Source organism: Pseudonaja textilis, chromosome 6, assembly GCF_049901715.1.
Source record: "Pseudonaja textilis isolate UNSWEBS1 chromosome 6, rPseTex1.2, whole genome shotgun sequence".
NCBI classification, from domain to species: Eukaryota; Metazoa; Chordata; class Lepidosauria; order Squamata; family Elapidae; genus Pseudonaja; species Pseudonaja textilis.
Window position 1 is genome coordinate 58,592,235 of NC_141995.1, and position 72,089 is coordinate 58,664,323.

General features: G+C 38.9%; 1 protein-coding gene across 1 annotated transcript; it reads right to left on the reverse strand.

Moving 5' to 3' along the window:
• Nucleotides 1–1,344: 1,344 nt before the first annotated feature.
• CPE (carboxypeptidase E) lies at nucleotides 1,345–58,515 on the reverse strand. Its single transcript, XM_026699947.2, has 9 exons — nucleotides 57,851–58,515; nucleotides 23,281–23,477; nucleotides 21,189–21,356; nucleotides 14,081–14,198; nucleotides 12,737–12,919; nucleotides 11,307–11,446; nucleotides 5,495–5,594; nucleotides 4,375–4,493; nucleotides 1,345–2,097 (listed from the first exon to the last, which is right to left on the reverse strand). Exons 1-9 carry the CDS (start codon nucleotides 58,179–58,181, stop codon nucleotides 1,999–2,001), a joined length of 1,455 nt encoding a protein of 484 aa, XP_026555732.1. The 5' UTR covers nucleotides 58,182–58,515; the 3' UTR covers nucleotides 1,345–1,998.
• Between the last annotated feature and the right edge of the window lie 13,574 nt (nucleotides 58,516–72,089).

Genomic DNA, 72,089 nt, shown 5'->3' on the forward strand with positions numbered 1-72,089 from the left:
CCCCCATATTTTCATTTGTGTGAACTGAATGTCATGTGAGGATGGCATCAGCAAGAAAATATTGAGTACTGACCTTAAGCACTGTCCCAAGAGGAATAAAAAGAAGGGACACAAAACTTTTTGATAAAATATCTCAAGCCATCTGATAAATTGAAAGCAAAGGGTCTCAGGCATTCTTTTAATCTTTTGTTTTTCAGATTAAATAGACTTTTTAATTGTAAGATAATTTGTGCCTTTTAAAACTAAACACTGAATTCCTTACATCATAAAACTATTTTACAGCCTTGCATATTTTAGCAATTCAAATAAACCTTTCTCAAATGATCCAGAAAGTCCAGTTGATGTCACGCTTTGGTCATTGGCGCCGAGTAGCTTTCCAGGGAAACTTTTACTACCACGCTACCTAAAATTATAAAAAAAAAAACCAGAGACTGAACTAAGAATCCACAGTATGCAAAGAAATAACTTTTCACCTTTCTTCGCCTTTCTTCTAGGGATGTTTCAGGTATGAAGCATATGTGGTAAAAGGGTGCTCACTGGTAGTATATATGTAATTTCAAAAAAGAGAGGAGTCACCTACCAATAGTATAAGTGTGGGAGGAACCAGCGACAAACAGCACTGAAAAGCTATTAAAATATGTGATATGGAAACTAGGGTCAGGATTGCTTCAGAGCAGAAGAGAACAACAAACCCACCCCCTCTCTGGAGCATCTTAAAGCAATTATGCCACAAAATCCCCAGATAAGAGGCAGCTACTTAAAACGTTGCAGTAAATTTGAGCTTCCACGCATCCTGAAACGCTTTTGAGGAATTAAATCTAAAGTACTGCACAGGCCTCAAAAAGAAACATCAAAACAGAGATTAATTTATTTTGACAAAATAAAATTAATTTAGGCTGATCCTGCTATCCTTTGTGTGCTATTTTACACTGAAAAGCAGGTTGCTCCCCTAAGCGCCAGTGCCAATTTAAACAATCGTGGTTCAACTGGAGATTTCTCTATTTCAGAGGAAATACCCTTATAATCCAAATGATTATTTTTAGCGGTGGTTGAATTTAAGATGGGTGACCAGGAAATAAATTCCACTGAACCTAGAGAAATTGCTTCTCATAGAAAACATGTTTACATTTTGTTTACGTTTAAGACTATATCTTGAATTTCCAATCCATATTAAAGGAAGCAGCTGATGGATCAGTTATCAGAATTTTCTGTTCTTCATACAAAGAAAATGGAAGCTTTCTTCTGAAAACCATGTATACTTAATGCATACAGTTACTGAAAAACAGAATAATACAAATAATATATTGCAAGCACAAAAAAACAAGTAATATACATTACTATATGTTAACTGTTTATCCATCCAGAATTTTTAATCTTATTACCACATCACTTAGGAACATTAATAAACACAACAAGAGGAAAAGAATGTATTTTTTTTCCCTTAAGAACGATGTAAGCTATTTCCATATGAGTAGTATATGTAATACCCAGGTACTTGGATCCTTATTTTATATGGCTCTTTCACAGAAAAACAAAGCTTTAATTGTTATGTACAAGACTAAGTTCTTATCACATATATTTTCAGTGCCATTATGATTTTTTTTTAATTTAAAAAAAAATCTAAATAGGTTTACCTGTATAGACAAATATTTGGGGCTGTTGTTGCAAGTGACTGTTATTTATTATAGCTTTTTAATGTACTTAACCTGCATATTTAGGATAGTAAAACACTCATATTCACAGTTACTTTAGAGAAAGGATATTTTTTGTGGGCATTTTCCCTTCAAGTTGAATATGTAGGACAGCAAAAATTACATAAAAGGTTCCAGCAATATACTTTTATGGAGAATATGTTATCGGTATTAAAAAAAATTACTCAGCCCACCCTGAAGTTACATATTATGAGCTACACAAAATCTAAAATGTAGGGTCTTTTCACAGTACAATACACTAAATGAACACATAGTAGATTAAAAGATGTGAATTCAGAACTTCTGCTTAAAAATTTAAAGTTTCTGACATCATCTTCCACCATTCCATTAGTTCTTCCTTTTCCTCTTCTTTTCTTTCAGACAATGATTCCAAGTCAAAATCAACCTAGAAAGAGGAAGCAAACATGAATTCTAATATTCTTAATTTATAAGTGAAAAAAAAAATGGATTTATTAGCTAAAATTGTATATATCCTGGACTTAAGTCCATTTCCCCACCAAAGACTTACAGCATTGTCTCAAATAACCCAGCCATCACTGAGAAGATACATGGATGGATCAGAAACAGTGATGATGATTCTAGAATAGGGCTGTCAAACTTGCGGGCCGTGGGCTGGATGCATCACACATTGGCCATGCCCACCCCTGGTTTAGTGAAGGGGGGGAAAGTCGCAATGTGTCACATAACGACATGACGACACAAGTCTGACACTCCTGTTCTAAAAAATCTGCCTCACAATACATCAACTGAAACCAATGAGAATCATAACTAATGTAATTCTGACTTATTTCAGTAATTCTGCATTAAGTCTACATCTCAATGATGTAGCACCCCAATGAAATATTTAAGTCTGCAATCGTATTTTTCATATGTTTTTCTTTTTATCCTCTACCCGTACCACCTTCCTATTATATCTTAATGAATTTGACATTCCATGAAAATCTTACACTAAAGCAGGAATATTTTGTGGATATGGGCTATAGGTGGCAGTATGACTTTTCTTTTTGTATCTAGGATTTATTTTAGCAGAGAATTTAGAGAAAGGTTTTCAGTGCTTTTAGCTAACAACCTTTTAAGACAGGAATGAAGAAAAGGCTTTCTGTAATGAAAATACCAAGCTAAGTAAAAACCAAGTTCTTGTTTTCAATTCGAAGCATAGACAGTGGTGCTTAAACTCTTGATTTTTAGATATTTCTGCATAAACATGACTTTAAAAAATGAACTATTTTCCCACCAAGTCCTAAAGCTAGGTAAAGTGAATGCATTTAAACAAATGAATAAAAAACGCTATACTTGTTCATTTCTTCATTGAGGCAAAGCTACATATAAGTGCATGACAAAAGTATGCGAACCTTTGCTTAGATCACATGAAATGATAGCACTGCTTTATACTGCCCTGGTAAAATAATTGGAATACTTGGAATCCAGTTTTGGTCACCAAAATCCAAAAATATGTTGAGATTCTAGAAAGAGCGCAGGAAAGAGGAACACAGATGAGAAGGGGCCTGGAGGCTAAACCATATAATGAACAATTGAAGGAACTAAGTATGTGTAGTCTACTGAAGAGAAGGTCTACGGGTGATATCATATCAGCAGTATTTGAGGTGCTGTCAAGGAGAAGAGGGGTCAACCTATTCTCCAAAGCATGTGAGGACAGGAGAAAAAGTAATGGGTGGAAGATAATTAAAAGGGGATCCAATCTAAGAACTAAGAAGAAATTTCCCGATGGGGGAATAATCAGTAGAACAGCCTGTCTCCAGAAGTTGTGATTGCTCCATCACTGAATGACATAGAATCTTTTGTTTGAGAAGGGCATTGGGCTAGAAGATCTACAAAGTCCCTTCAAACCCTATTAGTCCATGTTTTAGTAATTGATGGGCTCCTTCCCCTCTCAACAGAGCAGGGTTCCTCAAACTTGGCAACTTCTAAGACTTGTTGTGGACTTCAACTCCCAGAATTCTGGAAGTTGAAGTCCACAAGTCTTAAAAGTTGCCAAGTTTGGAGACCTCCGCAACAGAGGAATAGCAGCTGCAATTCAACATTTCTGAAAATTGTTGATCAGTCCTTTATGCTCCCTTGGGGATATTTCAGCCCATTGGTCTCCTTACAGACTCAGAGATGTTGATGGCTTACTTGCAGGAGCTGCCTACTTCGGCTTCTTGAACATTTCTACAATATTAAAGTCAATGTTATATCTAGTTGTAGGAATTGTGTGGAGAACAAATCTTGTTTTACGCCATGCCTATGCAGAAATATTTAACATTCAAATGGGTTCAGAATTTTAAGTGCCACTTGTACCCGGTCTAGATTTGAAGGGCTAAATTGGTTTTATATTGCTGTCTATGGATATTATATGGATCTTTCTTTGAATGTTTCTTCTTTTGTTGTATCTGCTTTACTGTAACCACTGTAATATAAAAGCAAGTTTTCTTTTATTCATTGCAAAAACCACTGTTGATCCTTTCCCCCCAATGTTGTATTATATTTTGTTTGCTCGCCTTTCTCTCTATTCCTTTCTGACAGAATTTTTATTTCCCAAGTCAGAAATACTGAAAATATTTCACAGAGTTCCAATGAGACTTGATGTACAAAACATTAAAAAAAAAAACAATTAAGATAGGAACGGGCATTATAAGTTAAATGCAAAAATGGTATCACTTACCCTAATCGCAGGACTAAAGGGAACAGCCACTTTTTTAGTGATTGCTAGATAGCCCGGTGCTGAAGCTGTCACTTTATAATTTCCAGGTACCAATAGCCTCCAGTAATCACCATCCTTTGCTAAAGAAAAGAAAGATGCCACTATTTTTGGAAAACTTTTAGGAACATGCTTCAGTTGCACTGAAATGTGGCTGATCTGGTTTGTTTTCTAATTAGAATCTCAGGATGCAACCGGAGCCAGGTGCAAAATACAAGAGTGATTTTGGAAAGAAGAAGAAAAGGCCTTTTTACTGGAACCCAGTGTATTTTTGTTCTTCCCATCTTAAAGCATGAAAACATAAAACCTTGCATTATTTTTAAGACATTTATGAGCATTAGCAATTTTTCTCAGGGAATGCCTTAATATAATGCAAGGCTTTATGTTTCATTCTTTTTTTTTCTGTAAAAAGGACAACTGGATTAAGACTCCAGGCAATAAGAGAAAGGACTGCAGTTTTGCAAATATCAATTTTAATACAGCAGGTCTGATTGACTGAGAGCGAGCAATATAAAAACTTATTTTCAGTTTCTTTTGTATAGGAGTTCAGCATAGTTTTCTCCACTCATTGGCCGACGTTTGATAGATATCATCTATTTTCATTAGAGGCCATTAATCCTGAACGTTTTGTCCATTAAAAGTAGTTTTATTAAACTGCGGCCTTCCAGTTATAGTTAAATGAAGGCATAAAGATTTGAATTTCTGAACTGAGATTCAGATTTTATCCTGAATGAAACGGAAAAGTGGGCTCATTCTAGATAAGTCTAACAATGCTGTTTTCTAGTTCCAATGTTTATTTTAAAGATCCGAACACACATGCTAGAAGTAGAAACATTGCTTTTCTTTTTGGTGATGCCTCTCCGTATGAAAAAGAACATTTTGGCCATTGGAAGTTTTCCTCAGTGGCAAGAAAGGCTAAGATTGCTTTTGCAATTCTTCTTCTACTGATATGCTCTTTGCTTTCCAAAGTCATATGCAAGGAATGCATCCCACCACCCTCCAGAAAATATAAAAGGATTTTTTTATATTCATCCATGTATCAGCATTCATCAAATATCTCAAAGTGGCACATATGAATACTTACCTGATGTAATATCATGGTTTATTCCCTCTACAGAAACTGTGGCATTCGCAATCGGATTACCCTGAAGATTTCTAACAAATCCTTTTATTCCTCGATGTATCTTAAAAATAAAGCACAAAAAGTCTTGGTATTTCTCTAAATCAAGAGATGGTATTCAGCAAGTTCTGACCAGTTCCGGAAAACTGGCAGCAGGCATTTTGAGTAGTTTGGAGAACTGGTAGCGGAAATTTTTTGAGTAGCTCGGAATGCCACCTCTGACTGGCCCCGCCCCCATTTATTCTCTGCCTCCCGAGTCCCAGCTGATCGGCTGGGTCTTCTTTGGTTGCCCTGCACAAGAGAACAGAGCTGGAAAGCAGGTTAGTGGGGTGGGGAGGGAATGGGGATTTTACAGTATCCTTCCCCTGGAGTGGGATAGGAACAGAGATTTTGCAGTATCCTTGCCCTGCCATGCCACCAAGCCACGTCCACCAAGCCCCGCCCACAGAACCAGTAGTAAAAAATTTCTGAATCCCACCACTGCTCTAAATAATATATTTACAAAAGAAAAGAGAAAAACAACTTAGAACAATTCACCACTATTTGCTTTCTATTAAAGTTAGTAAATTCAATCTCAGAGAAAATTTCTGTACTGGGTAAACGTATTTCAGATCATTGTCAGTATGAGCATGTAATGTTTAGAGCCTGTTGCTGGTAGACCAGGGGTGGGATTCTACTGGTTCGCACCTATTCGCTAGAACCGGTTGTTAACATTCTAAGCAGCTCGGAGAACCAGTTGTTAGAAGAAATTCCTGGCCTAATCCTGTAAGGAAGGCAGGAAGGAAACATTCTGAGGTTATTTACAGAAACTGTCTCTCCATTAATCCTTATTACATTCTTGGCAGGACTAGACTTCCTGTCTCTGGAACTTCTCTGGAAGTTTTTTCCCCTCCTTTGCTGGTACTTTGCTTGTGTGGAGTGACCATTCAAAGTTACACTTACGACTGTTGCAGCATCCCCACAGTCATGAGAGGCCAGGTAAGGAGATGCATGCCTCGATGTGCGTGATATTGAGTTGGCCACATCCAGCCAATAACACGACCACCAAGCCACGTCCACCCAGTCACATGACCACCAAGCCATGCCCACCAACCAAGCCACGCCCACAGAAACGGTTGTTAAAAAGTTTGAATCCCACCCCTGTGGTAGACTAATCATAGAACCTCTTCAAGCAATATTTTGAAAATTGCTGAATGCTCATTTGACTTTCAAAACCTCTAATTATTGTTTCCAGGAAGGAGGCAGTAGCAAACCACTTCTGAAACCTTTGGTAGGGAAACTGCAAGGACTTGCTTCAGGAGCCAAAAGTGACTTAAAGGTACACCTCCTCCTTTCTGTTTCACATTTTACTCAAACTGATGAACTGGTTACCAGATTCAGAACAAGCCACAAAATTAAAGTAACCTTATGATTTTTAAAACATGGCCAAGTTTGAAAGTGAGTTGGTAAAACAGAAAACTATCATTTAAATAGAGACTTCCTCATTCAACTGCATTTTGTGCAAAGGGGATAGGTGTAGACAAGGTATTTTTAAAATATAACTGTGTAAATATAGCCATCAACAAAATATAACTGTAAATATAGCCATCAACATGAATAAACCCATTCTGTAGTTAAGTGGTTGGGTGAGTTTTTAATCAGTGGTTTCACATGTCAAGCTTTAGACTCAACTGTTCAATGTCTGATTTCAGGAAATAGTCCTTCCTTAGTTACAGAATTGGGAATTAGATTCTCAAAGGGTCACTCTATTCTCATTTCAGAAGTTAATATATTCACTTAGTTCTGATAAGGCTATTTTCCCAATCAGTGTAATGGTGTAGTTTTTAATACTTGTAGAACAACAAAAGGGTCTATTTTTAGACCCGTTATCAATATTTGCTATAGCGGAACATGTTGATTCTCTTTTCTGGAAGTTGTGCATCTCTGTATGTGTTTGTGTTTCTGCAGTTGTTCCATGTGCCAATATGTGTGCATTGGGAAGCATGATACATGTGACAATTCTGGATCACGTGACTAGGACAAGGCTTTGGACTACCTCAGTCACCAGTTTCAAATTGCTCCCAGCTGCCTATTCTATCGGAATGCACTGGGAAATTTTCTTTTTCACCATCTTCAGCATGATGCCTATTTTTCATCTCCACCTTTCTTTGTCCTGCCATACCAAATCTGTTCCCTGTTCAGTTTTCAGAAAGATATCATGCTGACAAACAAAACTTGAAAGGAAAAAAAAAATTCCAACTATGAGTTAGATACAAGTCAGTACGAGTTTGTTGAGAACTGATCATGCCAAACCAATCTTATTTCATTCTTCAACATAATAACTAAATTAGTAGACCAGCAAAATACTGTGGACATAATATATTTAGATTTCAGCAAGGCATTCGACAAAGTAGACCATAATCTACTTCTTAGTAAGCTAGAAAAAGGTGAAATAATTAGCACTACCACTAGATGGATTTGGAACTGGCTGACAAACCGTACTCAACAAGTAGTCCTTAATGGGTCTAAGTCTTCATGGAGGGAAGTAAGCAGTGGGATGCCACAAGGTTCTGTCTTAGGCCCAGTACTCTTCAATATCTTCATTAATGACTTAGATGAGGGAGTAGAAGGGAAACTTACCAAATTTGCAGGTGATACTAAGCTGGCAGGAATAGCCAACACCCAAGAAGATAGGCTCAAGATCCAGATGGATCTTGACAGATTAGAATACTGGGCCGTATCTAACAAAATGAAATTCAATGTAGAAAAAAGTAAAGCCCTACACTTAGGCAAGAAAAACCAAAAGTACACATATAGACTAGGTGAAACCAGGCTCAATAGCAGTAACTGTGAGAGGGATCTTGGAGCCTTAGGGGACAACCAGCTAAATATGAGCCAGCAGTGTGCAGCAGCAGCCAAAAAAGCTAATGCAATCCTAAGTTGCATCAACAGAGGGATACAATCAAGATCAAGTGAGGTACTAATACCACTCTATAAAGCCTTAGTAAGACCACACCTAGGGTACTGCATCCATTTTTGGTCACCACATTATAAAAAAGATGTTGAGTCTCTAGAAAAAGTACAGAGAAGAGCAACCAGGATGATGAGGGGACTGGAGACTTAAAACATATGAAGAACGGTTACAGGAACTGGGCATGACTAGTCTAGTAAAGAGAAGGACTAGGGGAGACATGATAGAGGTCTTCCAATATTTGAGGGTCTGCCACAGGGAGGAAGGGGTCAAGCTATTTTCTAAAGCGCCTGTAGGCCAGGCAAGGAATAATGGATGGAAACTGAACAAGGAGAGATTCAACCTGGAAATAAGAAGAAACTTTCTGACAGAACAATGGAACAGCTTGCCCTTGGAAGTGGTGGGAGTGCCATCACTTGAGATATTCAAGAAGAGATTGGATTGCCATTTGTCAGAAATGGTGTAGGGTCTCCCGCTTGGATTGGGGTGGTGGTGACTAGATGACCTATAAGGTCCCTTCCAACTCTGATTATCTGTTAAATGACAAGCTGGCACAAAGAAGCTTAATATAAATATAAAATTACATGAAGATAGTTTTGTCTACTGAAGAACTAGGTTTCATGTCCTGACTGGTCCCTCATGAGCCTTCCAGCTGTAGAACAATGAAGAAAGCAAGTACATTATAAGAAATGGATAATGATTCTTGAGAAATGATTATTGGGTACCATGAATAGAGCGGGCATGTTCCCAGAAGGGTCATCTTTGGGTTATAGAATTCATCTGGTTACTAAGACAAATTGAGGAGGAGGAACATGGTAATCTTCTATAAGAGCCAGATGGTTCTTAGAGCTGGTTAAAGTGAAATCATATGTGATTTATACATGTCATCAGAGTGTGTCATCAGAGTATAAGTAGAAAATCTTGGGCACATGAAGTTCTCTATATGTACAGGGTTTGTCTTCTTAAGATTCCTGCTTGGCCAAAAGTCAGGTGCTGTCAGGTGCAAAGGATCAAGACTATACATTCAAAGCTTTCATGCTTAAGCCTATATTTTATTCGGTGAACTTTGGTAGTTTTTCCAATGGCATCATGGTATCTCAAAATAAGCTGTCGATTTCAGAATTCTCCTAGGGTTTGGGATTACATTTAATGTAACAAATCTTTTAATTTGAACTATTTTTCCAAAGTAGAAACTGAAGTCAGATATACAAATAAAAAGTTCAAAATGATATCTATTAATTTTGATTCCACCTTTGTTTCTACTTCAAATCAACCTCAATCTTGTATAATTATAGCCACATAGGGTAATGCTAACACTTGTTTCTCTTCTGTAATATATATTTCATAAACAAATTCATTGAGCTGAATGAGATGTAGCTTATGTGTAAACATGTATCATACTGAGGTGTTCACTAGGCTTTCTAGCAGTTCTATAAATTTCAACATGAAGGATGCAATTGTAATATTTACTCTTCAAATGCAACACTGAGTACCTGTCCTTTGCCAGAGAGAAAAGGTTGGTTGGTTTTACTACAAGGACAGGAAACCTGCAATGCTAATCTCCGAGTCCTCTTTATTCAGACACCACCGTCCTGTCTGATCTTGACTTCTGAAAACTGGCAGTGCTTTCTTTACATTGTGTTATGGCTCAGGATTCAGGTGACTCTGAATCTGAAGAAGCCATTCTTGTGGAGCCAAGCAGAATGTGAACTTCAGAAGATCAAGCCGTGAATCGCTTGAGACTGATCAAACGGGGGCATTATCAGAATAGTTGGAACAGATAAGATACCGCTTTCAAATCTTCAGATTCAGCAAGTAAAAATGCTCATTGAGGCTCCTTGGCAAGTAAGGGGGTGACTGTCTTAATGAGAGGACAGCTGGCTGCAGACTGATTTAAGAGGTGGCCTTATTTTGCTATTGGAAGCCCAATTGCCTGTGTCTGGCATATTGTTTCTGTATATTCTGTTCATAGAAGAAATTCTGACTTTTGGACTAATAAGGAACCTGGCTTGACTGTTTGAACCTCTTTTCTGCATGCGCCTGTTTAAAGCAAAACCACTTAGACAAGCTTTGTTTCTAGGGCATTCTGTTGATATGAATTTGCTTATCTGCTCTTTATCCGTACCATCTTAAGCTGTCACCTAGCAACTGCATGTTTGTGTGTTTGAAACAGGACACATTTGAAGGAAGTGGTAGTTCAAATGATGAGGTAATGAGCCATGATCACACAAAACTACACTGCTCAAAAATATAAAGGGAACACTTAAACACCACAATGGAACTCCAAGTCAATCACACTTCTGTGAAATCAAACTGTCCACTTAGGTAGCAACACTGATTGACAATCCATTTCACATGTGGGGACCACAGACCACTTCTCAGTTCCTATGCTTTCTAGCGGATGGTTTGCTCACTTTTGAATGGTGGCGGTGCTTTCACTCTAGGGAGGTCATACAGGCATTTGGAGGCCACACACACTACTGAGCATCATTTTGACTTGTTTTAAGGACATTACATCAAAGTTGGATCAGCCTGTAATGTTGTTTTCCACTTTAATTTTGAGTGTCACTCCAAATCCAGGTCTCCATGGGTTGCTAAATTTTATTTCCATTGATATTTTTTGTGTGATTTTGTTGTCAACACATTCAACCATGTAATGAACAAAGTATTTAATAAGAATATTCCATTCATTCAGATCTAGGATGTCTTATTTTTGTGTTCCCTTTATCTTTTTGAGCAGTGTATTTCTGGCTCTATGTTCACCCAAAACTAAGCATAACACTTGGTCAACGAATGTCCTAACTTTGTTCTCCAGGAAAAATTTACCTGCTCAATGTAACTGATAAGTGAATTCTTGTTGTCCTCCCAATAGGTTTTCAGAGTTTCTTCTGGGGGGAATTTTTCACAGCTAAGCTCCACTGTGATTTCAAAGCAATTGCTGCTGAGATAATTGAAGTCTTGCATACCTATGTAATTACATATACAAAAGTTGACATTTAATAGGCAGTGAGTTCAAAAGCATATCAGATTAAAGTTAAGTGGGAATAATTAGCTGGAACCAGTTGGAATAAATAGATGCTTACTGTAGAAAATTCAAAACCCATATATATGTGTGTGTGTGTTTATGGTACACATATACTGGTCTATTTACAAGACCTTCAGGCCAGTTAATAAGTTCTTGGACCAAAGTCTGAAGGGTAAGATAATGACTGATTTGCAATCATAGCTATATGTAAAGATCACACCACATTTAATATTACATTTGGTCTATACATTTTGCTGATACATTTGGCTTTGAAAAATCCTACTTAGGGGTCAAAGAACTTCCAGGTATAATTCAACTGTTTCCAGGTAAAATGAGTTAATAACAGAGAATAACATCATGACCCGTGAAGCCTTGAAAACCAAGGATTTTGAAATGGGCTTCTTTTAAAATAGTGCGATTTCAAGAAACACAGTAGATCAGTGTTAATTATGAGATGGCAACTTATTTATGGTAAAGTCATTGTTTTCTACATTCTACTCAAAATTTTCCACTACCGGTTCTCCAGAACTGGTCAGAACCTGCGGAATACCACCTCTGGTACTAACCTATCAGGAACAAACCTCGTTTCTCAGCTGTGAAGGCCTTTCCTGAAGGCCTCTGACAGCAAAATGGAGGCTGGGGGCGATGGGTGCAAATGGTGGCAAGCAGCCACAGAAGAAGTGGGCCGACCAGAGAAGGTGGGTTTTTGGGGTGTGCAATGTCTGGCTGCAACTGTCCGAAAGTAAGTAGTAAGGCAGCTCCACTCTCCATCCTCACACTCATTTTTACTTTTGCGCCTCATCCCATCCCATGCACCCCAGAGTGGGAGGGATCTTAACTAGGGCTTATTTTGGGAGGGTAGGACTTACATTGGGCACACAGGTAAAATCAAGGTAGGGCTTATTTGGGGGGGAATAGGTCTTATTTTCAGGGAAACATTACTACTTAAACATCACTTCCTCCATTGATGCCTGCAGAAATTCGTTGTGAAAGACAAGCTTTTTCTAGATCACCCTGTGACAGAAAAAGGAGCAACCTCACCAATAGCCTGCAAATCCTTCTGGCAACAACTATGTGAGTTCTATGATATTTGAAGAATTTAATACATTATGTGCTCTATAAACATGATCTCGAATAAATCATATTTGGCTTAGATTTTTTTTTACTTTCAGTTCTATTCTGATGTACTGCATGCATAAGATTAAAACGTTGTATTTCAGCAAACACAAACCTCCTGGAACGCTATACCAAGCACCACCATTAGTGGTCCCATCAATGAAACTGCTGTCGTCATCATTCTTGCGACATGGTGGCCGATTCGGGTTTGACATGACTGGATTAAAAGACGAATAGCTCCGAGCTAAGCTTTGGAAAACAGCGTCGTCAGGACAGGAGCTGTATTCATGTGCACTTCCTGAGGGAGCAGTAGTAAATACGTAATAGAAGACGAAAAGAAAAAGAAAGAATGTAGGCCAGTTTTAATTATCTGAACCTAGGTCATTTAAAATACAGGCTTATCCATGACAAGAGCTTCATAGGAAGACCATTGGTGTTTAATTAGAACAGTCACATTGAGATACATATTCTTCTTAATAAGTTGTTTCAGCAACATGAAAAAACTAAAACAAAACTAAAGTAAGAAGAATGGTATATTTTCATCCTCATTATTATGCCCCTAAAACCTACTCCAGAGTTATTTTCCCCTCCTCTTCCATGGGCTTGTTGTGGTTCACCCGCAGCAGGTGAGGATGACTGAGGTCTCGTAGAGTGAGGACTCGGATGAGGGGCCTGCATGTGATGCAGGGATGGGACCAGGACCATCAGGGAGTGGAATGGTGCCTTCGGAGCTTGTGGAGGCTGGCAGCAGTGATGAAGAGGACCCCAAGGAGCCTGTGCCCAGTGCGTGTGTGCACAGGGCTGTTCGAAGAGCAGCGGCAGCAGCACGGGCAACTCGGGAGTAAGGCTGCAAGGTGATGGCCGCTCCCTTAAGGGATAAAAGCCAGCCCTCAGAGGTGGGATTCTTTGCAGGAAGCAAAGAAGTTCTTGCACTTCAAGTCGTGCAATTTAAACTAGTGTTCTTAGAAGCCTTGGAAAACCTTGGCAAGGCTTGTTCTTATCTGGGACAATTAGTTTTTAATAGCGATTTACTGTGAATGAACGGAATTCACAGAGAAACATTAAAAAGGTTTTGCTTTTATCTTTGTTCGGTGTTTGTTTGCTTTGAACAAGGCTTGGGTCAGAAAACAGGGTTCTTCTAGCCTTAAAAGGGAAAAAAAAAGTTGTTTTGTTGATTAAGAAAACTACAATATACCATAAAGAAAAAAAGAAGAAGAAACTCTGCCTCCCTACTGATTAAAAAGAAGAAAAAAAAGTTTATTCTGGGAAGTCTGCAGTAACAGGCAAAAAGAGACGAAATTAAAACTTATAAATAATACAAAAGATAGAGTAATTAAAATAATGGACAGTAAAATTTAATCTGTCCAGGTTGGGAATGTGGTTCTCAGCATGCTGTTCAGAACTCAGCACAGTCATTAAGCTGACCAAGGCTATTCAGGCTTGGATTTACCATACATACCAGTCCGAGTCTCATCATATGGGTAATTTGCCACAAGGTCCCCACCATGAAGATTGGCAGACAGTACAAAGGGAATATCCATTATCCAGTGAATCACACCTTTTGTTTCTGGTGCAAGCTATGGCAGAAATTTATAAAAAAATGATAGTTCATTAGAGTCCTGCAGTAAGTGCTGCACCTTTCTTTGTAGAACAAAATTAAAACAGCTTCATCCGTTTTCAAACGTTTGCCCAGGGATGTAAAATGGAATAAAATAGACTTGTTTCATATGGGATGTATTTAATTATGTACCCTTACTATATAATATTTCAACAGAGTATCTGAACGCAATACACAGATTAACTATTAGTGAATGCAAATATAGGTATTATTTATTGCAATATGCCTATGATATAATCAAGTTCTGCTCTGTCTCACACTCATAATCTGATAGTTATCAGAGACCCAGATTTCCAGTAAATAATAATTAAGTACTAGCAAAACAAAAAGGACTTATAAAATCCGGATAGGAATCCTAGGGCTGGAGGGTGATGTCACTAAGAAGGTTCTTCCTTCAGATGTTGTTGTGATCCATCTCCTCACATGGCCTAATGGTCAATCTTCTCTACTGTCACATACAAAGCTACAGCGAAATGGTTCACAACATGGGACACTCTTAGACATCTCTGGAAGATCACTCAGCTCTTACCTTTCTCCGTTTTCTCCTATTCTGACACTTCTTACCATTCCCGTTTTGACTCTGTCTGGTACAAAGATAGTAAAGGGGAAAGAAAGGAGCAGAGGAACGCTAACACACTCATCTCTTCTCAGCCATTTTCTCTCTCACGAAACGCCTCACTCCTTGCTCTGGCAACACACAGTTAGCAGTTTCATAGATCCCATTGTGTACTAAACCAGTGGTCCCCAACCTTTTTTGTGCCACAGCATCACAAAATGATCCGCGGCCCGGTACCAGCATCAGCACGCATGACAAGGCAAAGCGAGCCGACCAACCGGCCAGCCAGCTGTCCCCCGCTTCTCCCCACCACCTTCAACTCCTCCTTTGTACCTTTGTCGATGGGCTTCGCTTCAGGGTGGCTTCGGGATGGTCGCTCGGCTCGCCTTGCCTTGGGTGCTGAAAGAATCCTTGCGCCTTAGTTTCGTTCAAAGCCCCCACTTCGATGAAACTAAGGCGCGAGGATTCCTTCAGGACCCAAACGCTGCTTTCCAACCGGAAAAGCTCACCCGGAAGCACTTTCTTGTCAAACAAGATGGCGGCGCCCAGCAAACTGGCGGCCCGGTAGGAAATGCTCCACGGACCGGGATCGGTCCGCAGCCCGGTGGTTGGGGACCCCTGTACTAAACAACAGAAGTAGTGGGAGCCAAAGGGCAAATGAATCACATACCAGCTTTTTCTGGTTGACTTCACAGGTGATGTCTTGCTCTACATGTGATCATTGTAAGCTGAGATAAGAGACTTCTGTGCAACACATGCTCTTTGTAAATGTGATTTCTATGGCACATATTTCATCAGATGGCACGAGGATTATAATTGTGGGAAGGCTTAAGTGGTTTTATGTTGCTTAATATTTCATATTGCTTTCTTCTGTAGCTCTTCCTGCCTAGATTTTCTTGTTTGATTATAATGACCATTTTTCATATTATAATGACTATTTATCATATTCTCGTAACGACTTTTTTTTCTTCTGTTGAATTGTATCTGATTCTTGGATACTGCATGGACATGTCCCTGTAGTTTTCTTGACAATGTTTGTCAGAGGTATTTGCCAGAGCTGAGAGAAAGTGAGTAGCCCAAGATCATTCAACTAGTTTTGTGTTCAAGGACAAGAATTCCGTCTTCTAGTTCCGAGCCTGATGCTTTAACCCACAGGTATCAAACTCGATTGTGTCACGTGACATATCGTGATATATCACAATGGTTTTTTTGCCTTTGCGGAGCCAAGGTGGATGTGCCCTGTGCATCTGGGCCGCCAGTTTGACAGGCCTGCAACCAGTGGTACTTCATACTAAAGAAAACTATAATAATTGTTTTGATGGAATTCTGTCAAAGCTGTTTGCAATGATGGGGCAAGCAAAAAGAGTTTGATTAATAGGTTCAAATGTTTGATTGTTTGCACAGACATTTCACCTATTTTCTTCATTATTATTGCTGTTTTAATATTGACTATTGTGTTTACCTATAAGTTTTTATATTTAACAATATAAAACTATTTTTTAAAAGCTATTATAATCTTCTACCCAGTATTATTATACCCCAAACATTCATTTAGCTTTGTATGGAAAACCTAGCACATATACTATAGGACAAGGATTCCCAACCTTTGGGTCATGACCAACTACTGGGCTGTGGCCTATTCAGAATTGGGCAGTGTGAGTGTCTGACCATAGCATGTGCGCGCAGCTCAACTTGCTCAAGCAACGGGCCAATTATATGCATGCACACTGGCCCGCTACTCATGCAAGTCAAATTGTGCGCATGCATGCTGGCCTGCTGCTTGCGCAGCCTAGTTCTCCTCTCCCCACAATAACCAGGCCACCAACTGCCAAGGTTGGGGAATGATCCTGTAGGGCAGTGGTCACCAACTGGTGGGCAGCCCATTGGTGGGCCATGAGAAAATTTTGATAGTCTGCAGAGAAATCTCACCCCCAGAGCACCCCCCCAAAGCAATTAATCCAGGCTGTGCAGGAACACAAGGCTGCACCACCCACATGGCCCGCAGGAACCTTCCCCACCCATTCACTCCTTATCTGGCAAACTTGCCTGCTAAATTGCTATTTTTCCTTTTTTTCCAACCATCAGCTGTTCTGCTGTGCCGGGAGATTTAGATTAACTAGAAAGCACTTCAGTGGTTCCCGAAGTGGGCGGTACTGCCCTCTGGAGGTGATGGGATGCCTTAGGGGGGGGGCGCTAAGAGGCAAGGGGGCTGGCAGGGGGGCGCTAAGAGGCAGCAGGGGGCGCTAGAGGTGGGCCCCTTGCAGGGCAAAATTCAGGGGTGAGAAAAAATCCCGCTGCCACTGCGTTCGGGGCGAGGCCCCGCAGGATCACCCCATTGACTTGCACACTCCAGTGCAAGGGGCTCAATGGGGTAAGCCTGCGGAGCCTTGCCCCGAACGCAGTGTTGGGAAAGGGAAACAAGCCAGAGTGGCTTTGTTCTCCTTTTCAAACGTCCCGCCGCCGCTGCATTTGGGGCGAGGCCGCGAAGGATCACCCCATTGACTTTCACACTCCAGTGCAAGGGGCTCAATGGGGTAAGCCTGCGGGGCCTTGCCCCGAACGCAGTGTTGGGAAAGGAAAACAAGCCAGAGTGGCTTTGTTCTCCTTTTCACACGTGCCGCCACCGCTGCATTTGGGGTGAGGCTCCGAAGGATCACCCCATTGAGCCTCTTGCACCAGAGGGACTTGCCCAAGCAAGTCTGAACAGAGCAGTGTACCAAGTCAATGGGGTGAGCCTGAGAGAGGGAAAGAGAGAGAGGAAAGAGAGAGAGGAAAGAGAGAGAGACAGAGAAAGATAGAAGGAAGAAGAGAAAGAGAAAAGGGACAGAAAGAAAATGGGACAAAGAAAGAGGGGGAGAATGGAAGGAAGGGACAGAAAGTAAAAGAAATAAAGAGGGAGGGAGGGAGGAGAAATATAATGAGATATCTAATCTAGTTCAACCACCTGCTCCAGCAGGTTAGAAGTGTGTGTGTGTGTGTGTGTGTTCCTTGTAATTTACCAGTACATTTTGGTTTTGCCTTCTTCAGAATTGGCACTGTAATACATTGGGGAAAAGTAAATTTTTAGGTTGGAGGTCTGGTCGAATGGATCCTGTTTAAAGCCTCAACAAAATGCGAGAGCTTCCTGATAGTCTTGGCCATGTTTCGTCCACAAAACTTTTAATTAATAGAAGCCAAAGATGTTTCAATGTGGAAAAGGGCTACTAGAATCACTACTAGAACCTAATCAGAGATGCTTTGCCGATTCTAGTCCAATGACCTGCTCCAGCAGGGTTAGAAGTGTGCGTGTGTGCGTGCGTGTGTGTGTGTGTGTGTGTGTGTGTGTGTGCATGGCTGTCAAAACTCCAAAAACAGGTCAAGTAGTTCTGGGGAGGCCAGTCATAAATTAAACACTTGCTAAGCAGCCGGCCATTAAATGAGGATCACTTGTATTTGGTTTGCCAGTCACCAAACCACACCCACCCAGTCACGTGACCAGCAAGCCACATCCTCAAATTAGGCCATGCCCACAGAAATTCGAATCCCGCCCCTGGGTGGGGGGCATTGAGGATGAGTTTGTAACGCCAAGAGGGCGGTGGACTGAAAAAGTTTGGGAACCACTGCTTTAGATCTTTGGCTCTACTTAAAAGCAGAACCGAGCCTTCCTTAGGACTGAAGCAGTGCAGACTCAGCTAGCCGATGGTAGAAACACAGATCTATAAGTGAATCTGACTCTGTGAGCAACTCAATCTGCCTGCCTGCTTTGCCTGATTTTGGGTAATAGTTGCTCTCTCTTTTTTTTAAATAAAACATTCAATATTTACATACATGATGTGTCGTGAGTTAATTTTGTGAGTTTGCTTGCTAGCAAATTTTATGTGACAGGCTCAGGTAGCCGATCTCACAGATCTCTGAATGAATCTGTGAACCTGTGAACAACTCAATCTGCCTGCCTGCTTTGCCTGATTCTGGGGAAAAGTTCTTTTTTCTATAAAAAAAATCAATATTTATATAAATATTTATAATATTTACATACAAGCCACGCCCAGCCAGTCACATAACCACCAAGCCGCACCCACAAATTAGGCCACGTCCACAGAACCAGTTGTTAAGAAATCTGAATCCCACCCCTGCCTCTGTGTTTGTGTGTGTGTGAGAGAGAGAGAAGGAAAGAGAGAGAGGGGGGACGAGAGGGAGGGAGAGAGAGAGGTTAGAACAGATCTCTCTCTCTCTCTCTCTCTCTCTCTCTCCCCACCAACATCAGCAAGCCACTGTCAGTCAAAATTCATATTAGTGGTCCCCGGGATTTAAAATTATGAACTTGGTGGTCTGTGAGGTCAAAAAGGTGGGTGACCCCTGCTGTAAGGAAAAAACCTGTCTTGCTTACTTGCCAGTCTCTCCTTCACTTAAGTGCCTCCAAGTACCTAAACCACTAATAAAAACATTACCTGCTTTCTAAATATAGCTACTCCAAAAAAAGAACTCAAGTTGCAAATCCTTATGTTGTTTCTTCCTGAAAATTTTTATCCACTTTTGTTCAAGCTTTAGTTTTTATCTTGCTTTTGATGTTATTACAAAGAAGGTCTGCCATTTGCCAAAGAGCACCTTAAGACCACATTTGGTGGAATCCGATTAGGTATTTATAACAACAGCACAACTTTGGTTACCATAATAAGTGGGGCTTTTTTTTTAACCCACTCATTGTGCTATGTTTCCCTGAAAATAAGACCCAATTGGAACATAAAACCCTAGCATGGAATTTAACCCTACCCCTCAAATAAGCCCCAATTAAAATCATCAACCAGATGGATGCATTTAGCACAGTATTTCCCTGAAAATAAGACCTAACTGGAAAATAAATCCAAATATGTCTTACAGAGCAAAAATTAAGATAATACCGGGACTTGTTTTTGAGAAAACACGGTAGCATTTCCATCTTGGGAGCAGGTTTGGAGGCAACTGAAAGGGGAATAGAAGGCCTGTTTGCAAAACACTAGGTTTTAAAACTAGTCAAAAATGTGAATGTTTTAGAATAGAGGCAGATAAAATTTTCAAGTTGAAAAAAAAAATCAAAAAGGGAGAAAGAGAGTGTTCTCAGCAAAGAAACACTATTTCTGGAAGGGGGGGGGGGGAAACTGTGAAATATTACCCTGATGGATCAGTCCCTCCACCATTGAGTTATTAATATTTTCAGATGCCCGTGAACTGGTTTTATAAAAACATTACTTGCAGGCTAGAGAGGTCATAAAGAACTTTCCAAAAATGAAAGTAGAAATACAAATTATGAAATCATATATTTGGGCTATGTACTTTTCCAACACTTGCATGGAAAACTAACAAAATTGGTAAAGAAATAAAGGTAGGATATTGGGTTTCAGTAGGTAGTGCTCATCGTATTGTTACTCTATAAAGTGCTGAAAAGCAATCTTTCTTCTAAAGATTAGGATTGCAGTTTAAAAATTTTCCCCAAAGGGATGTGGCAAAATCTAGCATTTCCATAGCTTCCCAAACTATGAATGAGAAGGCTTCATGTTTTTTCTAGCTAGGCACTCCAGACCAAGTGGCGGCCAGGGAAACAGCAGTACAGGAGAATTTTATTTTAAAATGAGTCTCTGTTAAGGGTTTTTTTTGGTGTGTGTGTAAAGCCTTGGACAGAGCTACTATTTACCATTTTACTGCCTAAAGAGACACTTCCATCTGGTTACCATGCACAGCACAAGTTTTCCAATGGTTGGCTAAATTTCCACTGAACTTTCCTTTCTCACGTTCCATCCAATCATCACAATTCTCAAAAACAGAAAAGAAGTTCATCTTTTATTTGCATGAAGGACTTTTCAAAAAGTTAAAAGTGTGTTCGGCATATTATTGTTGTTATTGTTGTTGTCGGTCAGTCAGTCGGGCTGAAATCCAGACTGAGCACCTTACAACATCTAATTGTACAATGAAAACAATAATTTTTTTTTGTCCTTTAATGACCCCGTAATCCCTTACATGCAGCCAGTAAACACTCAGCTCCATTCAGTTACCCAACTCTTATCTGCAACTGAATGCAGCTGAGTGTTTACTGGCCGGATGCCCTTCCTGTCACCAATACAGAGTTCGCAGCAGATAATTATTCATTGTGCCCAGAGAAAGAAATATCTGCCGCTACCGTACCTAGGATTGAACTCACAGCCTCGCACCCCAATGAATGAACAATGTACAATGAAAATGATGAATGCTGTAAAACTAAAAACCACCAATTAACAAAAAGCATGACAGAACCCCCACAAACACCATTAAACCCAGCTCTGGGAATAGAGCCAGGCCTTAAGGACTTCTGGAACCTCAGGGGAGTTGGTGCCATACGTATCTCTGGGGGATGCTGCTCCAGAAGGTGAAGGCGGCAAATATTTTGAATGAAATATTTTATACCTTTAGATTTTGGTCCACAGCTTTCTTCAGATTTTTCAACAAATGATTATTTGGACCTCCTTCTCTCTCGTTGACGTAGACAATTCTATCCAGATCAGGGAAATTTCGATTTAGGTCTATTCCCTGTGCATTACTTCGACCAACAAACCAATCTTTGAGTTCACCTGGCTAAAAAGGAGAAGAAAATATTATGAAACAGCATGGCCATTTTCAATATGAACTGTCGCGATGAATTTAGAGAAATGGCCCACTTAGTTCAGTCTTGTGTATGGGTGGCATACAAGAAATATATGCCAATTATCCTCATACTTGGTTCTTACTGTTACGCCAAACTATGAAAACTGAATAATACAAACATATTCAATACTCAGTTCTGCCATGCCTGCGGAAGACACACTGAAATAAATGGAATGTCAGTTAATGACTAACTGGCACCTCACTCGTTTCAGTGGCTCTACTATATATATGATCAAACGTAAATACCACCCTACATATTAACTATATTTAAACATGGTAGGTATGTTTAATGTTTTTAATGTTGTTACACTGTAAGCCCCCAGCATCATTGAATACCAGATGGGTGGCAAATAAATTTCAAATAAATAATAAAATAATTAAGTTCAATATACCTACCTTCGTATTGAAATGTTGGTACTTCTAAATAGCATAATTTATCAACGCTAGCAAACCTACTGTGTGTACACTAAAACTAACCTGAAAAGATACATGAAGAAAATGCAGCACTTGTTTGAGAGAAAGAGGGAGGGGGAGAGAGAGAGAGAGAGAGAGAGAGAGAGAGAGAGACTAGCCCAATGTCACTCAGCTTGCCTTATGCTTAGGGTAGAGACAGAAATCGTTTTCCCAGTTACTAGCCTGGTGCCTTAATCACTACACTGGATTGAGTGACCCTATAAATTTAGAGCACATAAAGCAATCAAGTATCACTTGATCAAATCAAACAATCACCTCCAAGGTCCCTTCCAACTCCATTATTCTATGAAATATTGAGCTCCAAAATAAAAACTTCAGAGCAAATACAAAAATAATTATTTTGGAGGAAAAAAAACAACAGCTATTTAAATGTGCAAATTTATTCATAGCCGCCTGAGGGAGCTGTGGTTCTGAACGTTTCTAATCAACATGGCATGTTTTATTACATAAAATGAAAACTGAGATTCATTAATCTAAAGCCATTTTAGATTAATGTAGGTTACGAGCAGAACGTACTTGGAACACAAAGAGTGCTGGCTAGTATACAAGCATCCCATTGGCTACATTACATACAGAATGCCAAGGATCACACAGGGAGGGGGAAGATGAAAAGCTTAATATAGATTACAAATCAATTACAATTATGTGAATACAGGCAACAAATCTAGAAGTAACCCTTGATTTACATCCATTTGTTTAATGACTGTTCAATGTTACAAAAATTGAGTTAAAACCAGTCCTTCCACTTTTGATCATTGCACCAACTCTGGATCACATGATCAACATTTGGAACATTCTGTGAAAATACCTATCCCTATTAGGGTTATAAATTAAAGGCTTATATCACGGGTGTCAAACTCACCCTGTCACGTCGCCATCACGTGACGTTTTGCGACTTTTTATCCTTCGCAGAGCTGGGGTGGGCGTGGCCGGCGCATGGCCTGCGGGGCCGCCAGTCTGATACCCCCTGCCTATCTATATAATATTCAAACGTTGGATTTAAACTACTATCCATCCTAGCTAGCATGATCCAAAGATACGGAAGATGGGAACTCAGATTCAGACAATTTCTGAAAGACTATGATTTCTGCCTCTGATATACATTACATTTCAACTTTAGAAGTGGTAGTCGCTGTGTAAGCAGTTTTCTACCAAAGAACATGCCAAGTCCATCGGGTACTGTTACCCAGGTGGGATGAAGAGGGTAGATTTCTGAATGAAGGTTATTCTTTTTCTCTGAACTCGTGTTGAAGAAATTCAGATCGGAACACCATCCTGAAGCCCTGCCCCGAAGATTCTTCAGATGCAATCCGCGTGTCGGTCTTTTGAAAGTAGGTCATGCAAATGCAAATATTTGCTTTTGGAATTATGACACACATACCTGTGATGCTGCCTTCTCAAAGCCATCTGGATTCAGAGACGGCATGATGTGGATACGTGTACTGTGGATCAAATTAATGACAGTCTCATTTCCCTTCTGATATTCGTTGCACAAGTATTGAGCCAAGAAGATAAGAAGTTCTCTTCCAACAGCTTCGTTTCCGTGCATGTTGCCAACATATTTAAATTCTGGCTCTCCTAAAACATACAAGAAATGCAAGATTCCCAAATGTGTAGAGATTTAAAAAATGCACAAAAAGCAAATGCAGGACAAATCTATTGGCCCACAATAGAAAGTGTCCTCTCATACTTTATAACAGTATGGTACTCTGGTTTAACAGCGGCAGACCGGAAGGCGCTACAGAGAGTGATAAATTTGGCACAGGAAACCATTGGTTGCCCAGAAGACAGGTTGGCAGAAGACATCAAAGCATAACCAGCAGACAAACAGGTCTAAAAACAGCTTCTACCCATGGTTTGTCAACTCCTAAGCACAATCACAATCACTCCACGTACATATGGAAGCATATGACTAGTATCCCCCTCCAATTACTTGTATGAGGATTATATATACATCACTCACGCACCATCACAACATCTCCTGAACCGTAACGCCTGCCAACTTGAAATTTGGCACGTATGTTCCTCTTGGCTTCTAGGTGCTCACTAAGAAAGGATTTTTCCAAATGACCATCAGAGCATTAGTATATCCTATACTATTATTAACACGCTCTGATGCTAAGGAGTTCTATTCCCCCTCCCCAGCTGAAAAGAAATCTCTTCCAAATGCAAAAAAAAAAAAAAAAAAAAGCAGTGGAGAGGAGTTTCAGTTTCAGTTTTAGAGCAGCAACCAGCTTTATTACAGAACAGTTGAGCTAAGCCACACCCAGGCTCCTTGCTGTCTCCTTCTTGCTCACACAGCAAATAGTATTTCAGTTTCCAAACAGCCCTCAACTCTCTCACACACTGACAGGATGCTAGCCAGATGAATACCAATGGTAGGCAAAAACATATCCCCCCCGCCATTTTCTTCTCCAAAAACTAAGCCCGATCACATAGTTTTGTAGCAAAGCATGGGTATCCAGTTAGTTCTCTCTCAACACTATTCATGTTGTCTTGTATTTTCTGTTATGGATTGCACTAGTAGAGGCTAAACCAATTTCGTTGCAGACATGAAGTTCAATGACAATAACAGCTATAATAATAAATCATAAACACTCTATAATTTCCTTCATTCAATAATCTAAAATCTAACCCATTTTCCCATTTATATTAGGGATGACAAGATTTAGGCTAAGCTCCCTCTACATTTTCAGTCCCCTGTGATGTATTTTGCACCTCTGCTAAACATTCTGCAAGTCAAGGAATCGTATTGTGCAGCAAGGGAGCAGCAGAGCGATCGGACATCTTGTTCCATGAACAACAATTTTGTTCTCCTCATAGAGGAAAAATAAGGTATCATGCCAATGTATACGAGATCGTACTCCTTTGAACTAAAGCCATAGACAAGTGAAGTGGAAATTGTGTCCTCACACGCATACATAGCTGAGTAATTGAATAAACAGTTTCAATCAGCCTGAGTACAGGTGAAGGATTTAGCAATATGAATGTAGATATGTTCCGCAGAGCATCAATATTTACAGAATGTATAGATGTCCTGAGATCCCAAAATCCAAGTAAGAAGGGTGTATGAGTATGTGGGTGTTTTTGCATTTATCTTTGCTAATCAGAGTAAAATCATATTCTTGGATGAAGGTGAATATTCTCACTTTCTCCATAGATACCACACTGAAACAACAGGGAATAAACGTGAAATAAAACATGACTATATGTTAAGAGTGAATAGGAGTCTATATTTACTAATGAAAATTGGACTTTAAAGAAGCAGAACAGGAAGAGTGCTGCCACCTTTGAATTTTGGTGTGGGTGAAGACTTCTGAGAATACCACGGACAGCCCAGAAAACACCGAAACCCAATTCAACCTCGAATTCTGTTTTCACAACAGTTTTAAATAGCATACACTTTTCTTGCAATGGTTCAACTTCCCCAACCCAGGTACCATAAATAACAAGGCATTACAAATACTTGAAGTCAGAATTCGGTGGAGTTGCTATATTCTGTACAAAGTCTCTAACTCTAAAAAAGATTCAGATTATACAAGAGCTTGCTCTTCCCGAGATCATCGTCTGTGAACTGTCCTTAAACACCACAGTCCGCTTCCTACTTTGCTATCGAGCCTGGACTGAAGCATAGTACATAATCGTATGTTACAACATCTTACCAGTTAATGAATATTTCAGCTTTAACAACAAAAACACAAGAGCACACAACAGATATAAACTAAATGTAAACCACTCCAAACTCGATTGCAGGAAGTACGATTTCAGCAACAGAGTGGTCAATGTCTGGAACTCACTACCTGATTCTGTTGTCACCTGCTCAAACCTCCACTCCTTTACCCTTAAACTAACCTCTACTGACCTCACCCCTTTCCTAAGAGGTCTGTAAGGGGCCTGCATAAGCGCACAATTGTGCCTACCGTCTCTGTCCTACTGTCCCCAATTATTAGTTCCTATTTCTTATATTTATACTTATGTTTATTCTTGTTTCTGTTATAGTGTAAGTTTTTGACAAATGGATAAATAAATGAAAATAATAAATAGAATTCTAAATGTTGCTGGGCATGGTTTTGTTTGTTTCAGTAAGGAATGTCCTATCCAAAGATCACTCAAAGAGAAGATGAGGAAGGAATATTGTGTATGTTTGCCACCTTGAGTTTATAAAGTAATAATGCTGGAAGAAACATGTGATAAATAAATAAATAAATCTGTTGGTTCTGTTCTTATTGAAATCAGCAGGGATGAAATTATAACTAACTCCCTTCTCAGGCATCAGGGAACCAACCTTACTATTGTGTTTCTTAGAAAATAAGGCAGGGCCTTATTTTCTTTTGACCCCCCCAAAAAAAACACTTAGGCCATCTTTTCAAGGGGCGTCCTACTTTTTCCCTCACACGCCTCGCCTGACTCCCGGGCTGCTTCTTTCTCGATGTGCCTTGCTTGACTCCCCACTGGCCAAGCACTGAAGCTCCCCCAGTGCTGCTGGAGGGAGAGAGAGATCCGATCTAACCTCAGAGGGCTGGTGGTAATATTCTCTCTTCCCCTCCCTTCCTCTCTCTCTCTCTCTCTCTCTCTCTCTCTCTCTCTTTCTCACACACACCCCACCCAAGGCAGCCACATTCCTTCACTAATCTGATATCCTGCGATCCCAAGTAAAGAACCATCAATCGGTAGGGAAACAGGGGTGGTGGTGGGGATTTTCCTGCAGATTTGGGGGGGATTTTCCCAGGGGTATCTGCTGCTTCTGCTTTTGGCTGCATGCAAGGAAAACGGCAGACGTCTTTCTTTTTCACCCCCAAACTCCGCCAAAAATGAGTCTTTGAGACCCTGCAAGACATCCTGCTCCAAGAGGCTGCGCCGGCATGACAAGTGTCGCTCTTGTCCAAATTTCACATTTCTTTTGTGTGATCTACTGTTTTTAGCGACACAAAAGTAATGTGTAACTTGGACAAGATGGACGCTATTTAGTAAAAAAAAAAAAAAAATACAGCTTCCACAACTTAGTTACAATCACACAAGGTAGAATATAATTCCATGGATTTTTTTGAAGCAAACTACTTATAACTGGACAGCTTAGTTACATAGGAAGAATTCCAGAAAGTTTCGAAGTAATTCACAATTCAACTCTCAATAGTTTTGTACTAGAAAGTACTAGAACAGGGGTGTCAAACTTGCAGTCTATGAGCCGGATGCATTACGTGCTGGCCACACCCTCCTGTTTAGTGAAGGAGGGAAAAGTCATAATATGTCACATGATGACGTGACACTGCCAAGTTTGACACCCCTGAGCTAGAAGAATTAAGGTTAGTTTTACTGATAAGATTCAGCAAACTAGGTTAAATGGACTTATTTATATCCAGAAACTGGGAGGTGAATTAAATAAAAGCTCAGGCAGTAAAGGAACAGAACACCCACATTCCAGAGAAGGGGTTTTCCAGTTTTGGTTCTATTCCTGGTAAACCAGCCCTCAGATTGAGCTGACTTCATTAGGACTCGTAGGTCTGGAACCATCCTGGGAGGAACCAAAAACCTGCATGTTCCAAAACCCCCTAAGGTTTATTTGTCTTGACTGCAGTCAGCATCACTAGATTTCACTGACATGAAGAGTAGATGGATGCTGCAGCCACACTGCGAGGAAATGTTTTCTCTGTACTTTCACAAATTGCCCCCAAATGCAGCAACAGAAGAATTAAAAATCATTTTAGGGACTTGGAAATCAGACAGCAAAAGGTCTTCATAGCTGTATCAATAAACCTAAGAATTTAGCCACTTAGCATCTTATGAAATACCAGATTCTTTTCAGGTGCTCAGACCCTGAATTTGTGCTGGGCTGATTTAAGTCAAAGATGATTTTCATTCTATCATCTCCAAATGTTTTGCAGGCAAATTTAAATTATTGGTCTTCAAAAAATCAAGGCCACTAGAGACCTTCTGGAGACATGAATATTGGCATGAATATTATCACTAAATTTTCAACACTCACGGACATTTTATTTTGCAAATGATATGCCTCTTTGATTTCAAGCCCTGAAGAATGCTTCTAATGACTGTAAGGGGCCTTGATAGAATACTGTCTTTCTGTGAGACAAAATGTCTCCAAAAATGAGACAAAGGATGGATTTAAGAAATACAAGTCTTTGGTTTGGGAGAAAGCTATTAGGCTTCTTGGTTGTTCAGGATATCCTTTCTGATGTAGGCTGGTTTATTCTACAATAAGCAATTTTTTGGGACATGGTGATTCTTAACAGTTTAGCTATTTGCTTATACACAAAATGACTGCTATGGTGTGTCTGGCCCATCACAAAATGCCCAATTCCCAGAGGATAATTTGCTGGTGTCACTTCCTACTATTCATCTATCTTCCACCTACCTCCCCTTCCCTTTCCCCCCATGGGCAATGCACATATGATGCAAACACTTTTTTTCTAGGAATGCTTAATGAGAAGAGAGAAATACTCATCTTTGTTTTGCTTTTTCATTCCAGCTATTTAATAAATGTTTATTAAAGCGCAAAAGCAGAGCGGCATACGTCAAAGGGCACATCTGAAGGCTTAATGATGTTTGCTGGCTTTATGCTATGTTCCCTGTTCTACTATGACGCCAGCAGGGTTGAAATGAATCCCTGTGGTATCTATTGCTAGTACAAACACAGATAAATTCTCATCATTTGAAGAATCATAGAAATGTAAGCAGATAAAGAGGAAGTTAGATATACTGACAACAGATTAACTGCCTGTTTGTAAGATCATACATTAAGAAGGTAACATTACATTTTAATGACTCCTGCAGACTCTAGAGAACTAATCATTTCATTTCTGTCAAGCGCCCATCAATTCAGTACAGCTAGGCTGGATGGGTTCATTTCATTCCTTATTCAGAGATATGAATAAATGGAAAATTACAAATCTAACTAGAAGCACACAGAGGCTGATAGTGCAATTGCTCCCAATTTCTGGTAAATATTCCACTGAACTGAATCATATTATTTTTCAAAACTTCCCAATTCAATGTACTATGGAGATAGTGGAAAGGTTTCTTGCTACTGGCCCAATGGAAACTGCATTAAAAATCAAGATAGCCCTGAAAGTGGTCAATTCAAGAACACAGCCAAGAAACTCATAGGTTATTTCTCAACCATTATTTGAGTCTCGCTTTGTATTTCATCGGAGTGCTGCAAAACTAAATCCAGGAAAAAAAATTTTTTTACAAGGATGTGTAATTCTCAATAAATCATAAATCCATTTATTATATTTGTATTAATTTAAAAGGACTATGTTAACACAATCATTAATAATGATATAATTTTTGGTATATTCAACTCTTTGTATTTTCTTTTAATTAATTAATTTCTCTTTGAACAGTTTGTGTTGTCTTTGTATATCATTTTATGTTTTATTTTAATACTTTGTTCCTTGCTGTATAATTCTTATATTGTCTCACTGTATAATTTATAAATCTTTACCTTATGGAAAGGACACCCACTAAATTTCCATGAGTCTCCCTCCCAAAACATTATCTCTACATTTTCCCATTTTACATATCACTCAGGTCTTGGCCTCAACAGAATAATTAATCTTTAAAATCTGCAGTATCGAAGTATATATTTGAATCCATGGTTTTAGCTTTTTACATGCCCATCAAGCATGATAAAATATCCCTTCATATGTTCACATTTTCAACATATATTTGAAGCCCCTGTATAAATTCTAGATAGCTTCTCTGCTGTCACGCAGCAACTTTATATAGTTTGGATTAGTTTTTATTTTCTTTTTAAAAGTCTTTATATTTTCTAAATAAGATTAGAAAAGTTGCTTTAAGTATTCCAGGCATTCTGAATCCATAGGAAATGGACTATAACAATGACAATATTTATTACAATCAAAATGTCATAAACTGGATACTTAAATCCAAGCGGATTCTCCCAATTTGGGTTGGATGAAACCCCACATTTGGCTAGTTTCATATAAGTCATTGTATCATATAGTTTCAAACAATTATTATAAAATAATTGATAAAATGTTTGATAAAGCCTTTGATAAAATGTTCCATAAAGAAGAAAAGGTTGCCAATGGTGAACTGAGAATTCCCTATTTGCCAAAGATATTATGATCACAAACCTAATAGAAAACATTTCATTAAAATGTTCCATTTATTGTCATATACTATTTCTTTTGCTTTCTTTTTAAAAACGAGAGTTTTTTCTTTAGGTACGGTGCTTTAGTAAGTTCATTTTTGCAATTTATCTTGCCTTTCCTTGCCATAAAATATTTCTCATTCCTCCTACTTTCTTCAAAAAACTCGACTCTGAATATTTGTGTCATCTTTCCCCATTCTGAAGAATTTCAGAGAGACCAGAAACCCGAATCCGTTCTCTTCTCCTTTTATTAAGCACAAGGCTGGTGGCACTTTGTTGCGTTCTTCACATCAGTTGTATTATGGTGTCAATACTTAGTATTTGCACACTTTTATAGGGCTGTGATACTGTTCTGAAGATGGGTGTTAGAATGCTTCAGGGCTTCCAATTATACAACTCAAAATAGTACTTGTTAAGTAGAGCTAATGTCTATGTAGCAGAAGAACATGAAAATACTTATTTCTAATAATCTCTCCTTTAACTCTGGACTTAGTCCAAGTACTCAGCCCAAAAACCAACTTTAATGGGAACTAAGGGATGGAAAATAAAACCATTGTCATTCTCACCAAGTGCTTTCAGTGTACACCCATCCTATGGCTCTTGACTTAAAAAGGTGTTGGATCTACGGCCCAAAGGATGCGGATATCAAGCAGGCAGGCTAAAAGAGGGAGAAGGAATGTATGTTATCAATCCCACTTGTTTCCTACAATCTGCAAGGATTTAGGGGAAAAAAACCCTGCAGCCTTCCAGAATGAAGATAAGCTAGTGGAGAAACTAACAAAACATGCATATTCATCATCACACTTGATAATGAAAGATGTGTGTTCGGTTTGAAAGGAAAAGAAATGTACTCAAAGTTTTGCCTGATAAGCTCCATTCACTACCATTGAAATACCTCACTCCTCCCAGCAATCAAAACTTCTAGGCTCTCTAGCCGAGTGCCTTTAAAATTCCCCGTTCTAGCGGGTCTGCCTCTGACAGCTCCAAGTCCATCTGATGGATCAACACCCCCCCCCCCCCAAGGAAACCTCCTGGTCCTCAAAGTCCACTTCCTCCCGAAGGTCCTGGGCCGGTATGTTAGGAATATTGGGGAATACTTGAGATTGATGTTGCTGGGTATGCCCAAAGGAGAGGGCGGACAGGGATCCCGCATCCGAAGTGGTCGAGAAGTGTCTGGTCCGGATGGATTGCTGAACTCCAGCCGCAATGCCCCTTTGAATAGGCATCTCCATCCATTGCCTCATTTTGATGGGAATAGACTCAGGTAATCCCTCCTCCTGTCTTAGGCTGGCGGCCGTAGGGGTGAAGGTTGCCTCAGGAATTGGACGGCCAGTGCTCAATGGAGGAGATGTTCCTATGGGGGGTTGTCTAGGAACAGCCTGTCTGGGCTGGGTAGATAAGTCCAAGGACCCCATCAATGGGTTTGGGTTCTGATCAATCATGACCATCTTGTCTGCCTCCCTGGCTTGTTTTTGCAATTGTCTTTCCAATGCTAGGTGCCTTCTATGGGCATCCTTATCTGCTGCCTTAGAGGCCTTTTTGGGACCCACAGGCTTGTCACGGGGCTTACTTGGCTTGGAGCAGAAAGCGTTGTCACATTCCATTTTGTATGATGGATTGTCTTGCCGCTGAATGTAAATTTATTTTTTTAAAATTTATTATGATCATTATTCATATTGATATTGATATCCCCTGCAGTTGAAATAAGAATGCTGCTCCAGGAAGGTAAGACTGTATATTTATGGGAATAAGAGATTAAATGGTGAACAGTATCTAAGGGTCCCCAGCAAGGGAAACCTCCAAGTGTTCCAAGTGAGAGAAGGACTCCGGATCCCTGGTCCCCAGCAAGGAAAACCAGCTATTACAGGCTCTGAGGTGACTCTTTGCCTGTCAGAGACAAACACCCCGCAATATAACTGTCACTCGCAATTTCCAATTGAGTAAATGATCCAAAGGCAAATACACAGAAATGCCTGTAAAATGAGTAGCTGTTTAATTCCACATTAACCAGAGGAATAGCTAAATCCAGGGAAGGCACAATGGAAAGTTAATGTCTCGGTCCCCAGCAAGGGAAACAAATGAGAAATGGAGGCTGTGGCGATTGGGCGTGAAATTGAGGTAGCCGTTGAAAAGGGCGGGAAGCAGAATCACCGGTGTTAAGCCTGAGCCCTCTGGAGAGCCGCCGCCGCTGCTGCTCTAATTGCGATTTAAACGCTGCTTTCAGGAGAAAACAGCAAAGCCAGGAAAGCTATGGCTGTGAGTGTTCTGTTCCGATCGCAGAACAGATGATCAGAAAGGTAGATAAGGCTGTTTGCAAAGCCTCAAGCTGCCTGTGAGTGGCAGGCTCCGCTAATTTACGAGGGAAAGTGATCGGAATAGTAGATAAGGCTGTTTTATGAGGCGAAAACCTCAAGCTGCCTGCGGAGTGGCAGGCTCTGCTAATTTATGAGGGAAACTGATCGGAATGGTAGATAAGGCTGTTTCCTGAGACAAAAGCCTCAAGCTGCCTGCGGATAGCAGGTTCTAATAATTTACAAGGGAAGCTGTTTTAGAATTGTTAGTTTTTGCCTAGATCGAGGGGAAAGCCTGAAAAGCCGAATTAGATGGTGAAGGGTTTTAAAGATCCAACCTGAATTTGAGCAAAGCCGTTCCAGTCAGGGAGTGCACAACCTCTTACCACGAAGGCTGAGCTAAAACTGGAGGATGCTGAGGAGGTGTCCCATGGAGGAGGAGCGTCCCAGAGTTTTAAGCCCAGCCTTCCCAGAAGAGACTGAAGCACCTCCCATTTCTGGATGCTCTGAACAGCTCATGGGAGAAGCAGCTCTATTCAGCTCTGCAACCAAGTCAATGGGGGAGCCAGTTAACAACTGCCCTGATTCACTTAACAAGAAATAGAAATAAGAAATAAGGAGAAATTTCCTAAAAGTGAGGACAATCAACCCATGGAACAGAAGTTGCCTTCAGAAGTTATGGGAGCTTCATCACTGGAGGCTTTCAAGAAGAGATTGGACTGGCATCTGTCAGAAATGGTGTAAAAGGTCCCTTCCAACTCTGTTGATCTGTTAAACTGAAAGTTTCAAGACAAAGAGTTCTGGACAAATAGCATTAATTCATTTACTTTTCTCTTAGGTCTCTGTGTCTAGTTATCATCAACCCTGTCTCTTTGTTACACATGCTTTCATTTTCCTAATCACTAATTCTTTGCCTTACATACACAAAAGGATTGCTGTGAGGAGAAATGGGGTGATGAATCTCTGCCTGGGTTCCATATTATTCTAAGCATAGTTAATCTTCCTCCCTCCCCGATCCAAAAGGCTTTGAACCTTTATGAGAATACTGAAGACCTGTTTTTTCCCTCAGGCATGGAGAAAAAGTGAGTCGAAGCAGAATGAGAAAGTACTAAGTTATGTTTCTGTGGAGATTCTCAGTCATCCAGCTCATGAATGAGGAGCAAAACTTCTTTTTTTCTCAAGGAAAAAAGGGTCAGTTACCTTTTGAAGAAGAAAAAAGCACCTTTGAAACTACTAAACTGCATTTGGGAAGCCTCACGTGTGGCACCAGATTTTTCTGGTTTGGGTTTTATTGTTTCTTTTGTTTCTATTGTGGTAAACATTGTTTTATTCTGGGATTGTAAGCCACCCAGCGTTTACTTTAAGATGCCTTCATTGACAGAAGACCCACAATTTCTGAAGGCAAGCTATTCCATTGGTTAATTTAAAACAAAACCATCCTTAGTAGGAAAGCTAAACCACTACAATGACTTCCTTGGAAAGGTAGAAATGCAATAAACAAATAACTCTACTGCCGTTGTGAGTACTCTAAATCAGGGGTGTCAAACTCGTATCGTCATGACGGTTTCACGTGATGTGGTGTGACTTTTTTCCCCTTTGCGAAACTGAGTGTAGGTGTGGCCAGCGTGTGACACATCCGGCCTGCAGGCCACGAGTTTGACAGCCCTGCTCTAAATGGTTCTGCGCCAGAGTTACTCTGAAGATGTGGCCAATAGGTACTATGTGCAACAAGGCTTCAACAGCAATGGCATACAACGTAGAATGGATGAGATGGACAAAGATGATGGAAGCATGGCTCCCTGTACGTGAGATTACAAATTCTCAGTTTTGAATCAACAGGAGACATCTTGAACTATTTCCAGAGCTTTATTGGCTTTTGCAAAAGCCGGCACCTTGCCCTCTTCTGGATAGAGGCACAAGAGCAATGAGATAAATGATTGTAGAGAGTTTTATACACTCAAGACCCCAAAACCTTCTACCATCATCACTTCCCCATTGGTTAAAATGAGCATCAGAAAATTCTCAGATACTTTTTAGGATGATGCCTGGGTTCACAGTCTAACTCCACAGTAACATGCTTAACAATTATTTATTTAACATTTGTTTAATAGTTGCTACATACTGCCGTGTTTACACTAACTAGTATCTTTTCTGGATCATCATGACAACTATCCTCAAATAGACTTCTGCTTAAGCTTATGCTGAATGGATTTCATCTTATCAGCACTTCTGTCTGTGTTAATGTTTCACTGGGGTGTTTGAGGTTATACAGAAGAGAAACATATAGAAGAGAAATATGTTGATCCTTTTAGTTTTCTTTTACAGAAATAATTATTTCTTCTTTTTTACTTCTCACGCTGTACGTACAAAATTAATGGGTCAGGGATGAAAAAAACTTTTTTTAAAACATACCTGCTTTTATTTGTTTGAACTGATATAGTGGGTTTTCTGCAAATAATATCATCCAGAAATGTGATGTCGCACGAGTCTGTAAATCCTGTAAATTGGTTCTACCATTTCTTAAACGGAACCTTTGCATCTTTCCCTAGAGTCCAGAGGTCTCCAAACTTGGCAACTTTAAGACTTGTGGATTTCAACTGCTGGCTGGAGAATTCTGGGAATTGAAGTCCACAAATCTTAAAGTTGCCAAGTTTGGGGACCCCTGCTATAGTCTATCAACACATTGGATTTTCCTGCAGTGTAAGTTTGCATATTTTTTCCATGAAAAATCATCCTAATTCAGGGATCCACATAGAATTGGGGGGGGGGGGGTGTTCTTTTCCTTCCACATATCTCCTCCCTGTTGCCAACACTTGTATTTATTAATCAGGTCCAAACAATAGCAGCGTTTTTATCCGGCAGTCTAGAAAGTGAAATGAAATACGGTCAGAAAAGGCCTCTTAGGAATGTAAGAACTAAATTCTCTGGAGAAATACTGTATGTTTTCATGATAATATCAAGACAAAAGCAAGTTGCTTGGGAACAATATTTACAGCAACAGCTGGATTATGAGCTGTGCTTGCAAAATGATGGGGGAAGTTCAAACTTTAAGCCTGGTTAACAAAATGGCATGTTGGAAAATGGTAGGATGTCTTCCACCTCTCCTCACCCTGCCCCTTCCTGGCTTATTACAACAACTGTTCACAACTTAAAAATTAAACTTGGCTGTTCATCACACTCATCAGTAAATCATAGTACCCTTGGCATGGTAAGAGCAACCAACATATGTAACGAACATCATTTCTCTTATATATTAGAGATATAACAGGTGATATTCTGTGGAATTTCTACTCTCTCTTTTCCTCATTTTATAAAATTAAAAAAGGCAAAGAACTGATACTTATAAAGTGAAGGTTCCTGAAACGACACAATTTGCTTCTTGACTCGTTCTAGACTTCTATCATTTTTAATTTTGTTCTCTCCTGAAAGGCACTCAGGGAAGATTTTTGCGGAATCCAGAAATAATCTAACTAAAATAAATTGTGAATATTAGCAAAGCACTGCAGTAGTCATGCAGTCTAGGATATATCTCCTGTCTTCGTATGAACAAATTCATTTACATTTTTTTTTTCTTCAATAACTTTAAAAGATTCTAAGCACAATCAATAAAAACAGTTTAGTCTTTTTAGGAAAATATATGTTTCAAGAAAATTGCCTATTTGATGAATATTAGCAAAAACTCCAGAAAAGGTATTGAGGTAATTCCCCTTTAGGAGAATGAGCGCATACAGGGAGACGTACTTGAGAGTAGTGTTTGAATAATACACACACAGCACACAGATACACTGTACAGTAAATGTAGGTTTTTTTTACTTTCAATAAAGTTTTAAGCAAACTTCAAAATAAGCAGTCCAAAGTCATTCACAGCTAAGATCAGTCAGTTTTTAATCCAGGGATAATTCAATAACAAAGTCCAGTGTCAAAAACAGTTCAGTAACAGACTTACATCAAATCCAAGAATAACAGTCCATTTAGAAGGAACGGCAATACTCTCCAACAGAATGAAAGAGAGACTCACTCCCACTCTCTTCTGAGACTAAGACTAAGACAACCCAGGTTTCTGGCTCCATCTTATGGCCATTTGCAGAATCACACCCAATTGCAGTTTTTGCATGCTCTTAAAGAGACAGTATTAAAATGTCCATCCTGGTTTATATATTTCCAACCCAAATAGCTGTTAGGTGACTTATATTCCTAACAAAAACCAAACAAACAAATGAAAACACACACAAGAATATAAGGAATATAATTCATTATATGTTGACTCACAATTCAGCTTCCTTCAACTCAGTGTGGCTTCTTTATTAATTTTTTTTTTGCACTTATTTATTCTATACACTGATTACATTTTCCAGTCTTGTGGTAAGGTGATTATGGAGTCTTGGTTGCTTTTCTGAGGTGTGAACACACTTTATTTTTATTGTTTTATTTTTTTTTGTGGGAGGGGGTCCCCCATTATTAAGTCTAATTTGCTCAGATATGATCTAGAGTGATGCAGTCTCCAAATTTAATAAGTAAACCGCATATTAATGAAACATCTGCAGAAAAAAACATGTTTTTAGAACACTAAGAACCCAAATTTAGTTTAAGTCCCATTTATCTCAGTAGACCTCATATTTATTTTATATCTTTATACTTAGAAATGTTAAGCATAAGCAAATATGAGAATAAAAACTAACTAGAATACATAGAATAAAAAATATAAGTGACATTACAAACGGTAACAAAAATAGAGGAAATTAAACCAAAGAAATATTATAATTTTTTTAAAAAACAAGGCACTTTCCATGTGGTACATAAAAATATAATTAATTCATTCTGAAATGATGAGAAAGTGCAACACATTTGAACAGAGAAGACGCACAAAAAGAATGAAATAAAACTCTGTAATGTTTCTGCACATTTTTTCTATAAAAAATATTAATTGCACCTTAGCAGAGAACACATCAGAGAGGTATGATTCATCTCTGAAACTTTTGTAGACATAAAATGTCGAAGGGGATTGGATTACAACAGCACTGAAGTGTAAATTTGAATGCACAGAAAATAAGTGTATGTGCCATGTACAACTAATGTATAGGAGCCATGTGAAATATATACACTGTGTGCTTAAATATTTCTTTGTAATGCTGTAGTGCAGTTAAAAACATGTTGAAAAGGATCTGAACTTAAAATCTGGTATTAGACATTTTTCACAATCTTCTGTCACATTATTTTATCAAATGACAAGAAACAATCATTTTAAGACAACGATTCCATATAAGGAATTTGATAAATCAGAATTAACTCTTTTTTTCCACATCAGCTGCTTTTTTATTTGCAATTACAATTTTTTATCACATAATGTGCAGGGGATTTTTTTTAAAAATTATTTATCAAAACAATGAATTATCAATACAATACACTGAATATTTTTAGACGAACAGAAGATGCTTCTTTAACAGTCTTTATTTTTTCTATTGTTTTTCTTAAAATAGTTGCAGTAGAAGGCTCCACCTAGTTGATTCTAATTAATTGAAAAACTAAGCAGAGCTGGATAGTATTTAGATGGGCAAGTGGCAGTGCTGTAGTCTAGAGCAGATGTGTCAAATTCAAGACCCCTGGGGTGCTTGGATCTGGCCCATGGGGCCACCTTCGAAACAGCGAAGGACTAGCCTGTGTGGCCTCTGCTAGAGGAAACAGAGTTCTGGAGGGTTGTGTGCAGCCTTCCCGAGCTCCGTTTTCACTGGCAGAGGATTGCAAGAGGCCATCACAGAGCATTTTGGCTGGCGGAGCGCTTGGGACACCAGAAGAATTCCCGACACGGATGACATCAAGTTGCCCACATCCACCCTGCCCATGCCGGCCCCAACCTCACCAAGGTCAAACACAACCCTGATGCCTCCCTCAATGAAATCGTGTTTGACACCCCGATCTAGAGCAATAGTTCATAGAATAAAATAGAGTAGACTAGAGTAGAGTAGAATAAATATGAATAGAATAGAATAGAATAGAATATATCAGAACAGAACACAATAGAATTATTTATTGGCCAAGTGTGATTGGACACACAAGGAATTTGTCTTGGGGCAAATGCTCTCAATATACATAAAAGAAAAGATATACTTGTCAAGAGTCAAGAATAATAAGGTACAACATTTAATAATAGTCACAAGGTACAATAAGCAATCAAATCATCCTAGGAAAGAGTTAATAAAAATCGTAAGTATACAAGCGACAAAGTTACAGTCATACAATCACAAGTGGGAGGGGATGGGTGATAAGGAGTGATGAGAAGATTCATAGTAATAGTAATGCAGACTTTGTAAATACTGTATTTGCAAAGTATTGAAGGAATTATTTGTTAAGCAGAATGATGACTGTTGGGGAAAAAACTGTTCTTGTGTCTAGTTGTTCTGGTGTGCGGTGCTCCATAGCGTCGTTTTGAGGGAAGGAGTTGAAACAGTTTATGTCCGGGATGTGAGGGGTCTATAAATATTTTCTCAGCCCTCTTTTTGACTCGTGCAGTATACAGGTCCTCGATGGAAGGCAGGTGGGTAGTAATTGTTTTTTCTGCAGTCCTAATTACCCTCTGAAGTCTGTGTCTGTCCTGTTGAATTGCAGAACCAAACCAGAGGTGCAGTTGACAGACTCAATAATTCCTCTGTAGAACTGTATCAGCAGCTCCTTGGGCAGTTTGAGCTTTCTGAGTTGGCGCAGAAAGAACATTCTTTGTTGTGCTTTTTTGATGATGTTTTTGATGTTAGGTGTCTATTTTAGGTCTTGTGATATGATAAAACCTAGACATCTTAAGGTCTCTACTATTGATACTGTGTTGTCTAGTATTGTAAGAACTGGTAGTATAGGGGTGGGGGCGGGGTTTCTTCTAAAGTTTACCACCATTTCTATGGTTTTGAGTAGAAGAATGTATAGAATGACTGAATAAACCAACTAGCAGTACCTGAACACAGAGCAATAGTTCTTAACCTTTTCTTCACCAAGGGTCACCTTTAAATTCCTAGTGTGGCCACAGGTCACGGCCATAAACCCCCAAGTCTTAACTCAAGATTGTTCTAACCCAAACCTTGTTCCAAGGAAACAAACACGAAACAGAGATAACAGCAAAACCTTTTAATTATTCTTTACGAATTCCGTTCCTTCACGGTTAAAAGGCTGTTTCAAACTAATTGTCTCTGATAAGGATGAGCCTTGCCAAGGTTGTGCAAGGCTGCCAAGTATACTAGATAAAGTTACTAAGAAATATTTCAAACACAAAGAATCTCCAAGCACCAAACAAGATACTCCATATGTCCACAAGGCTTAAGTGCAAAAACTTCTTTGCTTCCTGCAAAGAACTCCAGTTTCTCAGCTGGCTTTTATCTCTTAAGGGAGGGGACATTACCTTGCGGCCTTATTCCCGAGTCACCCATCCTGCTGCAGCTGCTGTTTCCTTCGAGCAGCCCTGAGAACATGTACACTGGGCACAGGCTCCTCAGGGACCTCTTCATCACTGCTGCCAGCCTCCACAATCTCCAGAGGCAGCATTCCACTCCCTGATGCTCCTGGCCCCATCCCTTCATCACACATAAGCCCCTCATCTGAGTCCTCGCTCTCCAAGACCTCAGCCATCTGCACCTGCTGCTGGCGAACCACAACAAAGATTTAAGTCATAGCATTTCGCGGACCTCCTGTGAGAACATTGTATTGTCCCCTCCCAGGTGTCCACAGACCACAGGTTGAAAAATGGTCTAGAGAGTAAAATTGAAAACACAATATAGATAGTGGCAAGCTTCCATTCCTACCAAGAATATTATATGAACATGTTCATTTAGTCGCCAAGAGCCTAACATGCCTTAAGAGAATCTATACTTACCTTTCTTGAAATAAGTCATTGATCTCTTATTCATTCCATCTATCTGCAGGTTTCTGCAATGGGTTAGAAGAGACCTATGATGACATGTGTATCATGATGCAAACAATGCAATTTATTTGCTCATGTTAGACATTGTGATGTAAGAACTCCATTGTGCACAGATGTGTCATAATTCCGTGCATAATTTTGAGAACACAACAGATGTTTCTGAAGTTATTAATTTTTGTTAGGAGCATTCCTTCATTTTTCCTCCACATCTCAATTAATCTACCACAACATTTAGATCCAAATTCACAGTTATCTTCTGTTACTCTCTGGGAACAGTGAATGGTTCAAATAGCAGCCATAATAACTGGAGTGGTATAGCATTTTCTAACATCCTCCCGCTAATAAATGTGAGTACTTGAGGAGTAAGTTAACTGGATCAAGTTAAATATGAAACAGAAAATGTAAACAATTGAGCAAATACTGGAAGTAAAAAATCCAGACCCTTTCCCGTTACTGGCTGCAGTTCATAGAGAACTTTTGGCAGAGCGCTTAAATTCTGTGTCTGTTGTCCTTGCTACTCTAAAGACGTGGATCCAATCTGACAGGGACTTTATAAAACAACAAAGCTGCAGGCTCTATTATGGTTTAACATGGGCCTTTATAAGAGACAAAAGGAATACTGCTTCACACAGCATACAAGTGATATGTTGAATTAATTTCCACAAGTTGTGGAAGATACCACTATCTTAGATACAGAGGTGAGATTCTACCAGTTCTCACCTATTCGCTAGAAACTGTTGTTAACTTTCTAAGCAGTTCGGAGAACCAGTTGTTGAAAGAAATATCTTTTTCGTTTTTTACCACTTTACAAGGCTAATCCTGTAAGGAAGATAGGAAGGAAACATTCTGGTGTTGTTTCTAGCATAATCTTTATTGCCCTGCTTACAGAAATTGCCCTTATTATATTCTTGGGAGCATACCTATACTTCCTGTCTCCTGAGGTTTTTTTTTCATACTTTCTTAAAGGGGAAGGGTTGTTTTAAGCTTTTTGTACACTGCTGTTGGGAGGAAATACTCCCCTGTTGGAGTTAGCACTTTGAAGAAATAATTGAATAACGAAGCAGAGCTGCCGGAAAGAAGCTTTTAATGACAAGGAACCAAGATGAGTGACATTCAGCAAGGCTTCTTGGCTAGCTAGAAAGATTGAAATTCAAATGTGAGTTTACATACCCTTTCTGAGTTTTGGTCTAAAACTGGTTTTTGGTGATGCTGGTGATTTTGGTGATGCATTCTGTGCTTGGTGACGTTTAATCTTGTGTTTATTGATGGGATAATTTTCCCTATTCAGCTTTGTTTGGAAGGAAAAAGGTTAATCTCTGTTTCTGAAAAGAAACTGAGTTCAGAAATCTGACTAGTTCCTGTGTCTATTTGTTCTGGTAATTAGTTTAACAATCAACAGCTACTGTTGTGATTTAATTATTTGTATTGTGTTTGATTTTTTTTTCCTGCCTCATAGTTTCTTTTTCTATCTGGGGAGGAGGATCTTCCTTCACTGCTTTAGTGGTTCCTGGCACTGTCCTTTTGGGGTGTATTTCCAAGAGGCAGGATGCAAGCTTGGAACTGATTTTTTTTACTGCCTTTCTGGGAAGCATGTAACCTTTCCTTAAATCTGGATGATTTCATTAGGATATCTTGTGAGGTGAGTGAGACCAGCTGGTGTCTTTAAGAGGTGCAAATGGATCTAAGGATTGCTTTTCCTGGGTGTGCTTTTTTCTGGAGAGCTTAAATGACCTCTCTGCTAAAGGGTTTCACTTTATGAGCAAGAGTTGGATGCTTGATAGTTATCACTGCATTCCTCAAGGTGCTCTGGCACCTTGCCTGATTTGTAACTCCGGCTTGCAGGTATTTTTAATCTAACGATTGGTATTTAGGGAAGCTTTTTGCAAGCAAAGAAGCTTTCTGTATTTTTGTACAGGTAATCCTAGACTTACAACAGTTCATTTAGTGACCATTCAAAGTTACAATGGCACTGAAAAAGTGACTTATGACCATTTTTCACACTTACAACTGTGCAGCATTCCCATAGTCACAGGAGGCCAGGTGAGGAGAAGTGCCCTTCAAAGTGACCACCAATCCCATGACCACCAAGCCATGCCCACTCAGTTACATGGTCACCAAGCCACGCCCACCAAGCCACACCCACAGAACTGGTTGTTAAAAAATTTGAATCCCACCCCTGCTTAGATACCTTTCGCAGGGTGTTGGATAAATGAAAGGGACAAATCTATAAAGAGTTATTAGTGTTAGGACTCAATATGATCTCTTGGTTGGCAGCAGCTTGCCTCCAAGTATTCATGGCATAAAAATAATGCCTAAAGACAGGTCATCTCTCCCTTTCCTGCTTGTAAGACCTTAAGGATATGTGGTTGGCCACCGTGAGAAACACAGTACTTGACTAAATTGGTCTTCACCTGATCTAGTAGGGCAATCCTATGTCATGCACTGCTTGATTTATAATTTAAATCTAAATTTTATGTTCTGTTCTTCTACTAAAATAAAGAACAATACAAAAAGGTCCCAGCATAAATGAGGAACACACTCTTTGCCATATAGTCCCAGCTGATCAGCTGGGTCTTCTTTTGTTGTCCTGCACAGGAGAACGGAGCTGGAAAGCAGGTTAGTGGGGTGAAGAAGGAATGGAGATTTTACAGTATCCTTCCCCTGCCACACCCACCAAGCCAAGCCATGCCCATCAAGCCACACACACAGAACTGGTAGTAAAGAATTTTGAATCCCAACACTGATGTATACACATATGGAAATAGCATATACTGAAAGAAATACACACTAGGGAGTTTTTCTAGAATAAATTGATAGAAGTTTATTGTAAATCCAGAAGTATAAATGACTTCCAGTAATGAGACATAAACAAGACTTGCCTATACATCAGGTTTTATTCCAGAGTAAATGTGATTCAATTGGAATAAAACCTACTCACATTCAATTTAAAAAGCTATTGTAACCAAATGAATAAGTTGGCTAGAAAGCTTTTTAAACTGAATTTAAGCAGGTTTTATTCCAACTGAATCACATTTATTTTGGAATAAAATTGTTTATATAAGCTAGGCTTATTTTATGTCCCATTACTGGATGGGTTGTTCATAGTTGTTCAACTTCTGGATGATGGACTTATGCTTGATTTTGCCTCCTTGCTGTTTTGTAGCAACTGTAATTAGCATAGGTTGGTAGTAATTTGTAATAAAAGATGAAACTCCAGAAATCAATGGTTTGCCTAACAAAGACACCAACATCAAGCAAACTTATAGGTATTCAGCACATTATTTATTTATTTATTTATTTATTTATTTATTTATTTGTCAAGCGATTATAAGATAACAGGTATAAGTATATACATAGTTATGAATACATGAAATGGATATATATAAGAAAAATAAAAAGAAACAATAGGACAGGGAAGGCAGGCAAGTTGGTGCGCTTATGCACGGCCCCTACAGACCTCTTAGGAAAGGGGTTTATGTACACCGAGAGCATTTGCACCAAGACAAATTCCTTGTGTGTCCAATCACACTTGGCCAATAAAGAATTCTATTCTATTCTATTCTATTTACTCTACCCTACTCTACTCTATTCTATGTCGGGCTATTCAATAAAACAAGGTCATTATGTTTTGGTTTGTTTCCTTATTTTTCTGTCTCTCATAAAGTTGAGAGGTCACTGAGCAGCCACATTTTTTATTCTTCTTTAACACATTCATGTTCTTTGAGATAAAACATCAGGACTCATTTGTGTGTTTTCTCCTTTATGTTAGTTAGAATTTATTGTGATTGAAATGGTAAAGTTTCCTAATCAATTGATTTCTTAACTTTCACAATCTAATATTTGGGTGGGGAAACACTGCTACTTTCAGATACAATGTAATAAGCAAAATAAAATGGGGACTTCAGTTATAGTTTCAAGAAATACATTTCCACCACATATTGCAAAAATATAACGCTGGGTTGTTTAAATCACAGTCTCCGTTTTATTGCTATTAGTAGCCTGCTTCCTCAATATCCAGTTTTTGAACCAAGAAGCAGATAAAAGATATAAAAACTAAGCAGGAAAAGAAATTACAAGACTGGTTTTGCTAGTTTTTGTTGAAGGTATTTATGTAGAACAATGTTTTTAAAAACCTTTTTTTCTAGTTTAGAAATAGGCATAGAATTGATCATATTGTGGCATAGTTTTTGAAACCACACACATTCTTTGAAATTGTTGGCATAAATCTTTTATCATGTAAGGTGACAATTGATATACACTGGTGCCTCGGTACTCATTGTTAATTGGTTCCAGGGCGCCTGATGAGTACCCAAAACTATGAGTATGAAACAAATTTTTCCCATAAGGAATAATGTAGCAAATCACAAGGCAGCCAACAAGAAGTTCTAGTTTGTATGTTGTGTACCAAACGAACGATGTGTACGGGGACAAAACTTTTGCATCAAAATGCAATAGGTACCAAATCCAATGAGTTTCAAAGCAATTGAGTACCAAGGTATAACTGTAATAAGATATAAGTGTTTTCTCTGGAATTTTGTAATATAGATAAATGTCAAAGAGGGAGTACATTTCTTAAGTACAGTAGAAATAGCTCTGCAGTTTCCCAATTATATATAAATGGTTCAATGACTATCAGATAAGGAATAGAAAATGGCTATTTCCTCATTTTTGAAAAAGGACACGGGACGCTAGTTTAAGAAAAACAAATCTGAAATCTCTTTCAGCCCCTAAAATTAATGTCATAGTTGGGATCCTGATCTCTCTTAAAATGTTTTAATCTTAGGACAATAAAGTAGCTTTCTTGGCAAATATCTTCTTCCAGGGTATTTTTCAGTCTTCTCAGTCTACCCTACAACCTTGAGGTTTCCTAATGTTCTCCCACCTACCATTAATTATGTTTACTTAGTATTTATGGGCTGTCAAATTACTATGTGCTGTCACCTATAGACTGTTACCAATTATACTTAATTGATTTTTTAAAATTACAATATATCATCTTTAAAGAGACACCATCCATTCTTTGGCCTACGAATGGAAACCTCAGAAACGATTGTTTTTTTCTGCATCAAACTATTCCTGTTACCTGTGTGCAAATCACTTATGTATCAAATTAACTAAATTGCCTACATTAACTAATTACAGTTAAATAATTAATTTACTGGAACCTCAGAATTAACTAAAAATCCTCTTTAACCAGTGGTGGGATTCAAATTTTTTTACTACCAGTTCTGTGGGCTTGGTGGGCGAGGCTTGGCGGGCGTGGCAGGGGAAGGATACTGTAAAATCTCCATTCCCACCCCACTCCTGGGGGAAGGTTATCACCAGTTCTCTGAACTACTCAAAATTTCCACTACCGGTTCTCCAGAACTGGTCAGAAACTGCTGAATACCACCTCTGTATCTAACGCTTGGTACTGTGCTTTTTATATATAGATAATTTATTTATTTAGCTTTTTGTTATCAGATTAAATGGAAGTTTCAGACCAGAGCTGCTTTCAGTCTTATTAAAAATATGAAAATATCTGGGGATTAAAAATAAAGTGGTTTTTGTTTATAGTAGTATTTTGATGTGGCGGTGGTTGTTTCTAAACATATGCTCTAATAGACAGGAATCTCTGTCTTCACAGAACTTTCTTTATGCCATCTGAGAACACCTGATATTTATTGAGCTTTTCTAATTGCATACTACTTTAACAGAATGAATTCATCATGAACAGCTGCAATCACAGCTCCAAGACACAGTCTTTCTCAGCCCAATCAATCTCACAACATGGTTGTTGGGATGGGTGGGAGGATGAAATGAAGAGAAAACCCAATCTAAACCACTTTAAGCTCCTCTGGGCTTAAGTAAAACCTATATGGTTTATAGGTACTATTTATAGGAACATAATCTGTTCGGCCTTATAGGGATGGCTCTATTTTTCTAGAAGCCAGCATTCCTGGGATTGTTATGTGTTTGTCCTCTTCTATATGTGGATTCTTTGATACTGACTTCTTTTTAAACCTTTTGATGTCAATGTATCTTTTTCTGTCCTTGCTATAAGCCTTGAGAAGTACAGAATTTCTTGAGGCTTCTCTTAAAAACAAAATATTCAGTAGGTTAAAATGAGGAGTGGTTGAATTTGCCTCTTTCAAAGGGATATTTTTTGGTATTGAAGACAATGGTGCCTTGGTGGATAAGGAACATAAAAAGCAAATCATGAAATATAGCAGAAGACAAATCTCATTTATTCTACAGATTATGTTTCCCCTAAGCTACATGTTACATGGCTAAATCTGGCACCAAAAGTAAAGGCTCATTTAATATTTCCTGAATGGTAACTAGAATACCCCTTTGGGAATGTAAATACATGGCTTAGCTCTTTGTTTACAGAAGAACCCTAAGCTTTGTTCTCCAGGCAACATACTATATAACCCCAAGTGGCTTCACAAAACAGAGATATATTAAGAAAAACTACCTCCCAAATCTGTAGGATATTTTTATACTTACATGCATATGTCACCTTGTCAAATAAATTGCTTGTAACTTTTAATCCCTAGTGTTCATATTTTTTTAATCACCTAATTTAATACTTGTCCCCTGGAAATAAGCAGCATGCTATAAGTACAGTATAACATAATAATATTGTAATTAATGTGTAATAGTGACCGAAGATATACATGGCTATCACTACTATAGAAATATTAAGTCAACTATTTGTCATGTTGAAAAATAATTTACTTGGCACTTAAAAGTGAAACTTTAATCCGATGGTCCTGAAATCGTTGAGTTAATGAATTAGATAAAAGTTTCATAGTTTCCAATTTTACTAGGAAATTGTCCTGTTAAGGTGTAAAACAGAATGACCTACCCTACAGAAGGTCCTTGAACAACAAAGGGGAAAATCTGTAGCATAAATATAAAACACAGCAAAAAAAAATAAGAAGAGAAAACATTCCTGATATACTACATAATCAAGAACTGAATTTAAATTGGCTTAGATTCAGTTCAATGACTGAATTCTCTTGTTAGTTTACACTCATGGTAACCTCATGGAAATCACCTAATGTAAGATTTTTTTGCCCTAGTATTTGGCTTTAAAAGTACATTTCTTTCCATAATCTGATGGGATCTGGTTTTGCTTAGAATGGGCTTTTGCTGGAACTATTTCCCTCGTTCTACATTCTTGAGAATAATGAAATACTGCAGCATGAATTGTAACAGGGAAAACGCACAATGGAAATTGAAAAAAATTAGGTATAAATCAGAACCGAAGAATAATAGAGTCCATACAGATAAAAGGATAACCGTTCCATGTTAAAATGCAAAGGCATCTAGCAAAGTGGAACAGATCATCTCTGTATACATTTTGAAACGAAGAGTTTTCTAGAGCAGAAGTCTCCAACCTTGGCAACCTTCAACTCCCAGAATTCCCCAGCCAGCTTTGCCGGGAGTTTAAGTCCGCCAGGCTTAAAGTTACCAAGGTTGGAGACACCTGCTCTAGAGAACACCTTCCCAAAAAAGGAATGCACATATGTAAGAGCAGCCATCTTGGCTCCTGAAAAAAAGGCAAATACTCATAGTACAATTATGCCTCAACTAACTTCAATTAAAAAAAAACAACCAGTTGATTGCAAGGAATATGAATTCTTTCCATTTTCCATCATTCAGTCAGAACTGGAGAAGCTTCTTGGATGAGAAGCGAAACATCTTCAAGGAAAAACAAAAAGGTCTAGCTGCCTCTTGAAAAAGCACCTTTGGGACAACTATGACCTGGATGAATGAGAATCTCAACTTTTTTTTTTTTTTTTTGGTCTGGAGGAACCCTTGAAATCATTCGCAGGTCTCAGGCAACCTCTTGCAACCTCTTGGAGAGCCCTAGAATGTTGCAGTTGAGAAGGGTTTAAATGTATCACTCCCTTCCTTAAAAAATGATTAACTAGGTCCACATAATTGATAATAAACAGAAGCAGGCTGTTCAGTTCTCTTCAGAACAGAGCTGTACCTTTAAATACTGCCTGTGCCAGATGGTCTTGGCATATAAAAGCAGCAGGAAGACAGCTTTCTAACGTTAGTCAAACAAGCAAGTTGCTGTAGTTGCAGGCGGACAGAAGCCACTTCAGCCTGCTAATTCTGTAACCATAGCAACCTCTATGTCAAGCAGTTCTTCAGTTTTCAATTTGTCATCTCTAACTTGGGGTGAGGACAGAATAGATGGATTCAAGAACTGTCCATGAAAACCACATGTGCTTGTTTCTCTCTGAAAAATATCTGCCGATTCTATTCCAGGTGTATTGTTTTGTTACGTTTTGCAAGCAAAAAATAATACAGTCCTAAAATCTGTACCATGTCTATGATGCATCATTCTGGACACTTGTGCAGCTTTTTGGAAGTAATCTTAAGTTATTTATTCACAGCCCAAGATTGTACATGCCTTCAATAGGAACATACGAGAACTGCGAATGCTTTAAAAATGATTGAAAGAACGGCTCTGAAAAAAAACGTATGAAACAGCATCTCTTCATAGCAGCTGGGTGAAAAAAGAGGTGATTTCTTAATGAGTCATTTTGACAATGCCTCCTAAAATACTTGAAAAGTCGGCAACATGTGGTGAAACCTTAATATACATATACATTTTCTGTTTCATTTCCAAGTACACAGCCAAAATTTAAGTTGATTTTTTTTTAGACCGAATGGGCCAGAATTTTTTTTATCCAAGTATGGGATTGTTCAGTTTTATGTTAGCTAGGCCCCTGAATGAAAGGGGACAATTTTACCCCGGTGGGAAATTGTCAATGACAGGTTGTTTTTATAGTCCAAGAAATGTTAGTTTGTTCCCAGACTGATTCTAATATCTTATTTTGAAACCAAATATGTTCTTTTTGAGGCCATCCTATTATATACAGCCTCTGCCCCGAAGGATTCTACTCAGTTTTATAAATTTAGACTGGCTTTATGAATTTTGCCAGTAGTGTGACTTTTTTTTTTCTCTTTTTTGAAATAAGTTTCTTTTATTTCCAGACAGCTGACAGTGCTGTTTGTTTTAAATCACTTCTTATTAAAATCTTTGCACGCAGGGCTACAATTTTTATAATTTCCAAAGGATGTATTCCGATTTTCGAAGTTTTGGGAAGAAAACACAAATGATTTCCTTTTATCCCAGAGCTAAATGAAGGGATGAGTCATTGACAATATAATATAAATGGCTAGATTATACTGCATGTTATGGATTTCTAGGAAGCTCAATTTGGTTATAATGATACTTCCAGAGCAATCCTTGTTAAGGAAGAACACATACTGTATATAAAGGATTTTTTTTTCTCCTTCCATTCTAGATATTTTTTTATCCATATTGCTGTACCAGGAATAACAGCCATTATATGGTGTGACGTTCACAAACAAAAATAAAGACCAAAATAAATGCCCAAGAGAGAAAATGTGAAGGAACAGAATACCTAGGCATGCCTGGAGTTATATGTAGTTGTAAATTAGTATTACAGTAAGATCAGCAAGAGCCATCTGTTCTAGTTTTTATTCAGATTGCTGATATATATATATATATTTCAGTAACATGTTGTACTGCAGTTTTGATCAAACATAACACCGAACAGAGTTACTACAGTATATTTCTGGAGTTTGGTTGGCAGCTGAACCGATTTTTTTTCCCCAAAACATAGTTTTTGGAAATAGAGAAGTATCTCCAGTGTGGCCTATTCCTTAGGATTTTATTTTAATCATTTATTTCAATATATTTAAAAAATCATCGGGAATATTAAAATAAACGGCCAAATAGACAGAACACTAGAATACTAAAACATAACAATTACTAGAAATTAAACTACCGGGTTTCTCATATAATAAGGCTGGGTCTTATTTTTTTTTGAGCCCCGAAAAAATGGCTAGGCCATCTTTTCGGGGGTGACTTAATTCCCCCCCCCTTGCATCTTCGGGTGGGCGGTGACGGCTTGGATGTTGACCTCGGCGTTGGTGGGGCACTTCGTGTCGGGGTCAACGCAGGCAGCACCATATCCGGGTGTGCAACAAAAGTACTTCCTAACGGCAAGCCCCCCCACCATTCCCCCCCATTTCGCATGTTTTAATATAGGCCTTAATTTGGGGGGAGGGGCTTAATTTCATTTCATGCCTATAAAACATGCTGGGACTTCCTCTTGGGGGAGGCCGTATTGTTGGAGAAACAGGGTAGTTGCAGCAAGGTCCAACTAAGGAAATGATTACTTAAGCATCTCGTGCTTTGTGAATTACCATTATCTAGAACCTAAATAGTATCCGAAAAGGATTGATCCAGTTATTAGCGTTAGTGCATATTCTGAGACATAATTTAGCTCAGGCCAAAAATCAGAGAACAGCAACATGTGGCATAGGTTAATCAATTGCCAGGTTGACCACTCCAGTGGAGGTAACTTCATTTTACCACAGTCTCATTTCTATTTCATTGAGACCCTCTATAATAAGCAGGGTCGGGATATTCTGTATATAGGCCAAGAACCATTTCATTAACAATTAACAATAGTTTTTATTTTGTTTTTTAAATATTGGAATGTGCGGAAATGGACATGCTCACATTTGAAATGAAGGAGAGGGAGAATTCTTGAATATTACAAAGAACGGCATAAATGGCATGAATGGTTAGAAGATAGATATAAAAAAATAAGAAAATAGAAAATGTAATTATTATAAGAGGCCTTAAGAGAATAATAGGCTAGGCATATAGATTACAAAGCATATAAGATAAATGTAACTATAGATAGATACAATAGATACTGTGGATTTATAAAAAGAAAATGTATATATTAAGATATATAAAATATATATTTGTCGATGCCGAACCACTGTCAAAAACTGTATATGAGATTTGTATTTGTGGAAAATATAATAAAAATCTATCTTTTTAAAAAACAATAGTTTGAGGTTTTTTTTTTTACCATATTCACACAATAAAGCAGTTTCATCCTCAGGAATTTCTGAGGAGAGTCTCAGTCACCCAAGTCATAGTTGCCTCAAAGGTCTTTTTTTTTTTTAATTTCAAAAGACAACTGGACTGTTTTTTCCTTGAGGAAGAATATGTTTTGCTTCTCATCCAAGAAGTTTCATCAGTTCTGTCACGGTGGTGACCTATTTTGTCAGAATCAATTCTTCCATCGTCCCCCACCATCCTGTCAGAACCGATGAAGCTTCTTGGATGAGAAGCAAAATGTCGTCTTCTTCCTCAAGAGAAAAAAAACAGTCCAGTTGCCTCTTGAAAAAGCACCTTTTGAGGTTCCCTCGGGAATTATTTTTATTTCTAATGTACCCAGCTTGGAGTATTAAAATAAATATATATGTTTTCATAAATCATCCTGCAGTTCGTTCAAGGCAAATACCCAACCATTTAAAGCAGGAAGGAGCTTCCATCTATGCTGCATTTCTCTGTATTGCAGTTAAGATGTGCTGAAATTTGATCGCTATCATTCCTGACTAAAACTGTGATGCATGGTGAGGATTAGGAATGAGGGGTTCTGTAGTCCAACTATGGGAAAAGCAGTTACAGAATAGTCTCACAATACATAAAAAATGTGGAAGATGTGAAATAGCCTACTAAGAATTTATTTAATTATTTTAAACATTTATATAGCTGCCCATCTTTCAGCCAAATTCCAATCAAAATTTAAAAGATGTTATACAGACTGCTGGACTAAAGGAGGCAGAGTGTTCTATAGGGCAGGGGTTGCCATGGAAAAGGTTCAGTTCCTAGCTCCCATCGGATGACAATATTTAGGGATTGGGAGCATATTTGACTTGGAAGGATGGATCTTTAGGGAAAAGTGGTCCTGCATATTGGCCTGGCCCTGTGGCCCACACAGGGCTTTAAAGGTGATGACCAACATCTTGAATTTCACCCAGAAAGAAGTGAGAAGTCAGTGCAGCTCATGCAACGGAGATGTTACATGAGCCAAACTGGAAAGCCCATTACTGTGAGCGCTACTGCATTCTGGACCAGTTGAAGTTTCCAGGTGGTCTTCAAAGGCAGCCCTTTGTAGAATGCATTGCAGTGATGTGCTCTTATTATTTAAGACCTGTGTACTAAAACAGCAGAATACTAAAATACAAAGAGTACTGGCTTGTGTGGTTTAATCGCCCTTCTAACATCTCTTGATTTTCTTATCTGACTCGGGTAGCATGCCATTCTTCTTTCTTCATAAACTTGTTCCTTCATATGGCATAGAAGCTTTGACACTTTTAGTAGAAAAAAAAAAATCTTTCCCAAGCCTCCAAATTCATCAAGAGGATAGAATATTTTAGCAACAGCATTCAAGCTCGGTGAAATGGAATCAATAAAAGAGAAGAGCCGGGGCAGGATCAATTTGTGATTACTAAGCTTTCAGGATTGTTAAGTACATAAATCAATTTGCTGTAAAATCTAGCTTCCTGAAATAAACCCAAGAATGGAATACATTTGTTTTATATATATATATATTATTGGGATAACAAAATGTTATAAATACTTAGCTAGAACAAACAGAAAACATCTACAGTTACCCAAACTAACTAAATCATCTCTAGAGAAATCTAGCTACCCAAATTGATCTTAACCTCCTTTAGATTAGTTAGGTAAGATGTAAGAAGGGATTATTCCAGGCAGTAGTATATATAACTCAACATTCTCTGGTCAGTGACAGCAATATCCATTTATTTATACAATTACATGCTGACATCCCCCCCCCCAAAAAAAATAGACATACATTTTAAAATATAAAACTAAAAATTAGTAGTAAAGTTATATGCTAAAATCTTTACATCTATTTTTACTAAAAAAAATCTTTCAACACAAATATTTTTTTTCCAAATAGATCAGTACTTCAAATCAAATAAATTCTAAATAAAGCTTTAAATATACGGAGACTTAAGTTCCATGATAAAATCCACTTTTTAAACTTTGTTCACTGTGCCAACGGCTGGAATTTTCATGTTATTCAGCTGCTTGGTCTGGAGCTTTGCTATTGTTGTAAACACTATAAAACATGGATTACATATGTAGGGAAGAAATGAATTGCATTGTAAAGTTTTTATTTGTTTTTAATAATTTTGATGCGGAGGTTCCCTGAGACCTAAAAATAATTTCAAGAACTCCTCTGGGATAGGCTGCTCTAAAATATGCTGGAATGTAATATTTTTCTTAAAACTATAACAAATGTATAATTCATACATTAATTGCTTCATGCATCAGGAGTTGTGTCCAAAGTATTGTGCCTAGTTGGCATGATGGTAATTTCTGGTTATTTTTCAGTTCTTCTGTAGCAGTACAATAGCTTATAGCAGTGGTGGGATTCAATTAGTTTTAGCACTGGTTTGGTGGGCGTGGCTTGGTGGGTGCACTTTGCACGCCCAACAGCAGAGCGGTGGAGAGAACCAGTTCATCTCCGCTGCTCATCGCTGCTACCGGCTCTCCAGAACTGGTAAAATACCACCACTGGTTTATAGGTAGTCTATGAGTTATAACCATTCATTCAGTAATGATTCAAAAGCACAGCGGCATGAAAAAAGGGACGACCTCTTTTCACAAAACCATTGTAGCATCCCCATGGTCATGTGATTAAAATTCAAGCTCTTGGCAACTGGCATGTATTTCTGACTGTTTCACTGTCCTAGGGTCACCAACCTTTTGACAAGCAGTCAATTGGGGGAAGCCAGATTTGCGTAACGATCCATTTAACCATTGCAGTGATTTGCTTCGCAACATTTGGCAAAAAGGTTGCAAAATGAGGCACGGCTCACTTAACAACTGCCTTCTTCAGCAACAGAGACTTTGGGCTGAATTGTGGACGTAGGTCATGAACTACCTGCATTAGGTGATTTTCTGCCTTCTGCACAGAGGTGGATTTTAAGCTGTACAGATGCAGATAGATAACTCAACAAGACGTCCATAACAAATTACATTTATTGGTTCATCAGGTATCCTCATAACTCACATTTGTGATGAAGTTCTTCTTTAATGACCAATCCTTTGTATATCTGCCTTGTAGCAAAAGATGGTTATCTCCTAACCCATCTCGTAGCGATAGAAAGAAGCTGCCATGAGTTAGAGAGTTCAGACAAACAATGAGGAAAACTCCCCCAACCCATCGAGGGTCAAACTAATGACCAATCAGGATTACAGGTGTGGTCACGTGACATGGACTACATTTTCCATGGTTCCCTTGAACTACATTTGCCAAGATGCATTTCCTTAAGGGGACAGCTCATAATTCCTAAGTAACTATCCAATTCCCATAGACTGGTTGGGACAGCACATGTGATGTGAAGAGAAGGCAATTACGCATGGATCTAATGCTTGGGAAGTCCTATCATATAAGTCCAAGAAGGTCTTACCTCATAGTTTGGTAGGAATGTAATAATTAAATGTAAGTCCTAATCCCCCCCCTCTTTTCTCACACTTACCCAAATAATTTTTAAAAATTATGAAAGGAATCTTTATCTTTTAAATAAGATGGGGAGAGGCAAAGGAAATAACTTCCTTATTTACCTAATCTCCTATTCAAACACAGATCTTTATCACAATAGCCTCACATATTCAATATGCATCATGACTTTATTCCAATCACCCATCTAGTATCCAAATAGGGATCCCCTAGCAGAATGTTACATTACTTTTAACTACCTTTAATTCTGGGCAAACTATAGTGACAAATTAAGCCAGCTTTAAGAACTATAAAAATACCAGCTCTATACCCATGCTTCACTACAAAACTATGTGGTCAGGCTTAGTTTCTGGGGAGGAAAATAAGGGGGAAAAAATCTGCCTCTGCCTAACAGCTCCCATCGGTGTTCATCTGGCTAGCTTCCTGTCAGTGTATGAGAGAGTTAAAGGCTGTTTGGAAACTAAAAGAGTATTTGCTGTGTGAGCAAGAAGGAGACAGCAAGGAGCCTGGGTGTGGCTTAGCTCAACTGTTCTGTACTAAAGCTGGTTGCTGCTGTGGAAGTAAAACCGAAACTGAAACTCCTCTGCATTTGGAACAGATTTCTTTTCAGCTGGGGAGGGGGAATAGAACGCCTTAGCATCAGAGCATGTTAATAATAGTATAGGATATACTAATGCTCTGATGGTCATTTTGAAAAATCCTTTCTTAGTGAGCACCTAGAAGCCAAGAGGAACATACGTGCCAAATTTCAAGTTTGTAGGCTTTACGGTTCTGGAGATTTTGTGATGATGCGTGACCAGTATTTCGCTTTTATATAGAGAGATTCAAAAGGTTTTTTAAAAGGTTTAAGTTCTACTGGCATCTAAAAACTAGTTGGCTTAAAAACGCACATTCTTGAAAATCATAACGAATCAAAGATTTCTGAAGAAAAGAAACTGAAACCTGACAGCATGATTATACATATTATTTAGTAACTTAAATTCAATTGGATTTATTCCCAAGAAAATAAGTATTGGACTTTTCTAACAGTCAACATTGGTGAGAGACAGTAGAGTAGTTTGAAAGACACACAGAGAGAGATTCCAGTTCTGCATCTTATTCAAAGTTACGTTGACTGAATTTTATTAATGTCATTATAATCATTTCCTGCAAAGTATTTGGCAGCACCAAAAGATGAGATAATTCATCTCTTACAATCTTTATTTATAATTCTGGACACGGTATAAACTTGAATCAAGCAAATATTTAGAATCCTGGTAAAACAAGGAGGAATCGATTTTCAATTTTTCCTCAGGGTATGCAATCCTACCTTGTTCTAATTCTGGCGTTCCAAATTAGGAGGTCCAGTCCTATTCAAATTATCAGAAGCCCTCATGCCCTTAATGAATCTAATCCAGCTGCAATATCGATTCTCAGTTTCATGTGCTTCTTTTGGGAAATACCAAATTATTTAACAGGAATAAAAAGAGATTGCAAGGAGCATCCTATTTCCATTATACCAGACTTACTACATATTTAGGTTAGACATTTATACATGGTTAGTGGGAAATAAGCTCCATTGAAGTTAATTGCTTTATTGGAGCAGGCCTATATAGATAGGACAATATCATTCACTTTAAAGAAATATAATAAAGTCAGAATTTAAACATTTACCATTTCAAAAAGGTGGTCTACCTTTATTTCCATCTCCTTCACAAAAATGCTCCTTAGCTAAAAGTAGAGGTAGCCAGTAGTCATTTTAAAAGCTAATACAAGGCACAATACATACGAAATCAAGAGGACCAAGATAGTACATATCAATCACATCAGGATGCCAACAGATTCTAAGCAATCAGCTGTTAAAAAAAACTAATATGGTCGAAGGAGAAGTGGAAATATTTTAGACTTGTTTGTAGAGATTTGACTGAACGGGCTTGCTTATTTGTTCCCTTTGTTTTGCAGATGTATTTTTACTGAATTAACTTTTTATGTTTTGCTTGAGCTTATATTTTGCAGTTGTTAGCATTCATAAGCACTATTTGCTACCCTATGAACAAATCTAGGCTAGACTGATCCAAGGAAAAAGATATTCCCGAAATCAACTACTGGCAACATCATATGCGTAAATATGTGTACTTTTAGTCAAGGTTTTGCATGGACATGCTGTTTCATGAAGGATCCAAATGATGTCCTACCGTATGTTCATAAATCTGTCATCCTTCTTCAGCATCCACACTCTCTAGTCTCTGCAGCCTCATTCTAACTGAGTCAAGATTGCAACTCCCAGAATTCCCTTTGGCCATTTTGACCGAGAATCTTGGAAGTTGCAGGCCAAGTCACACAGATACGACTCCTCCAGGTTGGGGAGGAGGGCAAGAGGGCTATTACCTCTTTGAAAGGCCTCCCACCTTTATTCATATTTTGTTTTCTGAAAAGAAAACAAAAAACAAAAAACACCCAAGGCTACTGTATCCACTCCATTCCTGAGATTTGGTAAACGGAAGGCAGCACTATTCTAACTTCAAGCCTCAGCTGTAAACGCCCTCTATGTTCCAGGTAGTCCTCGACTTACAACAGTTCATTTAGTGACCGTTTAAAGTTACAAAGGCACTGGAGGGAGAGTGGGGGGAAAAGTGGCTTATGATCATTTTTTTCACACTTATGACCCTTTGTAGCATCCTGATCAAAATCCCGGACACTTGTCAACGGACTCATATTTACGACGGTTGCAGCGTCCCAGGGGTCAGGCCATTCCCTTTTTCCCAAGTCCATGGGGAAACCTCGAGCACAGCCACCGGTATTACTCATTCAACAGCCTGCCGCGATTAGCTTAACAACCGGGGGGGCAGAAACGTCCTTAAACGGACCAAAACTCAACGGAGGGAGTTTTCCACAGAAATGGTTGGGCTGCGTGGAGGTCGTAAGTCGGGGACTCCCTGTACGTGGTCATATAACCTTAGGATGACGGCGGCTGGGGCGGGGAGGGGGCATCGTGAGACAGCCAAACGGGTTCTTCCTACCGTCCCCGCATTAAAAAACCAAACCAGATCCTGATTCAGGGAGACGTAAAACGAAACCTGCCTGGAGGACGCTGGGTATAAAGGAGGGGATATCAAGGAGACGAGAGAACCGGCAGCCATCCCGGCATCTCCTCCCCTCGCACCCCACGTCTTTCCCCTCTCTGGGCCGGCAGCCGCGGGGATTACAGCCGCCCCAAAGGGACTCGCTTTAGCGGCCGGGTCCCGCCTTACCGGCTTCGTGCTCGCCGGGGTTGTCCGAGATCTCGATGACCAGCAACTCCCTGCCCTCGAAGCTCCGTCCCACCGTGTAGATCCGGCTGATGGACGGACACTGCAGCCAGACCGAGACCAGCGCTTCCCGCAGCTCCGGGTAGCGGTGATACTCGAAGGAGATGCCGTCCTCCTGACTCAGGCGGCGACGTCTGCTCGCTCCTCCGCCCAGAGCCGCCGCCGCCGTCGCCGCTGCGGGTTCGTCCGCTTCGGTCTCTTGCAAGCACAAGCCGGCCGGGAAGGCGCAGAGCGCCAACGCCAGCAGCGGCCAAAGCCGACCTCGCCCGGCCATGTCTCCGCTGCAACCTCGGGGGAGAAACGGAGGTCGGAAAAGAGGACCGGCGCCTCCTCTCTCTCCTCTCCGCCGGTCTCCGTCGGCCGCCACTGCAAAGCTCAACCGGGGCGCGCCGCTCTCGCTTAAACCTGCTCCATTCTCGGGGAAGCTTAAACCCCCCCGCAGACCGTACTACTCGGATTGCAGCTCGGGGGGGGGAAGAAGACGGCAGGAATGTACCACTATTCCACGTCCAGGGGGGCGGGGGCGGGCGGCTGGGTGACGTTTCTTGCCACGCGGAGTCGGAGCGAGGAGGCGCGTGCCGCTCAAAACCTCGCAGCATCCTTTGGGCGAGGTTGCCTCGGCAAGGCTTGAACCGCCCCGCCCGCCCCCGCAATCCGGAGGCGTCATCTCTTTCCCGTGCCGGGGATGTTTGCCTCCGGAGTGGGGGAAACAACACAACAACATATGATCAGGGAATGGAGGCTTGTTGAACCTTTTGGAAGGAATCCCCCAAAAAAAAACGCTTGCAAATGTGGATAGCGGGGACTGGGCATCTTATCCACGCCCAGGATGGCTCTTGTCTTCCCCAAACCCTAACCAGAGTTATCACATAGCTCGGTTATTTGCACCTACACAAAAGGCCTAGTGATTTATTTTACATGGAGGGGGTTTTTTTAAAAAAAAAATTGTTTCTTTTGATTTTAATTATAAGAATTACAATTGTTATACATGTTTGTTACGTAGGTTAGGATACCACATAGCTCAGTTACTACCACCTGCACAAAAGGCCTAGTGATTTATTTTACATGGAGGGGTTTTTTTAAATGTATTTCTTTTTATTTTAATTATAAGAATTACAATTATTATACATATTTGTCTGCCCAAACCCTAACTAGAGTTACATAGGTTAGGATACCACATAGCTCAGTTACTACCACCCACACAAAAGGCCTAGTGATTTATTTTACCATGTGGGATTTTTTTTAATTTATTTCTTTTTATTTTAATTATAAGAATTACAATTGTTATACATATTTGTCTGCCCCAACCCTAACTAGAGTTACATAGCTTAAGATACCACATAGCTCAGTTATTACCACCTACACAAAAGGCCTAGTGATTTATTTTACATGGTGCGATTTTTTTTTATTTTAATTATAAGAATTACAATTGTTATACATATATACATTTCACTTCACCATTTACAATCTCCTTGTTTGATATATTATTCACTAATTATTCTAATCATCATAGCTACTTACGTTCTGACCTTGCCTTCTTCTATCCAACCTTTGATAGAATTTATTCCATGTTTCATAGTACTTGGATTCTCCCTTGTTTTTTAATTCTAGAGTTTACCTATCTAATTCTGCACATGCCATAATTTTTCTTATTATCTCTGTTTCTGGTGGTATGTTTTCTTTTTTCCAGTGTTGTGCATGTATTATTCTAGCCGCCATCAATACATGTACTATTAGATAAATTAAATCCTTCCTATATCTTTCTGATATTATTCCTAGGAGAAAAAAAATCAGGTTTAAATGGAATGCACTATCCCACCATTTGTTCCACCCATGTCTGAATCAGTCTCCAATATTTTTTGCAGCATTGCAAGTTCACCACGTGTGAAAAAAAATGTGCCTGATACATCTTTGCACTTCCAACAATTTGGAGATATATTTTTGAACTTTTTGGAAAGCCTTGCTGGTGGAAGATGCCACCTGTAAAATATCTTATAAAGATTTTCCTCGTATGCCGTGTCCAATGTTAGTATTAGTGGTCCAGAGTTTTTGCCATTTAGCCAATTCAATATTATAACCGATATTTTTTGCCCATGCCACCATTGTTTCTTTAACATGTTCCTCCTCATGTTTGCATTCTAATAAATATCTATACAATATTTTTATTAAGTTATCATCGGTCTCGTAACAGAAGCTTATCCAGAATTGTTAACTCTTTATTAATACCCCATGTTTTCCTGTCTTTTGTGTATGTTTCTTGTGTTTGTATTTGTTTGTATTTGTTTTTGTTTTACATTTTTTGAGAACACAGGGTGGATTTGATTTAAGTCGAATCAATTTAAATCAGTCGATTTAAATCATGATTTAAATCACTAGTAAAAAGACTTGATTTAAATCAAAAATTTTAAAGAGCAACTGTCATCTCTGTCCTCTGACCCGCTGTTGACTCACCGACAGTCCCATTCACTTTAATGGGACAGATGGTGATGTGGCAGTGACACAACAAGGTGAGGGATGTGGCAGTGGTGGGATTCAAAAATATTTTACTACCAGTTCTGTGGGCGTGGCTTGGTGGGCATGACTTACTAAGCGTGGGAGAGGAAGGATACTGTAAAATCTCCATTCCCACCCCACTCCTGAGGGAAGGTTACAATTAATTACAATTAAGTTTTCACCCATTATCTCTAAACAGGCTTATACTTTCAATTCTTATACCTTTTCCCTGTTTCTCTATATCTTGTTTCTGTCCTTTATAACTTCTTTTCCTTTCCTTCTTCCCTCTCTTCTTCTCCCTCCTTTGCTGCTTCAAAATCTTCTTTGGGAACAATGTTATATTTTATAAATTCCAGGGTACCTTACGTTGTTGCTTTTGCAGTTTAACCCAGTCAACCAAGACTTTCTCTTCGTATCTTCCTCCTGCACATTCTTTTCTGGTTGAGTTCTTCTTTGAGGTGGCCATTTCTGACCACCACTGCAACCAACTTTGGGAAAGGGAGTAATGGCCAGCTGAGGAGGAGAGATGCGGCTCTCCTCAACCCTGCTGGCAGTCTCCCCCCTCTTCACCACTTCTGTGGGGTGGCTTAGCCCCAAAACCAGCTGGCTTGGGGCTCTGCGGTGGTGAGCACAGATCAAAACGGCGCACAATCGCAGTTTCGGTCTGTCAGCAAAGGAACTCAAACCAGAAGTCCCAGATTCCAATACATTTTGGAACCCCAGATAGAATGCTGCACTGTCCACTTCAAGATGGATGATCAAGTCCTCTAAATCTCTGTTCATTTCTGTTACTTTCCTGTCCATCCCCTCCAGTCTCTTATCCATTTGTTCAGCTTTGGTTTCTATATTCCTTATTTTTTGTTCATTCTTTTCTATTGTCTGTTGGATCGTTCCAATCTTCTCATCCAGATTTTCAATCTTACTCTTAATTTCTCCCATTTCTGTCTTCATATCAGTGTGATTGTTTACCATTGTCTCCTGCATTTTGAGCATCGTTTCCTGGATGGCTGTTAATGTTGCTTGCACTGTCTGCATGTTAGCAGCATTGCTTGTTTTTCTGTGTTCAACATTCCTTCTATTGTTTTTTGGCCAGATGGGGATGCGATAGACACTGATGAGCCAGAAATTGTTTTTTTTCCCTTTCAGAGTCATTGTCGTAATACTAGTCATGTTCCTAACTTTGTTGTAGATACCTTCCCGCTTGACCATTCACTATTTAATTTCCCTCTTGTTGTCAATTCTATTCAATAGTTTCCTTCAAAATGTATCTTTGTACCTCTCCAACTTATAGTATTATATATTATTCAAAGTTAATTCAATCTTATATAAGGTGTAGAATTAACTGAATCACCAATATTAGAGAAGAAAAAGAAGAGAAAAAGCAACAGGGAGGACAGGAGGGATGATATTAAAGTGAAGAGGAAAAGAAAGGAATAATATGATAGAATAGCCTAAGATATAATTGCTATAACTTATTCTCTTTTTTTTAAACAAATTTTATTGATTTTCAAAGACAATACACAAACAAACAAAACATAAAACGTAAAAGCATAAAACATCTTTTCTGAAAGTTGCTTGATCCCGGGTTACATCTCTTCGTACAGACACAAATTCAAATTCATGTTCATTTTATATACCATTCCATATCTTATTACCATTTTCCATTTTCTATATAGCTTCTCACCTCTTTTAACTTTCTTAGTTTTATTTTATTTATCTCATCTCAGTTCAGATCATAATGCTTATTATTCTTTGTCTGTTCTGTTTACAGCTATCTATTTATCTTTTCTCTTTAAACAAAATTTCTCCTGTACACTGATTGGAGTGTGACGCCTTTAACTCTTTCCCCTAAATTTATAACACTTAATATAATACATGACTTCCATTGGGATTCTGTTTAGTACATTCTAAAATTACACATATTTTATAAAAAGAAAAAATGTATAAATATATAATATAATTAAAACAACTATCCATGCCAATTCAAATCTAATCATTAATATTAATATTCATTTAAATCTTAAACATTTTACACATTACTTTTCAATTGAATATCATACTTTTATGGGAACACTTATACTTTCCATAGTTATTTTCCCCCCACATCACATCACTTATATTTTAAATCATTGTATCATTAAAATGTTCCCATTTCCTCCTACTTCAATTCTCTCATTTATTTCATTGCCTTCCTTTTATTCACAAAAATTTCACTAAGTTACACTAAATATTTTATCCCATTTTTTGATCAGATGTTGTTTCCAATTTTCTAACATTATTTCTAAATACAAATATAACAATACAATCTTATGTACCTTTGCAGAATCCCTTTTTCAATTAAATTTACCCATTATCTCTAAATGAATCTTGTTTCTTTACATCTTGCTCCCCACCATTGAGGCTTCTCATCCCTTCCTTCCTCCCTTGCTTGTTCTTCTCCCTGCCCTTTTTACCCCTTTGTCTCTCCACCTCCCTTTTCTTCTTCTGCTTTCCCCCTTTCTGTTGTTTTCTAACATTATATCCACTTTTCACCTTATTTTTCTCTTTTTTGGTTGTTTTTTCAAGTCTTAAAGTCCCCTTTTTCTTTTCCTCTTTCTCCCTTTCTTCCCCAAATAAAGTTACTTGTTCATCAAAGATGGCTTCTTCTTTATCCCAATCATCTTGTTGCACAGTCAGTTTCTCATAGGTGCAAATCGCCATTTCTAAGAATTGAAAAAGAGTGCCAAGAGAGTCTTTCCCTTCTTGTTCTTCTTCTTTATATTTTTTGAATTCAATTTTCAATTCATCCACAAGTGATGCCATTGTAGAAAGAAAAAGTTTTTCCAAACAACCACCCAAGTGTTTTTAGTCAAAGATAATTTCCAAAAGTCCCAAAGTCACCAAACAGTCCAAATAAGCTGTTTCTTTTAGCACTTTCTTCTTTCTTCACTTTCTCTTTCTGGGGTTACTGTTTAGTTCCAGTTAAAATGTACCTTTTAGAAGTCTTGTTAGTATTTAATAATTCTTTGAGATTCTAGACAATCTCCTCCTTACTTCCAAATCCTGCTCCAATTCTTTTCCTCTCCCTTCCCACTTACAGCAAAAAAATTTTTTTTAAATATTCAGAAATCATTATTATCCCTTTAGCATTTAATTACCTATTAGTGCCAATGCGGGTTTTTCCGATTTCTCATGCATTTCTATTCGCTGTCAACATTAGGAAGGAGAGTGAAAAAAAAAAACTCTTTCCCTTTTAACTTCCATTCGCCACTTGTAAGTCTCTGGGAACGATGTATCTTTCGCGAATTTTAAGTTCCAGTATACTTTCGTTGTTGCTTTGTCCCAGTCAGCAAAAAAACTTTCACTTCTTCTCAACTCCTCCTGCACTTTCTTTTCCAGCTGAGCGCTTCTTTGTGGTGGCCATTTCTGATCGCCTCTCAACTGCCTTCGGAAAAGGGGGTATAGCTGGTTAGAGAAGAGAGGTGCGATATCTCTCGACCCTGCCAGATCCCCCCTATCTTCACCACCTTCTACGGAGGTGGCTAGCCCTGAAGCGGGGTAGCTCAGGGCACTCCAGCAGCAAGCGCAGGCAGAAATCGCACACAATCGTGGATTCCTGCCTGCCCCAAAGCGCTACAGACTGGAACTCCGCCCTGCTATAACTTATTCTTATACAACTATGTTATGTTACTATATTATAATACATCAACTATATTCTTTATCAAACCCAAAAAAAACACCAAAAAAAAAAAAAAAAAAAAAAAAAAAAAAAAAAAAAAAAAAATCCCCCCACCCAAAAATTAAATTTTTTTCCTCAAAAAAGAAGGGTTTATTGTGGGGGGGGGGGGGGGGGGGGGGGGGGGGGGGGGGGGGTTTCCCAAAAACTTTGGGCGGCAAGAGGGGAAAGGAAGGGGGAAGGAAAAGGAGGGAGATTTACCCTTAAAAAAAGGAGAAACTTTCTGACAGTGAGAACAATCAACCAACAATCAACAGCTTTGCCTTCAGAAGTTGTGGGAGCGCCATCAGTTGAGACTTTCAAGAAGAGATTGGACTGCCATTTGTCAGAAATGATGTAGGGTCTGCCGCTTGGGTGGGGGGTTGGACTAGATGACCTACAAGGTCCCTTCCAACTCTGATTATCTGTATTATCTGGAATAATCAATCAATAATCATCAAGGTAATATTTCATCAATCTTTTCACAGTTTCATATCACATCCTTTAGATTTTTAAATTCCTGACATAGAATTTTTAAGTTCCTAATATGTTCAATCAAACCTTAATCAAAGTATTATTTCAGTAATTATGATCTGTAGAAAAAGGTCCAATATTGTTCATTTACTTTACTTTCCTTGTCCGTTCACGTTTTGTTTAGTCGCAGTCTGTTGCATCAGCTTCTCTTCTTTCTGTATAATCTCGATATGTCACTTCCGTTCTTAAACTCAAACCTGTTTCTTACTTTTTCCACCGTTCTTCTTCCTTTACAAGCCACAAATCCATCAAATTAAATTCCAAATTCCTGAATAGTCAGTCTAAATCAACTCCAAATTTATCAGAACAAATCCAAAACACAATCAGTCTATAATCAAATAAGTCGGCTTCAATCTGGATCGCCGTTTCCACTTGAACTTCCGTCCGCTTTTATAAGACTGACAGTTCTGCCGTCTCTGCCGTTTCTCTCCTCGACTTTCACTTTCCGCCTTCTTCACTTTCCAATCCGATCTGTCGATTGAAGCCAGGAGTGCTGTTACTGCTCTGGTATTTTCCTCACTGGGTTAAGGCGCCAGAGCTACAGTCTTCCATCAGGGTGGCAGATCACTCGCAGCAAACGGGGTCTCCCTTGAAGCTGTCAACCACCGCCACCGCCAAACTTCTCCTCGGGCTTCCTCACACCTTCGTCTCCGCCTCCTGGGTCTACGTGCCCCTCGCTGGGGCCTCCAAACGTGCAGATTGGGGATGCGAGAGCAGAGCTTGCTCTTCTCTCCCCACTCCGCTGCAGCACTGCAACCTTGCTTGCTAGCAAATTTTATGAGTTTGCTTGCAAATTTTATGTGACAGACTCAGGGAGCTGATTGGAGATAGATAGATCTCTAAGTGAATCTGTGATTCTGTAAGCAACTCAATCTGCCTGCCTGCTTTGCCTGCTTTTGGGTAAAAGTTGCTCTTTTTTAATAAAAAAAAACCCCAATATTTACATAAATATTTATAATATTGACATACAAGCCATGCCCACCAAGCCACATGACCACCAAGCCAAGCCCAGTCAGCAAACCACACCCACCCTGTCACATGACCACCAAGCCACACCCACAAATTAGGCCATGCCCACAGAACCAGTTGTTAAGAAATTTGAATCCCACCCCTGAGGTTAGCTGTCACTGTACTGGAGAATTGAATTAATGGATTATAAACAAATAAATCACTAACTTATGATGAATGCTGCTCCATTAAACTCTAAGGCCTAGAATTTAGATAAAGCTATGTACTATCATTAGGAAATATCTATAAAATTATATAACCATATATAACTAAATATATCTGTATAATATGACTAACATTGATAATTGTATCTTGTGCATTTAAGATTTTACTTTGAAGTCCTCTCCACTCTACACAGAGGTCAGTATTTGCTAGAGTGGAACTATACAGTTCTTTTTTATTAAAATTATTCCAAAATGTCTTCATTTTGCTAATCATGTGCAAGGGATTGGTTTTCTTCCGATCAATTTGTATATCAGTCAGTTGAATTATTGGTGATATTAAAAGATCCTCAAATATGTCAAGGGTCTTCAAACTCAGTAAGTTTAAGACTTGTGGACTTCAATTCCCAGAATTCCTGAGCTAACAAGGCTGGAGGAGGAATTCTGGGAGTTGGAAGTCCACGAGTCTTAAAGCTGTCACGTTTGAAGGCCCCTGAAATATGTGAACACAAGCATACCTGCTTCTTTTACTTCCTCACATTTGTGTTAGTTATTTTGGTGACCTGAAGCTGTGGCCTAGAGGTGGAGCTCTCACCTCACAATCAGGAGGCTGTGAGGTTCAATCCTAGGTAGAGGCTAATATTTGGAATGAACTCTCCTGCTTGAGCAGGGGGGTTGGACTAGATGACCTCCAAGGTCCCTTCTGACTCTTTATCCTATGTTCTACATTTCTCTAGGAAAAAACATGATAGATTATTTAGAAACATGTGTGTTGCATTAAATGTGCATTCAAGTATGAATATAATCAAAGTAGCCATACATTATTTTAAGCGATTTTTATTCCAAGTGCTTTGTTTCTCTAACAGCAGTTATAACCATTTTCCTGCACTTTTATGTATTGTGTTCTGCATTATTTATGTAGGAATGACATTTGCACAGTATACCAAAATTAATGTTAATATTGTTCAATATTAATAAAACATATACTTGGAAACAAAGCTTTCAAAAAATAGCATATAAACTATAATGTTTCTTCCACTTCGCTAATTCTTGATAAACAGTGAATTTGTTGAAGCCAAAACTATTAAAAACCCAAAGAACAAAAAAGCTACAGCATCTCTGAAAATAGTTCGTACATCACATTAAGGAATTTACTTTTAAAAACAGAATTCAATTGGACTCATGCTTAATGGTTTTCCAAAATGTTATCACTCTGAGTTTAGATTAAAACAAAGTTACCACTTGCTACTCCCAAACAATTGAGATTTGTAGATTCTGTCGCAGATCACTCAGATATATTCTTTACATCCATATCAGTTTCTGGTTAATTCAAGTTAGGAACATCCAATTTGCACAATACATTTCTTCATTAGCTTCCCCGGTACACAAAGGATCATTCCACAGTGATTCAGTGGCATATTCCAAATATTGGCAACACAACATTTTACCAATCTTACATAGAAAACAATACAGAATAGAATGGATTAGGCTTTTGAATAGACTTGAATAGATTAGATAGACTTTGAATAGATACTTAAAATGCCCCCCCCCAAAATACCCTTAAAAAACCCCACTCCTAATTATACTGTCTCATTAAAACAGTATAATTACATTATACATGTACTGTAGCACCTGGAAACCAAAAAGGATTTTTTTAAAAGTGTGATACTTTTCCAGCTTTTCCAAAAGTAACAAATCCTCAGCTAAATTAACATTTTTTTCTGGAGTTTTAAACTATACTTCAAAGTTTTCCCTTCCTGAATATTGAAAATACATGATTTATTTAATAATGTTCATTATTATTGGTCTGTGAAATGTATCCAAACTCTGACAATTAACAATCCAATGGTTATTTTTGTTTTTGTGCAATAGCGAGCAAAAATATTGCCTAACAAATGTTGGTCATCTTTATCTATAGTTTAAATGAATCCTAATTCATCATCCTCCAAAATTCTAAGGAGAAATTAATGCTTAAGGAGACCTACAATAAATAGACTGTGATTCAGTCAAGCAAAATACTACGATCCTTTTACACTGTTCCTTCTTTTTAAAATTCATTATAAACAACACAGAGTTTACCAAGGACTATTTCTTTTTAAAAGAACACACTATGTTCCAGAGTGTGGAGAACATACATTCCATTTTATATCTGGGCAGCATTGCTTGCATACTACTTATGTCATATTTTTGAAGCCTGCAGAACTGAACAAATAATTACAGCCATATGATGGTCATTTCCCCAGATGATTGACATCAAATAGTAGCAATTACTGGTTCAATACATCTGAACCAGCAATGAGTCAGGTACACACCCATTCTAATTGCAGATTAAAAGTCATTCCAAATGTTAGTCAGCTTTTAAGAACCCTTGTGCTTTAATTCCCACTACAGAGTGGAGACCTGGGAGGAGGCGGGAGGTATTGCATCATTTCCCATTTATATGACTAGGGATAGACCAACTGTGGCCAGAACCATCCCATTTTTTCCCAAAGCCCAAATTCTTGTACTCATCCACTTTTAGGCAGATAGACAGCAGACATAAAATAAAAATGAACAAGTGACTATACACAAATGACTGTCTTGTATCTTTAGATTTAGGTATCTTAATACACACTTCTGCCAGCACTTCTATCATTGAAATTCTCTTTATAGTTAATTTGTAAGTAGACTGTAATTTTCTAGCTCAAGTACTGAATATAACTAAAAGAACATACTTATTGAAAATTGATACAAAAACACTACTGAATATCTAGAGAAACAAAGTGGTAGTAACATAAGCAAAGCATAGAAAAGGTCAACAAATAAGAGTATCATTAGCAATAGTTGGCTACACAGGGTTTGTCCTGCAGCAAACAGAGAAGCCCCTGGCCTTTGCTGCATGATAAAATGCTATATATACCAATGACATCAGCCAATAAGCACAGCGCTCTCATTGGCTCTACACCAGTGGGGTCAAACTCAAAGACCAGGGGTTAAATCTGGTCCATGTGGTGTTTAAATCTGGCTCGTGCGGCTGCCCTGGAAATAGCAAGGTAACACACATGGCCCCTCCAAGCTGCGTTTTCACTGAGGGTTGCAGGAAGTCGTCGCAGCCAAAAACAAAGCTCAGGAGCCCATTTTCTCTGACAAGAGTACTTGGGCCGCCACCCGGCTGGGTGGGCATAGCCAGGTCATGTGACAGCGCGCAGACTCTTGCGGCACTCTGCCAGCCAAAAGAGGGGATGGGGGTTAATTGTGGATGACTTTGCAACATCCAGATCCAGCGAGCAGGGGGTGTGAAATGAACAGAAAGGACACTTTTTGTTTGGTTATGAAGAAATACCCCCAAAGTCAATTGTATGCTAAATGTAGACTGACTTTTAGCTACACACCTTCCCAGCAAACAGCAAATTTTGAAGCATGCACGTGCACTTCCCGCCGGCCAGCTGGACTTGCGGTCTCTGCTGTGCATGCATGGGAGTGGGGCTTTCCCCGATCTTTGCAGGTTCCCGCCAGCAGCACTCCCTAGCTTTCTCCTGCATTTCTGCTTCCCATGCCTCCCCCAATCTTCACGGGTTCCACCCTCCGCAGGTTCCTCTCCGTGGCAGAAATGAAGGAGAAAGTTAGGGCGCGCTGGGGGGAGGGGAAACTGCGGAGATTGCAAGCTCCCCCCATGCCCGCTTTTGGGCCTGAAAAGCCTCCTGCAGCAACCTGGAAGCCAAAACAGGGCCCGGGGGCAGAGTGCATGTGCAGGTATGAGACACATCCAGAGAGACAATGCGCGCATGCGCAGGGGGTGGAGGGCATGTGTGTGGGCTCTCACATTGTATTTTGGGTGTTGGGGCGCGCACGCATGAATTCACACACACACACTGCACAATAGAAATCCTGAAACTCTCTGGTGTTTTCCATTCGTAGGTTTACTTTTCAACTCTCACCATATTGATGTGCCCGAAGCCAGGACAATCATGTAGTCTTAACTTATGACCACAACTGAGCCAAACATCTGTTGCTAAGTGAGACATTTGCTAAGTGACTTTTGCCGCAGCTTGGTGTTAAGCTTTTCTTGCTTGGTGTTAAGTGAATCCCTACAGTTGGGAAATTAGTGACACGGTTGTTATATGAATCTGGCTTCCCCATTGATTTTGTCAAGTGGTCACAAAAGCTGACCATGTAACCCCTGACACTGCGTCATAAATACGAGTCAGCTGCCAAGTGTCTGAATTTTGATCACATGACCATGGAGATGCTGCCAGTCGTGTGAAAATTGCTCCTAAGTCACTTCCTTCAGTACCATTGTAACTTTGAATGGTCACTAAATGAACTGTTGTAAGTCGAGGACTACCTCTAGCGGCCCAGAGGATTCAACTCAGTGGAGTAAATTGGGCTGCTTCTCCTAAATTAAAGAAAACAAAGCCTAAAGATATGGTGGGAGGGGGAGGAAGAGATAAGGTGGCTTGCGGTGGCGTCCTGCCATCTTGTGGGGAAAACATCTGTAAAAATAAAGGACGCTTGCAAGGAAATGCAGTTACCTCAGCCAATTCTTTTGTATTCAAAATATTCAGATTTACATTTCTTTTTCCTTCACGTCATTTGTGTAAATAAAATGCTTTTCCCAGCACCTTTTTCCATGTATTAAACTATAAATCATTTTAATTACATTCAAGTAAAAAAGAGAGAAAAAGAACAAGCATTGTTTTTGGAGGGGCCATGAGAAGTGGAAAATGCTGGCACAACAATACTGTTCAGCGCCCTCCAACCATACAGTTACACCCCACCCAATCTCTGCAGCAGATGTAGATGTCTTTAAGAAAAGGAAGTCTATGGCTTTCTAAAAGATAGAATCCCCATTAAGCCGGTTATATAATTTAGTGTTTTCCATAGTAAGTCAGGAAGGCCAAGAAGTATTCAATGTAATCTAAGGAAAGTTCCCATGGTTCCCTCATGTACATATCTAGGGATAGTTTTGACTGTATATAATAGATGGTTAGTTATCTAAGGTCTTCAACTATCAAATTTCAGTCGCCATATACATTCTGTTCTAATTATCAATTCCTACCATTGTGTATTAACAGGAAGTAAAATGGTTGTTACAAACATAGCACTTTGCAATCCATGCAGCTTTTAAGAAGGCTTCTACATTTTCATGATCCAAGTTTAAGAATAAAAACCCATAAAAATTAGTATGAAATCATTTTTTTGGGTTTTGTTTGATAGAAACAAGCCAAAAGGAACCAGAAAATTCCTTTTATAAGGAAAGGAATTTTCATAAAAGGAACCAGGGAATAGCCTGAACCCCAATATTTTATTTGCTGTACAGAAAACATGACAAAAATAAATAAATCACAGCTATTTTAAGACAAATTATATTAATAATCAAATCAGCAATTTAGTTATGTGTAATACAGATTACAATAACATCCATTAAAAACCAAGTAAAAAAATCTTTGTTTTCTTAAATCTACATTTTTTGTACCCATTTGGGGTTTTTAATTGGTGAACTCAATGTAGTGTTCTTTCTAAACTTTACAGTTCACATTAATGCAAAAAAACCTCCCTTGTTTTAATTTTATATATAAATTTTATTGAATTTACAATTAAAAAATAACACAACAACATTACATATGCAACAGAAAAAGAAAAAGAAGAAAGAAAGAAGGGAAAGAGAGAGGAAAAAAAAAAAACGCTCGGTCTTGCGACCGAAAAAGGAGAAAAAGAAGTATAAAAGAAAGAAAAAAAACAAAGAGACGGAAGAAAAAAGAAAATACGTTAAAACCAGACAGATATTCTTTTTGACAGTCTGCAAGATCCAATTCTCCTACCTTACTTTAAATATACACATCTTATCACTATTTATGCTTAAATTACCCATTATTCATTGAACAGTTTATCTCTGATATAACCAATTATACCACACATTCCAATTATTATCAAATGCTGAAGACTCTTTATTTTTAAGAGCTATGGTTAAATTGTCCATTTCTGCGCAGTCACATATTTTCTGAATGACCAATTGATCTGTAGGTAAACAGGATGATTTCCAGCACTGGGCAAATGCTAATCTGGCCGCAGTTAGAATATGAATTATTATATATTTCGTCTTTTTAGGAAAATGTTTATCAGAAATCCCTAGTAGGAAGAACTCTGGTTTGTATTCAATTTGTTCTTTGGTTATCTCCTCCAGCCATTTTCTAATTTTTTGCCAGTATTTCTGGGCTTCTTTACAGGTCCACCACATATGAAAGTAGGTTCCCTCTATGTTTTTACATTTCCAACATTTTGGACTAGAGTTTGGGTTCATTTTCGCTAACCT

Coding starts and splice junctions, on each gene's coding strand:
- CPE (XM_026699947.2), bottom strand. CDS start 58,181: ATGGCCGGGCGAGGTCGGCTTTGGCCGCTGCTGGCGTTGGCGCTCTGC. Junction 14,199..21,188: donor CTGTGGACCAAAATCTAAAG/GTATAAAATATT, acceptor TTTCTGCCATAG/CTTGCACCAGAAACAAAAGG. Junction 5,595..11,306: donor TTATCAGTTACATTGAGCAG/GTAAATTTTTCC, acceptor TTTATTTTTAAG/ATACATCGAGGAATAAAAGG.